Consider the following 72,089-nt stretch of genomic DNA (forward strand, 5'->3'; position numbering starts at 1 on the left):
TTTTCTGTTAGAACTTGATTAAGCCAGTGATGTTTACTTCACAGCACGATAGTGTATTTAAGTATTACTCGAAGTGGGACCGGCTGCGGTGATAGCGATGATGCTTGCGGCGCAACGCGGAATGAAACGACATGCGACGCAGGAGGTCGTACGGTCATCTGTGGAGCGTATGTGACATTGGGTCCAAGTAATTAATAAAAATCCAACCCATGAATAAAAATTAATTAATAATTAATTATGAATGCTATACTTCTATAAATACATTCAGTGTAGCGCTAACGTTCCAAACAAAAAACACTGAGTAAACATACTGAAGGTTTAACTAAATCATGGAATACTGTGCAGCAGCAGGGCGTTTTGACAGGATTTTGTTTGCGACGTCTCAATTATAAACGTTATTTTGTTGTGTTAGTAAGACGGCCATGCTTCCAGACAACACACCGCATGGGCTTCACTAGATACGATGTTCTTAGCGAAGGCGTTGGATACGCATCACACGTTGTACGAAACCTGTGCGTTGCTGCTGCACACGTTACATCGCGCGCCCCTTGTCGGACACAACCAGCGTTCCGTTGCACGCATCAAAGATCACCGGCGTTCTATAATTGGTTTGCAGGAAAGCGAATCCGCTTTATCTGTCACACTTGTTTCTGTGGACACCTGAAGTCCCTCGGAAAGATCAAATATCAAATCGGCTTCAGACATCGAGTTTTTTGCGAGAATACGGATAGTAGTCCTGCAGCACTAAAAACGTGCACCTATCTTTTCTTGTCCTCCTGAAGATGCATCTGCACTCCCACCCTACTGAGGGCTACTACAGCACACTCGCATACTCTTTTTCCTCTTCCGAAGATATATTAAAAGCTTCGATTATCTTTTGTCCATGAGTCTGGATGCTGCCAGTACGGTTGTGTCCGCGCACCTGGCATGAAAAACTTCATACACGGATACTTGCTCCGATACTCTATGCTACCTTTCTGCACCGGGAGCAGTGGGTTGTCAGGTTACCCGGTCATGCTCCCTTAACCGCTCATTAAGGCAACGGCCAATCTGTCTCACGTATCGGTGTGCTTATCTGCGCTAGGAGGTAATCGTTCCTGTCCAGCAGTGCGTTAAGGCCGACTGTTTATTTGTTACAGCGAAGACACCGCGTGATAAGCAGTCATTTATAGACCGCTCGGATTCTCTCTCAAAGATACCAAGCAGATATTTGTCTAAAATATCCGGGATTACAGTGAAGTATCGAAATTATTGAACGATAATAACCTGATAATTTTTGTCCTAAAATCGAAGAAGGATATGTTTTCTTTCAGGCTGATGTACGATTGTCTACGGGCACTAAGTTTCCAAGCCAACACAAAATTTGGAAAAAGAGTAGACTTAGTATCTTGCTCTTGATATGCAGCCCAAGAAATCTTGCGTTTTTTGTTTTTGTTTTTTACAATACTGCGCCGCACCTCAACTCATGATAGGTATTCTAGAAACGCGTCTTGAGACACGGCTTTAAATTTAAAAGGTAGAATGATAAATGCTGAATGTGCATATTATGTGACGCAAGCTTAGATGTGAAATATACTACTCTTTCACTGAAAACATTTCAATGTATAATCTTCGTCGACACATGCATTTATCGCGCTCAAGAAAAACTACAGGCCCTGTTTACTTCACACGATTTATTTGGCAACAGTGTACGCGAGAAAATTAACAAGGACTGCAATGAATCATGCCATAAAGCACTGCGTTCCTGCAATCCTTTTTGATGTGTTCTTGTTCACCAGTATTGTGACTTGAATATTGATCGATGCCTATAAATATGTGAATAAAAAGTAAAATAGTTATTATCGCCAATGTATTGAAAGCATTGTTCATGAAGAGGCCGCACAATTCATTGCTCCTTTATTCAGTTCTGGGAAGAATAGGACTTCTCCATTTAAAAAAAGAAAAAAAAAGTTTGAAAGGTACACTACTGAAATAACACAACCGATGAATTCGTCCGCATTCTTCGATCATGAAGACGTATTTTTGAAGAACCATTTTGGTAAAGCCTTCTTTGCGAAACATGCTACCCAAGGCGCTGCGTAGTTGACGGACAAATATATAATCCGCAATATACGGGTGTCATAGCTCGTAATGGCCAGCATTGCGACGTCGTTTTGGCGTCTCATTGGGCAAATTTTTGAATAGCGATGTCCAGCCTTTCGCTTGCTTTTTTAAGAATTATTCACCACGCCAAGTTCCGAATTGCTCAAAGTATTCTGCTAAAAAGGGCACGGCGCAAAAACAGGACGAGAAGAGGAACGAACACAAGCGCTGATTTTCAAGTGACGTTGTCCTGCTTTTGCGCCGTTCTCCTTTTCAGCATGTTAGACCGACTAGCCCGCCACAACATCTTGGTGAAATTCAAAAGTGGGCAAGTGCAGGTGACAACTGCACGCAAGGAAATGTAGAAGGCAAATGTGGTGAATGGACTAGGCAAGCGCGAGTTGCACCCCGAGCTTGTTCATGATCTTTTATACTGCTTCTGTACCTAGCCGAATATCTTTGATGTAGCAGAAGGCTTCATGATGATACATGTTTCGTCCACATGGCTTGTTTCAAGGTACACTGCGTCAAGACAACTAAACTTTCGGAGAGACACCAGGTGGGTTGGCAACTCGACAGCACCTGGGACTGGTGACAACTGTGCATCGAGTTTTGTACCATTTATTCATGAAATTATTTGCGGAGGATACGCCACTTTCTGCACATCCGGTCTCTAAGGGCAGGTTGACATACACAACTATCTTCCGATCATCGAGCTGATGACTAGGTGTCTCTGCGAATATATATCAAGAGGGTGACATGACGCAATGAAGGTACATAGAAATGTAGTTAGTCTGTTCTGGCCTGGTGGAGTCACTGCCCTCCAGCCAATAAATAAATGCCAGACAAATACTTCCCTTTTTAATTATACTTACAAAGCTATTAAATAGTAATCAATTACCAGTTTATATACCATAACTGTTTCCTTTCTCTCATGTTGCAGCACACTGGAGAGATATTTCAAACAATATCGCTGCCATGACATGCTCATCCACATTTTCAGAAACATTTGTGAATGTTTTGAGTTAACTTAACACTCGATTACAAAGTTTTTGAACACGCCTCGTATCGTACGCCTCAACGGTCTTCAAGGTGATGAATATAACACATTCAGAGGCTATGGAGTTTTATTTACAGCAGTATTCACAGCCACGCATCCTTTCCATGTCGGAGCTTTATATGCACTTCAAAACGAGCAGTAGTTTCCTATCCGGTGGCAGCGCTCACAGCTGTTTACAGGTTTTGCCGCCAAGAGAATTTTTTTTTACTGAATAATTTCTGGAAGTCGAGGTTATTGGACCTCCACGTGCCATACGTGCTGCTGCTTCAACAGCTTTCGGCTCGCTTCTCTAAACCTACTGCGCACTCTTCTTCACTTGTGTGGCCTGCGCACTTCTGTAGCCGCTGGTTTCCCTCGCGTTCTAAGCATCAAGATGAAGTTGTTTTCTTTTGGAATCTTGCTATCTGGACTTCTGGCTGTTGTACATTCAGGTAACGCTTTCTGCGTCTTAAATACTGAATCTTGTGAAATTCCACTGGACTTATCTTACCTAAATACGACAAGGCCGAAGTACTGAAATGTTAAACTACAGCTGAACAAAAACGCTCCACAAGAAAGAGAACATCGACGCGCGGCTATCTTATTCCTTGTGGTGTTCCTTCATTTGGCTTAGTTTCACTTTTGACATGAGCCAACTATAGCTCACGTCCAGATCTTTCTAGGGACTCATCTAGGTGTGCATTTGCTCTTAAACGCATTGTCTTCTTGTAATGTCTACCTTATATAATGTTAGCTATTTACCAAGTGAAAATAATGACTTCCTTGCATCGTACGGTGAAGCATCGAAAATCATCAGGACTGCTCCACTCATATAGTGTGCGAAAACATTCGGTACATATATGAATAAGCAATCATACGTTTAAATCTGTGTCCGAGAAGCCGACGAGTGTAGAATGATGATACACTTAAATTCTGTTCATATGCAATGAAGCACGACTGATGACAAAAATGTAATAATAAACGGCATACAGCAAACATAAATGTCATAGGACACAGTAATGCTCTGTCGCCTCCAAAAAACGTTCTACACGCTGTATCAAACAACAATATTTTTTGCTTCAGATATGTGACTATTTTTCACCAGTTTAAATGTGATAATGGCACCTAATGCGATGCATACTCGCCTAATTGCGACAGTATGTTTTCACCACCTGTCGAGCTACACCCGCTGCAGGGCTCTCGTCTGTGTATGTCCTCCCTACTAACCTTTTTTTCTTGCCTGTAGTGGCCGCCCTATATACTAAGAAATCCTAACTCCCCTGCCGAGCCTAATGTCTGTCGCCTCTTTAAGGGCCGATAAAAAGTTATTTAGTAAAATTGTAAAACACCGATAGTTGTCGAACGATAGTTATCCCATCAATCGTCACCACAGTGCAAAAATTCTAAACCTACCTTTATTAGTACTGAAGATATGGGCTTTCGAAGATGATGTTCCTTCTCTCCCCCTCAACTCAATCTACGTCGGAGTGCAAGAAAAATAGAAGCTAACAAGTCGTGACGGCGCCCCATTACGCGCTCCCACCCGCGTAAACTGGGAGTATGTTGGGAGCGTCCGAAGAACGGGCGCCCAGCAGGCTCATGCAATGTCCCATGGGGTGTTTGTGCGCGCTGTGCTGAGACCAGTCGCTCCAATCGCTCTTGAGCGGTGGCCAAGATTACTTTTTAATTATTTGTGAATTATACGCTCCCCTCAAAGCTTCACTCCATTACTCATAAGGACCACCTCTATGGGTTTCTCGCGTAATAATATTACCGCCAGTAGCATTTCAGGGGCCTTAAAAACGTTTGCACTCTCATGGCATCCTTCCGCGCAGAAATATAAAATAGACTTTATAAGTTACCAGCATGATATGCCGTACCCATTGCCGTTTTTTTTTTTTTTTACTTGAGAGTAGCTGGACCACATTCACTCTTTTTTCGTGGCGACATTTGCTCCCTTTGAATAGACGTTCGTGTCTATTAAGACAACATCAGACAAATCCATGCAACTTACCAGTGTTTGTTTTCAAACTTTTACATGTACAGTGATGTTTGTGCGTCAGCAAGCAACATAATTATAGACCATTCCTTTGACGTTTCCCGCCAGTAGACGAAATATTATCACACCGATACCGTAAAAGATTGCGTGATTACCTTTTGGAATAGATTAGTACTGTAGACTGTTCTCGGGGATATGGACCCAAAATAGTCCTAACCCAAACCCTTTCCCCGCGGTCATCGCTGCAGGGGAAGACACCTGCACGTAATTGTTATTTATTCTTTTTGGCAAAGCTCACAAAAAAATGACAAGGTTCCCTCAAGATTGCCCCCTGAGAAGATAAGCAATAACGCACGTTACAATAGGTTTCACCACACTTTCAAAAAGTAAAACTTTGAAGCTACGCCTCGTAGCATTTTACTGCGGAAGCTCTTCTACTCTACGAGCTGCAACTTGCACTCAAACTGCTAAACCATAATTCGACATTACGAGTTCTTGAATTTGATCTTATTCCTACTCACAGTCCTAAGGAGGGGAGGACGTGGTGAGGCCTAGGGAAAAAAGCTTCCTCCCAGTAAAGTAGGCAAGGTGGAGCCTGGTGAAGAAAATATCAATCTATCAAATAAAATCTTTGTTTTGTGTGAAAGCATGGTCCTTGCCACAGGGAGCCATTGCTGTTCAGTTACCAGGCAAACCTTAAAGAATATTTAATGTCTTTACAGCTGCTAAAATGTTTCTTTAAATCACCCGCGCTCTCTTCAAGTCAGTTTTTAACGTTTGTTTTTTCTAAAATGTCTGCCTTTTTAAGAGATTAGGCTCCAAAAATGCAATTATCTTATACCTTTCTTTGCACTTTTAAGGAAATACTGCTATGTTCGTTTGCGTGGTTTGTAAAAACTGCCTTATGGACTCCCGAAAAATGTTCTCGTTAGTTTTTCGTATAAGGACTGTAATGTGCAGTATGTACCTGCCAGTAGTATGGCCTTACAATTTGCATGCGTGAATAAGCAATGATTATGTATCAACAAAATTAAACATGTTTTCTTCCACAGGAGACCCGGAGTGTCCTCTTTTGAACTGCCTTTCTGGATCGAAGGTGGCTTGTCTGATCACGAAGGAGAGATGCCGTTGTTTTTGCGGTACGTGAAGGAAGCTTACTCAACGCATCCTGAGTCAAACCAGTGCAAGGCTGCAGTAGGCCCTGAAAAGTAGCATCCCATTATCTTGCCGAAATACTTTTTTTTGGAAGGCAAACTGTATGCGCAGTGGATTAGTTCTTTCTGAAGTTAATTTGTTCTGGTGCATGATTTCTTTATTGCTATTAACCGGACCACTTTTAAACAGGCACATAGAAGAAACATATCAAAAATTATTGTTCTGGTTTTTTATTCAAATGTAGTTCTTTTATTGCTGTTTTAGCAGCAGAGGTTTTTCGCTGTAGTAACCATGTTTGATGTCCAAGGTGTGAGTTAATTCCACATCCAGTCCTCACTTCGATGTCGTTTTCGAGATTTTTAACAGGGAAAGAAACCGTTAGCAGCCACATGTCACAAAAAAGTGCCGTTCAGCAGCATCGAGCGTATAAAGGCTCACAGGCTTGAACTGCCGCGGGCATACCTCTGGCACTCTAAGTGCGAAAGCACCAGTAACACAATGGCAGCAAAACTAGTGAGGTGGCATTGGCGTCGATATTTTGAAACCTGGTGTTTGAAACGGAGCCTCTTGAAACCAAAAATCATGAGCTTGCCTCTGGCAGGGGGTTCTTGGTAGATGGCTCTCACAGGCACCTTTAAACCCCTTGTTTGAAACTCCGATTGAAAAATGGCCAGGAGCGTGCTGGTAGATGGCGGGTGACATGACCTGGCACTGATAAATTGGATGTGCAATGACGCACCGACGCTCCTTTCTTTTCCTCATAGCAGTCGCTCGACGCCTGATTGGTCGACAGGTTTTCTGACGTCACGAGGCTACTTGGCATGGTACATTTGGAAGAATCTGCACAATCTGGAACCTTCATTTTATATTGAAGAATCAGATGACAACCGAATACACGGGTTTCTTGTACTTCTTGTTTTAACCACCGCCACCTCAAAAAATCGTCTCCACCCATTGGGGAGCGGAATTATAGTGGCAGCTTACATGACAGCAAGGCAATGACAATTATATGAAACTGTAAATCATCACCCGAAAGAAATGTGTACGACTACGAAACATATCATATTGTAACAGTACGGAAGAAGATGAAGTTTAGAAGACAAGTGAAGGAGAAAGACGTTGAAAAAGGACTCTCGTGCCGGACGGGCTGCCGTTGACCAGCTGAGCTCCCGACCCTATCGTCTTGTTGTTCAGCGCTCCGACGTCTTACCCCCTTCGTAACAAATTGGTGGTCAGGTGCTGGGTACGACTACCCTCAAGACGCATCCTCAATCGCTGGAGCTTCGTCGGAGCCGTCGCCTCGCTGGTCTCCCACCCTTTCCAACAAGAATGCAGCAGACTACCGAGCAGCCCCGAACATCAACACGGGATCCTCTACCCCCTTCTCGCGATGCGCCGCCGACCACCACGAATGCGACGCTACCGTTTCGCGAGCCTCGTTCCTTTGCCGGCCAAGCAGGAGAAGATGTTGATGACTGGCTCACTCATTATGAACGTGTGAGCCGCTATAACCGCTGGGATTCAGTGGCTAAACTAGCCAATGTAGTCTTTTTTTTTGACGCAAACCGCCTTGATGTGGTATGAGAACCACGAGGACTCCCTGACAACTTGGGAAAGTTTTGTCGAAGCTATCAAGGAATGTTTCGGCGACCTAGCTGCAAAGAAGAAACAGGCAGAGCAGACACTTGCTCAGAGGGCCCAGGCAGCCGGCGAAACTTGCACCACCTACATAGAGGCCATACTCAAGTTGTGCAAAACCGTCGACAGCAGGATGACTGAAGATGATAAGGTAGGCCATCTGCTCAAGGGCATTGCGGAAGATGTCTGCCACTTCCTCATTGCCAAGGAAAACTTGAGTTCGGTCTCTGACGTTATCCGGCACTGCCGAACATTCGAGGCCCTAAAGACTCGCCGTATTACACCGAAATTTGGACGGCTTGCAAATGTGACTACAGTGGCTAGCATTGAAGAATCGCCATCTCAAAGCCTCCTGTGCGCGATCCGTGAGATTGTTCGAGATGAGATGTCACGACGTGAGCAGCTTGTCCGGCCAAATGGCTTCGGAGGGGACGTATATGCTCGTCCAACTTATGGGGGTGCGTGCCCGCCGATGTCCACGAATGTCACCGACTTTGTCTGCCGCGAAGACCTATACACTCCGCGATCAAGGCCTGAAGAAAATTTCCAACAATTCTCTTGCCATCAGCGTAGAGATGCTCGCTCTTACTCCAGTCGTACATCGCGCCGACCGCCGGACAACTACATCGTCCCGGAACCACCATCCGGATATTCGTCGCGGCCTACCATGCAGGAACCAGCTGACACGCCACTTTTTAAGCGACCTCTTCCGGTGTGCTACCGGTGTGGGGCCGCGGGTCACATTTCCCGCTACTGCAATCGGCGCACATCGTTCCGGAATCCCCCGACGGCACCGAACCGACGCATGGTCCAGCCCTACATCGACAACTATCGGCCAGAACATCCTTCCCGGAGGGGCCGTTTTCAAAACGAAGGGCACCGCAGCCATTCGCCAGCGTCTGACCGTAGTGTGACACCACCTCCGTCATTTCGTGTGCGCCGCTCCCCGTCTCCACAGCGCCGATCTCCACCACCAACGCAGGAAAACTAGCCAGCGCGGCCAATGGAGGTGAGGTCGCTGGACAATGTGCGCTGCTACCTATTATTCCTCCGTCTGTGTTCATGTTAAAGAACAAGGTCAATGTGATTGTTGATGGTTTGCCAACGATGGCGTTGGTAGACACTGGTGCTACAGTTTCAGTGATGAGTTTAAATTTTAAGAACCTTTTGAAGAACAAAGTTATGTTTGTTTGAGACAAAACTGCAAATTTTTATGGAGTAAGTGGAGAGTTATTGTATCCGGTTGGGGTATGCAGCGTTAAAGTTTCCTTGGGGGGCACGGTATTTCCGGCGGAGTTTGCAGTACTGCCCCGATCTACGCACGACGTAATCTTGGGAATTGACTTCCTGCGTATGTGCGGCGCTACAGTTGACTGTCGAACGGGAGAGCTAAGTGTTAGTGGTTCTCTTCCTCGTGAACTTTTGGAAGAGACATCAAATTATGAAGACGTTTTGTGTGTGTGTGATGAAGTCGTCATACCGCCACATTCAGCAGTGTGTGTCCAGGTGTCCTGCTCCCGTCCTATTAACGACTCTTTTGAGGCTACTGTGGCGCCTCTTAATTTACAGTGCGTAAAGAAAAATGCGTTAGTGCCTCATTGTTTGGTTCGCGTGAAAGAGGGCCGCACCGGACTGTGGACTATAAATTGCTCATCAGAACCAGTTGTTTTTCCAGCGGGTTCCAAACTAGCTTCATGTAGCGCAACTCCCCCGAACTGTGTAGCTGTCGTTACTCCTGCCCTAGACAACCCCGCTACTAACTCACCTGCTGACGAAAAGCTTCTTCCGATGATCAGTGCATCGTTGAACACATCACAACGACAGATATTGAAGAACCTCTTGTCCCAGCACCTATCCGTCTTTGATTTCACGCAGTCCGACGGCTCGCAACGTTTTCCCCTGTCGCGCGCACGCCACAGGATTGACACGGGATCTGCCCATCCGATCCGTCAAAAGCCGTACCGTGTGTCACCATCAGAGCGTAAGATCATCACCGAGCAAGTCCAAGACATGTTGAACAGGGGCGTAATACAGGAATCCTCAAGTCCTTGGGCTGCTCCCGTGATATTGGTGAAGAAAAAAGACGGAACATGGAGGTTCTGCATTGACTATCGTCGCCTCAACTCCATCACTAAAAAGGATGTGTATCCTCTACCACGCATCGACGATGCCATAGATTGCCTTTTTTCCGCGTCTTATTTCTCTTCAGTTGATTTGCGATCGGGTTATTGGCAGATTCCGATGGATCCTACTGACAAGGAAAAAACTGCATTTGTTACCCCGGACGGCCTATTTGAATTTAACGTGATGCCCTTCGGCCTATGTAATGCGCCGGCCACATTTGAAAGATTTATGGACACAATACTTCGTGGCCTCAAGTGGGAAATCTGCATGTACTATTTAGACGATGTTGTTATTTTTGGCCGGACTTTTACTGAACATAACACGCGACTCGCTGTTGTGTTAGATTGCCTACAGAAGGCTGGCCTTGTCCTGAATTCTAAAAAGTGCCGTTTTGGTGAACGTCAAGCGCTGGTACTCGGGCATCTCGTCGACCGCGATGGAGTTCGACCAGATCCACAGAAGACTGCAGCTGTTGCAGCATTCCAACGACCACAGACTCAAAAGGAGCTCCGCAGTTTTCTGGGCCTGTGTTCCTACTTTCGACGATTCATTCCAAAGTTTGCCGACGTCGCCTACCCTCTGACATCCCTTCTACAAAAGGACGACGTCCCTTTCGACTGGACCTCAGATTGCGACGCGTCTTTCCGCCAACTAAAGTTTCTCCTAACGTCACATCCCATACTACGGCACTTCAACCCCTCCGCTCCGACTGAAGTCCACACTGATGCAAGTGGGATTGGTGTTGGCGCTGTGCTTGTGCAACGTTCGACAACAGGCGAGCATGTAATTGCGTATGCAAGCCGTTCCCTCAGCAAACCTGAGCGTAACTACACTGTTACGGAGCAGGAGTGTCTCGCTGTAGTTTTCGCTGTTCAGCGGTTTCGGTGCTACCTATATGGACGCCATTTCACGGTTGTGACGGACCATCATGCCCTGTGTTGGCTTGTCAACCTTCGTGATCCATCTGGTCGTCTGGCACGCTGGGCCCTTCGTCTGCAAGAGTACGACTTCACTGTTTCGTACAAGAGTGGCCGCAAACACGCCGATGCAGACTGTCTTTCACGCCTTCCTCTTCCTACGACCGAATGTGACTCTGGTGATTTCGATCATTACATCGCCTCCGTCGTGCCCGAGTTTCCCGACGCCTCGGCTTTGCGGACTGCGCAAGAGACCGACATAAGCCTCGAGCCCCTGCTTGCGGAGGCGCGGGATTCCACTGCTTCCAGCCCATTTTGTCTCCGTGATGGCCTTTTGTACAAAAAGGCTTACTCAAGCACCGGTACGAATTTTCTGCTTGTGGTTCCCGAGAGCTACCGCTCGTGCATCTTACGCGCCATGCACGACGACCCCACTTCCGGTCACCTGGGCTCTGCAAGAACGCTCCATCGCGCCCGTGACCGGTTTTATTGGCCAAAGATGCGCCAGACGACTGAGCGATATGTGGCGAGCTGCACTGAGTGCCAACGACACAAACGCCCTACGTCCACGCCACAGGGCCTGCTGCATCCTGTGACTCCACCACGTGGTGCATTTGAGAAAATTGGAATCGACCTTATGGGTCCCTTCCCGAAGTCATCCGACGGAAATCGTTGGATCGTGGTTTGTGCCGACTACCTCACCCGCTACTGCGAAACGGCAGCTCTTCCTTCAGCCACCGCTCACCACGTGTCCCTGTTCTTGCTCCGTTCTGTGATCCTCCGCCATGGACCTCCGCGAGTGATCATCAGTGACCGAGGTCGCCAGTTTATGGCAGATGTTGTGGAAGAGCTTCTTCGTTTGTGTGCGTCGCATTTTAGGCATTCCACACCATATCACCCTCAAACCAACGGCTTGACGGAGCGCACAAACCGCACACTCACAAACATGCTATCTATGTACATCGCATCTGACCACAAGAATTGGGATACTATACTGCCATTTATAACGTTTGCATTCAACACCGCAACCCATGAGACTACTGGCTACAGCCCGTTCTTCCTGCTATATGCCCGTCCTCCTCGGTATTGTCTAGATACCATTCTTCCTTACTCCGTCCATGATGAACCGTGCATTGCGGAAACTCTTTGTCGAGCCGAAGAAGCTCGCCGTCTCGCCCGTTTGCGAATTCTCGCTTCTCAAGAGCGTTCAAAAGCTCGGTACGACAGTCGGCATAGCCATGTGTCTTACGCCCCTGGAGATTTAGTGTGGCTTTGGCGACCTCTCCGAAAACGTGGTTTAGCGCAGAAAATGTTGGCGCATTACGCTGGCCCTTACGTTGTGCTTGAACGCGTCAGTGAAGTGAACTACCAAATAGCACGTATGACAGCAAGTGGTCGTCGTTCAGTCAGAACTGAAGTTGCCCATGTCGCCCGGATGAAGCCGTGTCACTCTCGTGGAAACGAATAACTACCTCGCCCGGGGGGCTTCGTCTGCAAAGGGGGAAAATGTAACAGTACGGAAGAAGATGAAGTTTAGAAGACAAGTGAAGGAGAAAGACGTTGAAAAAGGACTCTCGTGCCGGACGGGCTGCCGTTGACCAGCTGAGCTCCCGACCCTATCGTCTTGTTGTTCAGCGCTCCGACGTCTTACCCCCTTCGTAACAATATTATCTAGGGTACCTAAAAGAAAAATTGCCGCGGAACACTAAATGAATCATAATTTGTAATTTTTGTTTGGGTCATGTGGCAAGCTGTAAATGTAATGCTCCCGCGCATATGGTGCCTTAATTTCAACGCTCGCTCGTGGCTTTCTTATTTCAGTAATGGATCAAGACCCCTGTGACTTCCTGGTTCAAAACTATTCGCAGAATTGTACCTCCGGACGAAAGCTCAAGTGTTCCACTGAGTTTTCCACTTGCAAGTGTCGCTGTGGTAAGCACGCCAACATCTATGAAGAACAAAGGGTCACATTTTTTGCATGCTTCAGCGTTAAAAGCTCCAGGACACTACTGAGTACCCGTACATACACTAGTTGTAAAGGCTCTGTAGAAGCCGATACCTTCAAAACATGATGCCTTATCTCTAGTTGGTGGGGAGGGAAAGTGCGCACTACGACGTTGAATGACATCGCGCCTACGGTTGCTATTGGTGCCAGTTTTAAAGTAGATTTTTTTTAGATCCCCGTTGACGTATTTACGCTGTCGTCCTTTTCAAGGGACCTGCTCAGCGGTTCTCTACTTTTTTCCACTAAAATGAGCTCGGCTTCTGCTGTGAGCTTGCACTACCCGACTCAGAAAAAATTGAGCTCTTTTCTTCGACTTTCTGATCGTTTATCTTAAGATTACGTCATTATTACAACTCAATCAACGCACAAAATGATTCCATATGTTTCTCTTGGTGCCAGGGCAATTGGCTACCTTTGCGAGTGTCATAATGAGCGTCTCATTTTCAATACCTCTGTTTGCTAAATGGCGTAAAGAGGACATTTAGTCTCGCACCACTGATGTCATAGATAGCACAAGAGGATTGTCATAAAGCTCCCATTTTCCTTGTTATATCACGTTCTACGTGACACGCTAACACAGGACGTTGGATTTCCACGGTGCTGTGGACGAAGGTAGCTGGCTGTAGGCACTCTCACATATAGGCTGCACGAAACACAAATACCTAGGAAAGTAAAATAATTAACAGGTTATAGTTAATTAACAATAGCAATAAAGTGTCCAACTATAGGACATATTTTATAACCTTTTGTATAGTCATACCCTTTACAGTTATTTCTGAAAAAAAAAACACAACTAAACTTTGAACACGACGCAAACATAGGTCTACGGTTCGGATCCCACAGGACGCATGTGGTTGTATATTCTTCTAAATTGTAATTCTTTCTCTCAATAATTAAATTATTAGTTCACCTTGATCAACAAGAAAAATTAATCCTCTGCACTAGTTATTTCCAGGGACTTCCCCTTTGTATGTATTATTCAACGAGCGCATCATTTTCCCTGCGTTTGTTTGCGTATAGCTACAGCAATTACTATTATCGCTATGGTTGACTAGATGTGTGTGTTACATGAATAAATTTACACTGCTCATGTAAGGTTAGTCTGATCGTTATGCTCACCATCCCCCTCCCATTGGAGTGTATTACTCCTCGCTTACTTTTCTCAGTGTTTATTTAATTGCGACATTCATTTGTTCGCCTTGACGTTCTTTTGCAGGAACATGTGATACTTAAAAATCTCTCGCGTTTATCGCTTTTATTATACACAGTGAATTTGACGCACATTTAACATATTTCGCTACTCCATTCTTTTTCTTTTTCAATTTATTTTACAGGTGGGATATGACGTTGTTGGGGTGGCAAAGCTTCAGCGCTGAATATGCCAAGGACGTCCAGCTGAACCTCGTCGTCCATTTGTTAGAATCGCGAAGAACACCTGCCTTGAAAAAATACTGAATCCTTGGGCAATAAAATTCTGCTATGTTTTGCAGCAGAGATTACTGATGCTTTTCATTATTATAAGTCATGTACTGTATGTTTACCTTTTGTTTTAAATTAGCTGCTAAATCTTTAAATGAACTGCTGTTTTTACTATTTGTGCCTTGAACTTTTCACTACCGGAGATTTCCTACCAATACGGTTTCACGTTACCGACCATCTCAAAGAACCATGCTAAATTTGTTGCAAGGATTTAAGTATTTTTCTTCTGGACATGGTCCAAAAAAAATGGGAAGCATTTCACAATAGCCTCATGAGAAGTGTTTCAATAGAGCATGATATAATTTGTCTAGATGTGGCCCCACATCGCAAACATAAAGCTTTGAAGATAAGCACTTGTAACTTGTTTCTGATTTGATTTTGTAACTTTTGTTTTACATGTTGGATTTGCGGAGTGTATTGCTAGCAATTCATTAGGCAACCGCTTTCAGTCGCTACTGGTGATAGGCTGATTAGCGTTACAGTTGTAGGGAACTTTGAGCTTCACGGTTTCTTTCATACGCTCTGCTATTTTACCTGCTAAGGACTGTAGTATACATTTCTAGACGGGTGTCTTTATGAGTGTCAATACGCGAGGGAAGCTTAGAAGCGTAGAAGTGTAGAAGTAATAATACATTCATTCTTAGAATTCGCCGAGGGGCAGTGAAACCACTGAATGGAAGCCCTTGAAAAAAAAAAAAGCTAACCTCAATTAAATGGTAGCCCATGCTGAGACAACGATATTAACATCGCTGGATGCAGCTTTGGTTGTTGTTGTTTTTTTTTCAGTGGCATATAGCTTTAGACCACTTCACAATTTCAATGGGCGACATCTTCACGCTGCAAGTCTTTGATACTGTGCTTCGGATGCTGTTGTCAATATCGCCTTAAGCTCCTGTGAAAACGTTGAACTAAGGGCTCCAACTTCAAATAAAAGCATAAAGCAGTCGATAAATATTTCGATAAACATGGCAAGACGTGCGAAAACGAAGCAGGTCTGCACAAAGCACGCCTCGATTCCCCTCTCAGCCAGTCACTTCTTCATTGCTTCTACTGGCGGATGTGATGTTAGAGAAACCGTAGAAATTGAACGAATTAAAACTTACCTCATTGTGGCATAATATAGCGAAGCAAAAGTAAACGAAGAAAATCTTAGCTAAACAATCAAAACTTCAACTGCGCATGCACCCTTTTTTTGGCAAGTTTATTTATCCAGTTTATTTGAAGTCCGGAACCCTTATTTGCCTAAGGTTGCAGGTGCACGGCTCTTTAATTGTCCGACCTTTTTTTGCAACTGCGAAGCATTCGCAAACGCTTTGGCTTGACGGCTTTAGATCCTCTCTGTCGTCGCTTCGATAAGCGGTTTCGGAAATTTCAAAGAAAGTAATAATAAATGGTAAATTTCTGGCAAACAAACCAAAGTAGGTTTCGACTGAAGAATAACATCACGGATGCTGCCAATTTCACACGTGGACCCTTTTAGTCTAAACTGGCCAGTGTGATTGACACCCCGCCTCATTGTTTACTGTAATCGTCACAAAGCATCCACCTATCATTTTATTTCAATGAAACACAGGTGCAGAGGCCTCGAGGAATGCAGAGAACGGGGAACGTTTTACGATTTACTAATCTCCTCACTAAAGCTGAGCTTAGTTGATTTAAATGGCACTCGACAACCAACTGCAAATGTTTGAATGAATGAATGTTTGAAAATAAAACCGCGTGGTTTCAATTTCTGCACTTCTTCAATCCGTTTCTCAGTTCTTTTCCCTCCGACGTGATTGAGCACACAAGTTTGTCCCTCCTCTTCGCTTACAATGACCGCCTAGCAACAAAACATTCATGGAAAGCTGTGTCTCCCGTTTCCAAACCCGTGTGTTTTATGTCATAGTAAACCCTCGCCACGTCCGTTCTAAGGTTCGCGTTTCAAGAAAAAAACAATATAAGTCCCGTGCTGCCCTGCCACCGGATACGAACACGTCGAGATATCAGCCGAGAGAAACGCATGCAACTCCAGCTGAAAAAAGCACGCGCGCATACCGTTTTTGCGCTTATCTCATCCGTACAGTAAGAGCTGGCTCGAGTGGCTGTAAAGTGAGGAGCTAGTTTCAGTTGCACTGCGCCTGTGCACTGCCAGCTACCGGTGGCCGCAGCACGCTGAGTCGGCACAGCATTCCCAGCGCCGCGGGAACGACGTATCGCGCTTGAAACGTCAAGGTTGGCAGCAGGAAGATACGACCACAGGTAACGAAATTTTATTTTTCTTGTCGAATGTAAGCAATTCTTCGTCGCAGTTAATGCCTCACTTCACCCGAACAGATTAAACTTGTGAAAATTGCGGACCTAAATGCATTGATATGTGTTTGTGGAAAATATATATATATATTGATACAAACTATAGTCGACGACGAAGCGAAGACAATCAGTGGCTAGTGAGCGTAGACGATGAAGTGGTTGCTGGTTGGCGTAGACGATGAAGTTGGTTGCCTGGAACCGCGTTCAGACCGCTCCTCGGACCGCTCTCGGAATTCGGCAGTCTTCTAGGCTCAGGGCGTTGCCTGGACATTTGGCGCAATACCCGTTACAGTCTGGTGGAGGTGTGGGGTAAGTGTTCGGCTCGCGTAAGCGATGACCCGTTGTGCACCGTCTTGCCACTGAATTAGTACTGCACCAACCCCAACGTTGCTGGCATCAGTGTGGACGTCAGTTGCTGCGTTTTCATCAAAATGGCCTAGTATCGGGAGATTCTGTATTCGGCTGCGAAGCTCAAGGAAAGCGGCCTCTTGTTCACTTCCCCACAGGAACGGCGTGTCATCTCGAGTCAGTGTAGTTAACGGTTCCGCGATGTGCGAAAAGTCTCGTACAAAGCGTCTGTAACAGGAGCACAGACCTAAGAATCGTCGAACAGATTTCTTGTCAGTCGGGCGCGGAAAATCAAAAACGGCAGCTGTCTTTTCAGGGTCCGGGCGAACACCTTTTCCGCTGACCACGTGACCAAGGAAGCGAAGTTCCTCAAAGCGGAAGTGACATTTCTCCAATTTGATTGTCAGGTTGGCGTCTCGGAGAGGTTTTAACACAAGGCGTAACCGTTCTAGGTGTTGGTCGAAGGTGGTCGAAAATATGACGACATCGTCCAGGTAAACCAAACACGACTGCCACTTCAAACCAGACAGAACGGTATCCATCATGCGTTGGAACGTAGCCGGTGCCGAGCATAGGCCGACCGGTAGCACCTTAAACTCATACAAGCCATCGGGTGTTACAAAAGCCGTCTTCTTCCGGTCTCTCTCATCCACCTCTATTTGCCGGTACCCACTTTTTAGGTCTAGCGACGAGAAGTATCGGGCATCTCGCAGTCGATCGAGTGCGTCGTCTACGCGGGGAAGTGGGTAAACGTTCTTTTTAGTGACGAGATTAAGTTTTCTGCAATCGACACAGAACCGCACAGTGTTGTCCTTCTTTCTGACAAAAACAACCGGCGAAGCCCACGGGCTTGTAGTTGGCTGAATGACATCGTCGGCAAGCATTTCGGCGACATGTCTCTGAATTGCTGCTCGTTCCGTTGGAGAAACACGGTATGGGCGTTGGCATACGGGGCGCGTGGTCTCGTCTGTTATTATACGGTGCTTGGCGACCGGAGTTCGGCCCACTTTAGAAGACGCGGCGAAGCAGTCTGCAAAACCTGCCAAGACAGCCGAAAGCAGATCCTTCTGAGCCGGTGATAACTCGGTGTTTATTTAGACAGGTGGCAGAACGTGACGAGGTCCAGTATCGTCTTGAAGGGCTCCTTCCACAGTGCACAAATGTGGACACTCCGCGACGTCTTGGAGGAAGGAGATCACCGTGCCTTTGACGAGGTGCTGAAATTCGTTCAAAAAGTTGGTGAGCAGAACGGTAGTGCAGCCATCCCGTAGGTGGACGAGACCTCGGGCAACAATGAGATCCCTCTCAAGCAGCAGCGGGATATGACCCTTCACCATGCCCTCAAAATCATGAAATAGGTTTCTGCACGCGCATCAGGACACTGCACCGTGACATCATCCTCCACGATACGCAGAGCATGGCTACAGGGATCGCGGCTGTCGAAGCGTGCCACTGCCCGTATATATATAAATGAAGAAATGCTTCAGTATACTTTCTGAACCAGTATGAAGCATTTCTTCACTTAAATATTACTTCTAGCAACCAAGTACTTTAAATTTCGTGTTCTATATATTATACCCTGAAGAAGGATGGTCCACCGTCCGAAACTGTTAGAATAAAATAGATAATCGGGAACGTTGTATGACATCCTGTTTATATATATATATATATATATATATATATATATATATATATATATATATGAAGGCAAGAAGCCAACAGTCGGCGAGGCCAAGGAAAGCGTTGGGGATGGTACTTTATGTCTTTTTTTTAATGTTTACTTGGATAATTACAGAAATTAGTAATGTAATCGGTTTAAGGGAAAGATAATTAAACACGAGGTAGAAGAAAAAACAACATGCCGATGGTGGGAACCGAACCCACGACCTCCGAATATCGCGTCCGGTGCTCTTCCAACTGAGCTACATCGGCCGCTGTCCCCCCTGCTACTTGCTTGAGTATTTATGTTGTCTGTATACGAACCTTGAGAGTGTTCACCAGCGCCACCCTCAGCCATAGCGGCGGACGTGGAACGTCCTTTGTTACCGCCAGAGTCACGTAGAACGTGCTCAAGAGCGAGGGCGAAAGCTGTGCTAGAACCCTCTTACGCTACCTATGGCTTCAAGACTGCCAGAACCGAGATCCCCGTAAGCTACAAGCAGATCAATTAAGGGGAAATGAGGGTGCTCGTTATAATACATGAAGGAAAGAAGCCAATATATATATATATATATATATATATATATATATATATATATATATATATATATATATATATATATATATATATATATATATATATATATATATATATATATATATATATATAAAACGACGACGGGCGAAGATTTTCCCGACGTGAATGAATCTGGGCTGTTTATTAAGCTTACAAAATATTCTTTGAAGGGTTTATCATGTCAGTATGGATTGTAATGCGAAAGAATGGGAAGCTGCAGTTTCAACTCTGCATATTGCGTCATCAGGGACGTTAACCCTGACCTCCGCGATCAGCTTTCCTCTACAGGCAGGCTTGATTGCAGACCTACGCAGACCTAAATGTAAAGAGCGAAAGCAGCTGCCGTGGTGGCTCGGTGGTTAAGACGCTCATCCACTGAACCCCAGAACCCGGTCTCGATGCGACTATTTGAATCCGCTCAGATAGCCTTTAGTTTAGTGCAAAAGCACTACAGGAGGCCTTATTCAGTCACTGGTCAGTAATAGGCTCTATTACTCTCTCTGTTGGCTGGCGAACGTGACCAACATGATGTGTAGACTAGCACATTGGAGCCATTATACCGGACATAGTTTAAATTACCCGCGCGAGGCTATGTGGTTGTGACCCCATGAAACAGCTCAGCCAATTAGTGCGATGGTACAAACAAATAATACCGGTCGGAGAAGCTTCTTGCTTTGTGGAGGTGACCGTTTTTTTTTTTTTTCGCAATGATATATATCAGCCGCCATTTTCTGCGGATATAACGCAACAGATGCGGCAGATGCATTGCATTACGTTGGCATATTCGTGTAATATTCAATTTCAACGAAGACGGCAGGCAGGGCAGATTCCCATTACAACTGATTTTGATCCGCTGCTTAAACCGATGTCTTCGACTTTCTTTGCAGAGATGACTGGAAAGTGTTTCGCCTTTGGGGTTCTGCTCGCCTTAGTGGTGGCTGCAGTGTCAGGTAAGTGTGCGCTGTTTTCTTATTGAAATCATTTCACACCACTAATTTGTAACGACGGTTAAGCTTAAGAACATTTCCTTGCCTCAGCACGGTGTAGCATTAAGTGCTCCATCGGTTAATATCTCGTAGATGTATAAGGGCGGATTTGTGGTGTTGTGTAGCAGCTCGAGAAGAATTACCACTCCCATTGATCGGGTGACGAACAGGACGAAGTAAAACGAAACGCTTAGCTTTGCTGGTGGTTCTCAGACTCCAAGCTAAAGCCTGAATCTCGTGCTTGGACATTATTTGTGGGTCTGTAAGGATCCCTTCATGGCGAAGTGGTGCCACTTAAGCTTAATATCGGCAGGAAGATGTCGTTTTGTCTCTATAGCAGTACGTGTACCGAACTTCATAATATGATCATACTAAATGTTAACTTTGACCATTGCCCGGCACCATGAGCAAACGCCGGCTGGCTAATTGAGGTTGTCTGAAATATATTTAGATAATATTTTAGATATGAAAGTCAGCAAGGCCTAAATAAATACATGATGTCTAAAAAGCGGTTTTGTAGACTTCTGATAAGCACTGCACCTAGCCGAAGTAACTGCTAAAGTTAGAAGCTAAACAAAATGGTGAGTTGGGATTGATTGCAAAAGGAATTACATAAACAATCGAATAGAATGCAGCAAAGAGAAACATTTGGTCAGCGTTTTAAGTTTGGCTGAAATCATCATATGACCACTCAGAAATATTAAAATTGTAGATACGTCGTCTTGGGCTTTCTATTCCTAATGAGCACTAGGTAGATGAGGCGTTTTCTCAGCCAATTTAGATCATATGTGGTCCTAGGTCTGCCATGAAGGGTTTCATGTATGCACTTACGTTCGTTAAGCATTTTGCTTGAATTCCACGTGGCAGTGCAATATGGCTGTGACAATAGTGGCCTGCGGAATGTTTTCGAGTGAGCATTCGCTCTGAAATACAGCTGCAAAACATCTATAAACTCGCACTCAGTCAGCGGACAGCACTGCGCCAATAGTGACCGGCGCAAGTGAAGTTCGTAAACCTAGGTGGTAAGTTTATTTTGTCTTTATGCTTCCAGAGGATCCTGAGTGTCCCCAGCTGAAATGTCAAGGGGGAAACAAAGTTGCATGTTTTATTGGTGAAGAACGTTGTGAGTGCAGATGTGGTAAGTGATGTTGCCTATTTCTGTTCAGATCACACAAACTGGTCGCTTGCTGAAACGGCTGGTGTCGCAGATTATCTTTACTTTTGTGAGCACAAGAGCACAATGGTAATAAAATTTGAACTTCCGCGGCTAATGAAATTTACACAGAAAGTATCTTGCGTTCAATTCGACTCTGAAAATTACTCACTTGAACAACACTTTTTCCCACAGCTGCACAGCTGCTGAGCACGGCTGCTCAGGTCCTCTCACTAGATAAAAAAATCATTATGCTATAGAAAGTGGTCTGTTCTGATACATCGCAGTAATGAGCTGACGTGTATGCCAGTGGCGGAATAAAAAAAATACTCCCACTCCTCCTTTTTCGCAAGGCCGCTCTACGCATTCGCGCCTCTCCCCTGATTGAAAATAAACCACCAAACCCCGCTGCGCATGCGTAGTTCTTGGTCTCCGCGATCGGCGCAGCCATAGCTTATCTCGGAGGACATGTGTAGGTAATAATCGTGACAGGCGTATGCGATAGATGGCGTAGCTGTCAGGAACACACACCGTCATTTCGCTGGCGCCAAACACGTTTTCAACCAGTAGCAGACGAATGTTTAACCACTCCCAGAGGGCGCCACATTTTGTGAAAAAGGCAGATTAACATCGCCAATGACAATCACGACAATGTGACAGCATTATATATTTTAGCCAAGTTAACGCATGCCGATATACTTTGTGAAGTCCACATTAATGGCCCATTATGTTGCTGATTCAAACCTCCCTCCTTCTCAAGCAACCTGTACATGCTTAAGAGGTAGCGCTGCGAAGCCCATTTTTTATTCTGCAAAACAGGCGTTCACTTAATTTTCGCCTCTTACGTGCAAGAGCCTTTGTTCTTTTAGAGTGACATGCGCAAATGAAAGCTGATGGAGGCGACAACTTCCAAAGCACTGCTATCGGCGTTGGATGTTTACCACGTCGGACGCTAGGCAGAAGTGATGCCGAGAAACATGAATTGATGCAAATTTGTTATGAACTCGCTAACCTCTGCAGCCTCTGGGCCGCAGCGAGGCCCCAGTTTCGGCTGTGCTGTACACATTATTGCGCGGTCACTGTGTTCATGCTCCACAGTATTTCCTTTTTTCCATGTCTAGGAAATAATGAAAGAGCAGCAATAGCCAAAATATATTATTCAGCGTCAAGCGAAGCTATGTGTACGTCCTCTCACGATTGCAATTCCTGCTTGTAAACATGAATTAATATTTATTATCTCTCATTTATTGTTTGCCCTTTATATTGTGCGCGATATCACAAAGCGGTAATTGTACACGCTGGGGTACACTCTAAAAGGTTCTCTGTTATGTCGTATAAAACAGAATACGCCAGTTTTCAGCGCGTCCGCAACTCTGTTTATCTGAGTGTGGATCATCAAAAAAACGTCGCCACAAAGTCATCTTTCATTGTTACGGCATTTATCCCTGCCTTTCATGCTAAGTTTTTAGGAAGAGCTATTGTTTTTATCTGCGAAGGACAAGCGGCCAGCATTAATTTTGACCTTCTCCACGGTAAGCAAGAACTATGCGCGCAGCGCAACGTGGTGATATTTGGTTCTGGATTGTTAACAGCCCACATAAGCAGAGTGAAAGACATATTTAATGTATATTTGTCCCGGCCTTGGTAATGGTACTGGCTTCTCTACTGAACATTCGGCCTTCATGAAGCTTGGAATAACTTCATTCCAGAAACATGCGGAATAGCACGGCACTTTTTTACCCTTGTGTAAATCCGCTTTCCTCAGACTTAAAGCGCCCTGGTGGCTCAAAATTTTACCCTTGAGAAAGAGCCATTAAACACCACTTTTGCGAATTCCAGAAAAAGTTTCTCTTTCAACATCAAAAAGAACTGCTTCCAGATTTTTTATGTCTGGAGATAAGTAATGAAGTCTACAAGGGAGTCATAATGTATACATGTGCTCAGCTGAATATAAAGCTTCGAAATGCTTAGATATCACTCATGAAAATCCATTAGGCTCGCTTCTATATTTAATAACGCTAGTCCAGCTTGAAGTAGAACCCGTAGGAAAAAAAGGACTTATTCGTGCTTGTCTACAAAAGAAAGCAACAGCAAAAAAAAATGTTTAACAGGTAGCAATACAGCACTGTCTTTGCCGTTATGTACCCATCCCAAAGCTCTGGTTCACTCGCACAGTAACTTGCCATATTTCAATGTAGGTAAAAAGCAAGTGCCCCCGTGTACGCTTCGATGTCAATGTGCATCAGACAATTCCCGTTAGCCTAAATATTCGGAGCGTTTCACTACAGCGTCCTTTCTAGCCAATGTGCCTCGTCAGGACCTTAACTTCGAATATACATGATTTCTAGCACACATTTTGTTTTAAGGAGTTCAAAGGTAGTGGGAGCCATCAACTGAACGAAATATAGTTTCCTCAGAAAATCAATAGAACCTTGTGTTGGTCGGTCGGTCGGTCGGTCGGTCGGTCGGTCGGTCGGTCGGTCGGTCGGTCGGTTGGTTGGTTGGTTGGTTGGTTGGTTGGTTCATAGGAAGGGAAAGGCGCAGTATCTGTCATACTTGCTCTGTGGACACCTGAACCGCGCCGTAAGAGAAGGGATGAATGTGGGAGTGAAAGTGGATAGAGAGAAAGGGGGGCCGTAGTGGAGGGCTACGGAGTAATTTCGACCACCTGGGGATCTTTAACGTGCGCTGCCATCGCACAGCACACGGACGCCACTTCGTTTCGCCTCCATCGAAACGCAGCCGCCGAGGCCGGGATTCGATCCCGGGAACTCCGGCACAGTATTCGGGCGTCTTACCACTGCACCACTCAGCCACGAGTTCGATAAAACCTTGTGTCAAGTGAATCATAACTAGGCAATAAATTCCGTCTTCTCTGTCTTACGAGAAACTCTTTATGGCGAGTAACAATTCCTCATCTCCTTTATATGCATCGCTCATGTTTGATCCTACGATTACACTACGTAGCTACCTTGGTTCTTTACTGTTTTGTACACACGGCATAACTGTCTGCTGGTTTAATAATCCAGCGTGTGTACGAAAGGGCAAACACAGGCGAGGGAAACAGTTCCAATCGAACGGATGTCAGCTAAAATCACTTATTGCAACATACTAAATAAAATGGCGAGGCAGTGCAACAGTTTCATCCATAATTCCAAATCGAGATGTGGTGAACAACCACAAAATGCAGTTAATTCACGGGCTTCATACAAAGCAGAAAAGTATAATGTAGCAATAAAAATTTGGAACGCGAAATAGATCTTCCTCTTTACCGCTAATGAAACCAGTTTATTGTCGACATTGTTCTTGCTTCCAAACCTCGTCGTGACAGCCACATTCTACAGCACGGGCAATGCCCGGAGAGCAGTTCATTTGAATTAAGTTGAAATTTGTTGTACCAGACTCACGCGCCTTTTTGTCGCCTTACAAACAGTTCGCTACATTTTTAAAGGCTTCTTCGTTTTTCTAATCGAGTGGCAAGTACTGATTAACAGCTATTTACATCTTAAATTTATCTTTTCTGCTTTGCTTTTAATGCAGTTGACGACATTGACCCGTGCGCCTCTCTAATGAGCCGTACGTGTCCCGAGGCTTATACTCTCAGCTGCACGAGTCAAGACATCACTTGCAAGTGTAAATGCGGTAAGTACAAGAAAATTTAGTTACAGGGCCGGGCGAAGGGGAGCCACTATCCTTTTGCATGTCATCAGGCTGTTCCTTTGTCCGAGATGCTTCCATGCATTGGGTAACAGACGTAGAACTGCTGAGTCAGTAAAGAATAGGCCAAACATTTTCTCTTATGCTTGACGTTACTATTCACTGTACTGCTCCCCTTTCCGCACTTGCGCTGTGAAATAGTCCTGGTAATGAAGACGGCAACGATGAATTTACGAAATGAACTAGGTAGAATTCGGGCTGCAGCAGGTATAGTCGGAAGACTGACAGAGTAAGCCAGCTAGCACCAATTGATACAAGACTCTTGCAGGTTTGGTCAGCTCACGTGACCTGATCACTATGATGAAAGCAGCGTAAAAGTAATATCGTGTAATGTTACTTCCGAACTCGAAGTAACAGTGACCATACAGAATCTGAAGTCTTCTTTTGTGTTTCATGTATACTGGCACCGACATTTGCGGAGCTACTGCTCTACTAGCACTACTTCAGGGAATGATTTGTTTGAGAAAGCATCTTTGTGTTTAGGCTTCTATAAAAACGTCCTAAGCATGTTGTCAACAACAGCCGCTTTACTTTTTTTGCTTTATTTTATGTCGCAAAAACACTGAACGTGAAGCAAAGCTCACACAATACCTGCGATTGCCTTTTTTTTTCTTTTCAGTTCTGAAGTAAAGAAGAGCTCCAGGATGATGCCTCATGGGCCTGCAGTTACTCGCTAAAGGTTATTTCACTAAGCCGTCATCTGTGCAGCCGCAACAAGTGATATTTTAAAACTGCCGGCACCTTTTGGAAGACATTGAAGTAACGAGCGCTATCTCATTGGTTTACTAAGAATATATACGAACAAAATAAAATTAGTTGCACAAATGCTGAGTAGGAAGTGAAACGTTTATTTTCCATACGATAAACACACTAACGTGCTGCCTAGCGCAGACATTACGAAACGTGATTGATGTATACTATGCATAGCCGCCGTCTGCCACCGTTGTGGCATTGAAGGGCGCGTAGCTTGTTACTGCTGCAGTCGCCCCCTGACCCGCGACGATTGCCCCGTCAGGCAAGCCCAGCCACGTAACCATTTCTGCGGTTCTTCTTGGTAATGGCCTCCATCTTCATATGGTTTCCGCAGACCGATGGACCACGTAGTCACTCTCATGTTTCCGACTACAGCTTCTCACCACCACCTGCCTAGAGTTCTCCACGCCACTTTTCGTCTCCAAGGCCACATCGGCGGTCTGTATCATCTGTGCCGGAAAACTAGTCAGCGCGGCCGCTGGAGGTGAGGCTGCTGGAGACTAGGCGCTGCTTGTAGAAATTCCTCGATTTGTTATAGCGTTAAAGAACACTGTTTATGTGCTTGTCGATGCTGTGGAGATAGTAGCTTTAGTGGATACGGGGCCATTCATTTCTATTATGTGTTTATCGTTTAAGAAGCGCTTAGGTCGCACATTTATGTTTATATGCATGGGACACGAATGTGAAATTTCATGGTGCGCGTAGTGAGTTGTTGTGCATTTTGGAAATGTGCAGTGCTAGAATCTGTCAGGTATCCGTGTTCACGTTACGGGTGTGACAATATTCTTCAATATGACATTGAAAACATGCAGGAAAGGTGTCGTAAATGGCTGATGGTATTAAACGCTAACAAAACTGCCTCGTTTCGTTCCACAGACGGAACATCTACCCTAGCCAAAATTAACCCCTGAATAGTTCCTGTGCCTCACTCCTAGTAGCGTGAGCAACTTCTTGAAATCTCGAGTACCCTAACTGATCTACTCACATAACGCGGATAATTAACAACTTTAACAAAACACTCCACTAAATTCCTCGTAATACACGCCTAGCTTCATGAAAGGTTCAAATACTAGCGCACAAACAATTAACTCGGCAGAGGTTAGAGTACACATCTGCCACCTGGGACCCCCGCCGAACTGAATCTACCCAACACCCCGGAGCGTGCTTCAAAACCACGTCGTTCGTTTCCTATACTGAAATTACTTGCGGTCATCAGTGTTGCTTCCCTCAACAATAATGCATGCCTACCTAACCTTCAGAAACACCATACGCCGTATAGTTGCACGGCTGTGTCCGTATCGTAAAATGTATCACACTTTATATAATGACTATCCAGTCTAGCCTTCTCGTCTTTCTTCAGCCAGCGCAAGCCGCCACAAGGCTGTTTACACATATCCTGCTTGCCCTGTGACTCATCTTCATAACTTCTTTATCCAAACAGCTCGTGACTGGAACAGTCTCCACACAAGAGGATTGTCTCATACAAGCCTAGACCATTTCAACAAAGACACTGAATCAATGTTCTGTTAACACCAGGTTGTTAGCCAGTCCCTGATGTAAAGCCCACTCCCAGGAACTCTTGAGGTATCTGAATCAATTAAAAAACTAAAGTACACTAAAATATATAAATATGCGTTGAGCATGTCCGAACTGCGTAAATATTTGTGGTCATTGACTAGGTTGATGCGGCTAAACATATTGTATGTGCTCATTTGGGTGTACCACAGGCCGGTTATCTAATGCTACGCTTAGGGTAGGCCTGCTGGCCCTGCATTCTTCACCTCTCCTTTTAATGCGCCCATTTACTGCCATAAACTATGCACCACTGAAAACACTCAATCTTATCCGCATGACATAAAGCTATATGAAAAATGGCACTGGATCGACGCTGAGCAAAACTGAAAATAAATAAAAATATTCGTTCAGCAAAATCCTGTGTCTTTCCAGGTGCTACTGTATCTACTTTCGAATTGGATACATAAGCCATTGATTTCCGATTTATTATGAACAATACTGCCTTTTCAGAACGTGAATTGCACATTTTTTATTCAAAATAAACTGCTCACCACCGAGAACAATGGATATGCGAACAATACAAAGCATATATAGAAGATATATATAAGATATTTATGTATATCTTTTGTTGCTGGCTCAGCCTTCAACCCTTTTGTACACAAGCGGCATCCGGCACTGTTGCCGGAAAATAAAATCAGGAACACCTGCACAACCATGCTGCTATGAACTCGTCTGAGCCAGCTATAAAAGGGTTGGAGGACGAAATTCCAGCTGCTCTCTTCCAGTTGTCATTCATTCCGCACCACCAGAACTTTTCAACCTCTTAACAAGTGCAGGCAAGTGGTTTTTATGTACACCGAGGTTGGCGACTAATGCCCCGTGGATGCTCACTATATTTTATTTCTTCAAGACTTAGCTGAACCTTTTATTGTGCACAATACCGTCACAGCATTTAGTGTGCACAGAAGGATAACTTTAGTGAGCTTCAATGTTTTTTTTTTTTCTGAAGATTCATTACAATTAGAACTGTCCTTACACAAGACGATGTTATTAGTAAGGCAAACAAACATTTTTCTATTCAAGTTAACAATATTTTATTTTGAACTGGAAACTCGTTTCAATAAATCAAATATTAAATTATTTAGGTGATGATAAACAGATTCATTTGATGTTTATAACGAAGTGTGTTGTACTCCTGGCTCTGTAACTCATATACACATATCATTCGTATGCAGTGTCATGAAAGTGAACTACTTTGGCTTTGGATTTTCTATGGTTATACTTCTCATCACCGCAATTTCAAGTAAGTATACCTCCAGTAAAGAAAAGTAATTTTATTGAAGTAAGTTTATTGCGAAAATAAAGCAAACGTTTGCGCCAAGTGAGCTTTCATAGAGTGGCAGATACCCCATAAAACCCCGGCCCTCAGTTACCAGCGGCTGCAGAACAACTGACCACGGCGGCGGTCAGACCCGTGACGCAGCAGGGGGTGCTAAGAATTCGTGGCTCCGCTGGACAGGCCGCCATTGGAAACTGACCCTGGCAACATTTAACGCTAGAACCCTAGCTAGTGAAGCTAGTTTAGCAGTGCTGTTAGAGGAACTAGAGGATATGAAATGGGATATCAAGGGCTTAGTGAGGTTAGCAGGCCGAATGAGGCGTATACTGTATTGAATGATGGGCATGCACTGTGCTATCGAGGTCTACCAGAGAAGCGAGAACTAGGAGCAGGTTTTCTTGTCAAATAAGTACATAGCGGGTAATATAGATGAATTCTATAGTATTAATGAGAGGGTGACAGGCATCGTAATTAGGCTTAATAAGCGATATAAACTGAAGGTTGTACAGGCCTATGCACCTACATGTAGTTATGATGACCAGGCAATTGAAAACTTCTACGAAGATGTAGAATCGGCAATGCGAAAAGTAAAGACGCAGTATACTGTACTAATGGGCGACATCAACGCCAAGGTAGGGAAAAAACAGGCAGGAGACCAGGCAGTATATACGTGACTATGACATTGGTTCTAGGAATAGCAGGGGGGAGTTACTAGCTGAGTTTGCAGAGCGCAATAACTTAAGAATCATGAATACTTTCTTCAGCAAACGGAAGAACCGGAAATGGACATGGAAAAGTCCTAAAGGGGAGACTAAAAATGAAATTGACTTCATAATGTGTCCAACCCCAGCCATTATGCAAGATGTAGAGGTAATCAGAAAAGTGCGATGCAGTGACCACAGGATGGTGAGGTCCCGAATTAGCCTAAATATGAAGAAGGAACGCAACAGATTAGTAAGAAAGAAACCCATCAACGAATTAGCGGTGAGGGGCAGGGCAGAAGAATTCAGGATCTCGCTACAGAATAGATATTCAGCTCTAACCGAGGATGGCGACATTACCCTAGAAGCAATGAACAATAATTTCAGAGATATCATTACTGAGTGTGCGGTAGAAGTAGGCGGTAGGATAGTTAGAGAGGATAGCGGTAAGTTGTCTAAGGAGACGAAAGATTTGATTAAGAAACGCCAGAGTATGAAAGCTTCCAATCGAACAGACCAGATCAAATTGGCCGAGATATCAAAGCTAATCGATAAGCGCAAGGTGGCCGATACAAGGAAGTATAACATGGAGAAAATTGAGCATGCTGTAAAGAACGGGAGAAGCCTGAAAGCGGTAAAGAAGAAATTAGGCATAGGCAAAAACCAGATTTATGCGATAAGGGACAAGGCGGGCAACGTCATCACGAATATGGACAAGACAGTCATAGTAGCCGAGCAGTTCTATACAGATATCTACAGTAGCCAAAGTAGTCAGGACCGTAACGAGATTGGCGGTAGGGAAAAACAGTCAGAGGTTCCACCAGTGACGAATGACGAGGTCAAGTAAGCATTAGAATCTATGAAAAGGGGGAAATCAGCTGGAGAGGCTCAGATAACAACAGATTTGCTGAAGGACGGGGCGGATATCGTGCTAGAAATACTGGCCACCCTGTATATGCACTGTCTTGTGTCATTGACGGTACCGGAACCATGGAAGAATGCAAACATTATCCTCATTCATAAGAAAGGGGACACCAAGGACCTTAAAAATTACAGACCAATCAGCTTACTGTCTGTTACGTTTAAGGTATTTACTAAGGTAATCGCTAATAGAATCAGGACAACCTTAGACTGCAATCAAGCAAAGGATCAAGCAAGTTTTCGGAAACGGTACTCTACTATCAATCATATCCATACCGTCAATCAGGTGATAGAAAAATGCTCAGAATATAACCAGCCCTTATACATAGCATTCATTGATTACGAAAAAGCATTTGTTTCAGTTGAAACCTTGGCGATGATGCAGGCATTGCGAAATCAGGGGGTAGACGAGCCGTACGTGAAAGTGCTGGAACATATATATAGTGGCTGCACAGCAACCATAGTTCTTCAAAAGAAAGTAACAAAATTCCCATAAAGAAAGGTGTTAGGCAAGGAGACACAGTCTCTCCAATACTATTCACAGCTTGCTTGGAGGAAGTATTCAGAGACTTGGAATGGGAGCAATTAGGGATAAGGGTAGATGGAGAATACCTCAGTAGTCTGCGATTTGCTGATAACATTGCCTTGCTAAGCAACTCGGGGGATGAACTGCCAATAACGATTGATGAAAGTAAAAATGTAGGCGTGAAAATCAATATGCAGAAGACTAAGGTAATGTTCAACAGCCTCAGGAAGGAACAGCAGTTTACATTAGGTAGCGAAGTACTGGAAGTAGTAGGCGAATATGTCTACTTAGGACATGTAGTAACCGCAAATCCGGACCATGAAAAGGAAATAACAAGATGAATAAGATTGGGATGGAGCGCCTTTGGCAAGCACTCGCAGATTATGACTAGCAGCTTACCGGTGTCGCTCAAGAGGAAAGTACACCACAGTTGCATCTTACCTGTACTCACCTATGGGGCTGAAACGTGGAGGCTAACCAAGAGAGTTCTACTTAAGTTGAGGACAACCCAGAGGGCTATGGAACGAAAAATGGTAGGGGTAACATTAAGAGATAGCGTGCAGAGTGGGTCAAAGAAATAACTCAAGTTACCGACGTTCTAGTGGAAATTAAGAAGAAATGGGCATGGGCAGGACATGTAGTGCGAAGAGAGGATAACCGATGGTCGCTTAGGGTAACAAATTGGATTCCAATGGAAGGAAAGCGCAGCAGGGGGAGGAAGAAAGTAAGGTGGGTGGATGAGGTTAAGAAGTTCGGAGGGTTCAAGTGGATGCAGCTAGCACAGAACCGGGTAAGTGGAGAAATATGGGAGAGGCCTTCGCCCTGCAGTTGGTATAGTCTGGATGATGATGATGATGATGATGGTGGTGGTGGTGATGCTGATGATGGTGATGATGATGATGGTGGTGGTGGTGGTGGTGGTGGTGGTGGTGGTGGTACAATAATGCTACAGATGCGTAGACCACTCTCTTCTAATTTCCTAGAATATTTTCCTGCAGTAAAAAAAAAAGAGAAAAAGAGTTGCTGAAGTGGAGGGAGACCACGACGCATAGCAGATTTCGCCTCATCGCAGTTTAGTGGTCCTAACTGCCCCTCAGAATCCTTTACCTAAATGAAATGCACAACGGCGCTGATGAAGCTTCATGAAGGCGATGACCTTCAAAACTTGATGAAGACAACAATATTCGCTGCGCAGTGCGAGATTTCAAGGTCGATTGTTCGGAAGCAAGAGTTTCGGAATTTTTGGATTTTTGCAACCAAGATATTTGGAAGACGTTTGGAACCAAGATGGAGATTTGGCATGAGAGAGGTGAAGCTTCCGCTTGAAGCTATTCTAAGTTCATTGCATAAATGCTGACAGTTTTTTAGTGAGAGTCGTTGAATGTTTTGCTCTTTTATGCCGTAATTTCGAATGCCTTAGGTAATTTGTTTTCAGTGACCGGCCTGACTACATGCATGTTAAATCCTTACATGCATGTACTTACACGTACTTACAACGTTAACCTAATTGGCATGCACTCTCTCTGGCACATAATTACTGTTGGAGGAACAGTATTTTGCCAATGTTTTCGGTCATCGGTACTGCAGGCTCCATGGGCTCTTCACGCTTACACATAGGCAGCTGAAATACTATATCTTGAACTTGTTTCGCGCAAGGTCAGAAATGAGATGCATAAATATAACCAAGTGTATCTTATCGCCAGCCAGGCTAATATTTCCTTTCTATATGCTCAGTTGCTCATTCAAGTAGTTTTATTGACATTAGTAATGCTCTGTGCATATGCGTCCAGGTGAAGATGGATAGATGGTAGGACATGAACGTTACACACAACAGAACAGAACTGATTAACTGGAATCTTTAGGCGTATTCTCAGGTATCTGCTACTTGTTGGCCTCGTGCAGCGGTCAATATTGTATTTTATCAGAAATAATGTTAAAGAGTGCTTAGAACAGCACCTGTCAAAAGCTAAGAGTGATTCTCATGACTTCGTAGATAATCCGCTTGGACCTGACAACAGGATGGCGTAACTGAATAATTATATAATTTAAGAAAAATGATTTTATGTAGTATGACATCATTTGTCGAAGACTGAAGCGGTTCAGCACGGATTAACTGGGTTAACTGCACTTCACAAGAATTGGTAAATGCTTGCCTGATGGCCTTTATTTCATGGGCATCTACAGCTTCTATCTAAATTTCTCGACTGAAGCGGCGGCGAGTGAAATGATGGCATGCACAACAGATACAGATAACACACTTGTATCCGGCTCCAGAAAAGTTAATTCAATCATTCTTATTTCCATTTTAGCCGACGCCGACTCCTGTTCATGGAGAGAATGTACCGGTGGGGATAACCCAACTTGCTTGGAAAAAGATGGGCGATGCTATTGCAAGTGTGGTAAGATTTTCTGCTATGAAACATTGTTAACTACGCACACATATGCACGCGAGACATACCCTAGGCAGCTCAGGCTCATGTCTTAATTTCGCTATCAGTGACGTTACCCGTAACTGACGGAAAAATTATTCAGCTGTGTACTATCACAATGAATCTACTGGCCTCCATCCGTTAATGGAGCGCCATTGCTCACAATAAGTAGCAAATTCTTGTTCCGCCTGTTTATTAATTATTTTTTAGTATAAAAGATTCACCATACCGCAACAGAGTAGAAAACCTACTTAATAAGGCATGTGAAGGTAGAGTGCAACAAGTTATAGACGTCTTCTAACTGTACGCGGCACGCCCTCTCCGGCCACAAATTCCTACTGGCCTAAATAATTTCATGTTCATTCAAGAAAGACTGTATAACCCTGAAATCATGTTTTGATTTTTTTTTTAGTTTGCGCCAGAAAATACAACCCAGATATGGCCCTGTAGTTGTGAATTTTTAAGATCGCCCTTTCTGGGCACAGGGATCACTCTTGAAAGTTTCATGGAGATCAAAATTTTATATGTAGCAGTGGTAGTATTCATTGTGCAGAGAAGCACATCCTTCCAGATCCTATAATTTCTAGAATGCCCTTCATGCGATTGCCAACTATTCAACTGAAGTTATTTCTTAGTGATAGCAAAAGTTCCGCAAATCAATGTCGCTGTTATCTTTCAGGAACGCCAACCTTGAGATTACGACATTATGTATGCGTGTCGATGAGGAAGCATTGAAAACTTACCGGCAGCGAAAGACGAGAAAAGCAAGTTACAACGATAGGAGAGACGCAGTCTGCGCGCCCAAACTTTCGCTCGGTTGCTTCTCTCATCTAACAAGGTTTATAACAATGTAGCTCATTTACAAGCGACTGCGTCTAAGCCAACTCCTTTTTCTGGAGTCGTAAAACGTCTTCTGATTACGGTACATTTGACTAACCGAAGCTAAGTCGTGGTTCTATGCATTCCCACTCTAAATTCATTTCTTACAGCTTCATTTGCAGAGTACCACCTGTATCACTATCTTTTCGTGTGTTACTTTCAGCACATCTTTGTAACCATTTGAGGTAATAATTGCAATTTTTATACCTCAGAACTTTTCTTGCTAGCTTAAAAGAAATAGAAAATCGCAAAGGGGCTGCAATACAACAGATAATTTGTTAAAATGATAATAATAATAATTTGACAATAATAAAACGAATGTTGGGTACTGTACCAAAAGAACGACGACAACAATTTTCCCCACTTGGCCTTCAAATTCAAGCCGAAGCGGCTCAATAAAGCTAATATGCGGTTTGTTGAATTTGACTCTGAAACCTATTCAGATATAGTTTCGTAGCCACATATACAGACAAATTTTTCACATAAAAGAAATTAAGGTGCGGTTCAAGATGACAGAATGGCAGTTTGGGTGAGTTGGTTATGCATATTTTTTGTAGAAACCAGCTCAAAGACACAGGACGGAGCAGAAGACACGGGACAGAGCGCCGTGTGTGTCTTTTTCTTCTGCTCCGTCCCGTTTCTTCGCGCTGGTTTATACAAAAAATTGCTTTAATATATGCTTACCATCAAAACCAAACGTTATATTAGATTAACTTGCGAAAAGTGGAAGACAAAAATAAAAAGAAAAAGTATGCTAGAATATTAAATAATCAACTTGGACTTTGTTGTCTGAAAGGAGATTGAAGACGTTTGAAAATTATCACCCGTGTTTGAGTTAAAAAAGCCTAATGACACGGTACAAAATATGCTATTTTCCTAGCGCGTACGGCTAAAGGTTTTGGATTTTTATAATCACAGCTCTAAACGGAGCTAGGGTTACAAGTCTACACTGAAGGTAAGCGAAAAGAAGGCACGTCAAGGAAGCTAAATAAGGATATATCATCCGTATACTTGCGGTTGGGTGCAACGCTCTTAAATGTTCTCTTAAGAACAGCATCAATGCGTTTTTGAAGATACAGTACACAGTTTCCAACTAGCGTTGTATAGTAGCGTACACAGCTGTAGGCGAGCGCGAAGGTTACCGTAGTAGGAGCAAAAAAAGAAGCAAAACATTTCTTATTGAACAAAAGCAGTGAAAAGCTACAACGCTTACCGTAGGCATGGGGGATTTGAGTGCACCAGGCGATATCCTTGTAAAAATAAAGTCCTAGTGATTTCAATGAGTTCGCCTTCACCTTGCATCGCTACACAATCATAGCGCTAAGCTGCGCATCCTATCGCAGAAATTAGATGATCATTGACGCAGTAAATGTATGACCGAAAATAATTTGCCGCTAGTAACGACAGCGCGGATTTTACGAGAAACGTTTGGGAAAACAAAGAGGATCGCGAAATGCTGACAAGAAGCAAAGTACCACTTTTACTCCTTGAGAGTCCACTATAGAGTCCTAGCCTAGCTTGAGCTGTTCTGCCTGGTGATGAACCAACTATCCTGAGAAGTGTGGGCAAGCAAAAGCGATCCACGCCAAATGGCGGAAAGTTGCGTTCAGAGTATACTTGCGAGAGACCGAAACCAACTTTGAAGCAACGTCAACGTTCCCTTCGTGGTAGGTTTTACGGCACTAACGATGCCTGGAGGTACTAATGCTGTACAGCTCACTAGTCTATCAGCTCAAAAGGTGATCGGAAAGCGCCGCTATTGGAAGTGCAACTTTCAAGTGCACAACATGTGGTTCAATATATCGACCAGACAGCGAAGTAGGTGTTCGCTAGACTAATACTTTGCAACTTATACTTTTGCACGGTATCCGCAATGGAAATATAGTAAATAATCTAAAATATCGCGGCCCCATATAACTCACCTCGATTGTGTAGTTTTTCATAGCCCATTATTTGTCCTTCTTTTTTTCAGCTCCTTTAGGACAAAGCTGCGCATCAGTCTGGGCAGAGAAATGCGGGGGCTCTAGCTTTTGGCCCACCGATGCCAACTGTGGCATTGGAAACAGGGAATGCTTCTGCAAATGCTGTGAGTGCTAAATGAGTATCTGCTTACAGCATAGGTTTTAAAACTCAGGCAACGCACACGGAAGCGTTGAATATCTGCCAGAACCAAGCTCTTATCTCTGCGCCACTACGATGTAACTGATATAAACTTACGGATGGAGCTTTAAGCTGCTAAGTGGCTTGGAAACCGAATGTCTTACAGTGAGATTTGATGTCAACCGTTCAATTCCTGCAGCAAGCCTCCCTCCAGATTGACTAGCCGCTATATGCATAGGTTCGTTGTATGACGCTGAACGACGAAAGGAAGAATCACAGGTGTCAAACTAGGGTCGGTAAAGGGCCCACTGTGACAGGTGCATACGCATACAAAGATGACTTGCTGATATCTCCGTCGCGTGCTAACCTGCAAACTTCACCAAGAAACGTGTACTATCTGTAAAGGCATCGTAAGACAACCGTCACATTTTGATACTTTACCCGTCGCGCTGGCTCAGTGGTTAGGACGCTCGCGTAATTTTTGAGCCGGAGGTCTTGAGTAGAACCTGGTCACGGCGATGTTATTTCAATTGAGGGAGACCTTAAAAGGCGTTGGCGTGCAGTTGTATATGAGCCGAAAGTTCAGCAGGCAGTCAAATTATACCATACCTCAGCATTATGACACCTCTTTAAAGCAATAGCTCTACTCAGTTCAAACGTGGAGCGTCAGAAGACTGCGTCCATTTCACCACAAGCTCAGTCTTAATATCGAACCCTCATGTCAAGTCACAGCAACACAAATGTTATATTATGTGGCTTATGCACAGTATAATAGTATAATGCACAGTATAATAGCATCGCACGTGTTACATGATTGGATAGCTTCTGTCGAATAGAACTGAGCTAACTAATTACGCGTCATTATAGCATGCGTACGTAGTTAAGCCAGTTAAGCCATAAAAAAGTATTCATAATATGATATTTCCGATGTGCCATTAACGACCACAATGCAACGGTTGATTTTTGTTGCGCGCAGAGTGGCGAGGAACTGAACAAATTTTGATATCTGCAATTTCGACGTTATCCTCCGACAGGTGAACGACAAAACGTGCAGAATACTTACGTCTAAATATAAGCTCAATTTTCAGGTATGAAAATCCCGCAGGTGTAAAAATGAGGAGGACGTTAAGATTCGGCCTTGAAAGTAGAAGCAATTAATTTCTTCAGTTATTTATCACTCCATGAAGTTTGAATAACGTTTTGTATACAAATTACGTACATTTTATACTGTAACACCAGCACACATCCCCAGAACACATCAGTAAGCCATATGCACGTTTCCTAGGGGCCACTATACCGCTCTCACATGACCACTTAATGGGGCTATAACCCCACTATATTTTACTACTTACTGTTGACGAAAATAAAGTTTATCCTCCTCCTCCTCTAACATTGTCAGTACCAACGACCCTTTGCAGTATATGCGCTGTGTGCCCACCTGTGAAGCAAAGGTATTTCAATTGAACCCCAATGGGCGCAACTGTTATCAACTGAATTATTTTCATTATCTGATCCACTCCTAAGAGGCACCCCCCTCGCTGAATTTGGCATCATTCGATTGGTTTGGTTTGTGGGGTTTAACGTCCCAAAGCGACTCAAGCTATGAGAGACGCCGTAGTGGAGGAGTCCGGAAATTTCGACCACCTGGGGTTCTTTAACGTGCACTGACATCGCACAGCACACGGGCGCCTTGCTTTTCGCCTCCATCGAAAAGCTGCCGCCGAGGCCAGGAGGCATCATTCGAACCCTGCCAAACTGTTAGGTTTATTTTAATATGGCGTGTTTGAACTTCCCGTGCAAGGTCATGCTTGTGTGACGTAATAAAGCTCCCTACCACACAAGATGTTTCCCGAGCTGTCTTCCGCGTCAGCGGTGGCTTTTCGGTGGCGCGATCGGTATATGCTAGCGTTTAAAACCAACATTATATGTACAAAAATGAACCATTCATTGCGCCTATTTTCTATGGGCTAGCATTATAGGTTCATAAATGCGTAAGTGAATGGTACCATAGATATATATTATGCATTCTTGTAGTGTTTACAGTGTGCGTTATTGTTCTTTTACTTATCACATCCCCAGAATGTATCACTCTGTACGCACTTCTTTCAGCCAAATTTACTATGTATCAAAGCAAATTTCGTGTTGTTTTTTTTTTTTTTCAGATTGACCCCGCATTATTATGTCGCTGAACAGTGGCCGATACCTTCACCTTTCAACGTATGTTTTCTGTTAGAGGACATCCTAGACCAAGTGTTTCAGCAGACATGTCGGAATGGGGATAGAGAACGAATAAAACCTATTCACCTGCTGTACTGTGCGTAAGCTATAAAGGCTTTTGGATGCCAAAAAACAAGGTGTAAACTATATTGATCATTATTCATATTTCAATCTTATTCTGAAAACTTTTATTTTAAATAAAGCCGTACGTATATACAGCTCAAGCTGGATATTAGAAAAAACCATAAAAGGACCCTTTCTACAATTAAAAACTTTCGTGGTCAAAACTTTATTCATTTTTACCATATTTGTGCGATGGAAGTTTCTCCTACACCTGAATATGCATGAACAAAGTTTCAGGAGACACATAAGCGGTGTCTTTAAGGCTATGACTCACCAGCTCATACGATACTAGTCTGCAGATCCTATTTCGTGCGCACGCACATTGCTACTACCTTATTCGCTATATCTTAAATTGTGCACCCATTATGCAGTATGTCCGTGGACCTCCACTTTTCGTAAAAGAACGCCCATCAAAGCCGTACGAACATGTCTACGTGCCTAATAGTAGCGTACCTGGCCCAGGATCCCAGGGTCCCAGAGTGTGCGATCTTCATCTCAGAGGAGAAGCCCGAGACCAAAAGGACACAACACGGACCAGAATCTTAACGGCTGGTTGGCAGTGCAGGGGTGGTCCACATGTATTCCTCGCTCAGTTTGATGGGGCATCGTCTCCGCAGAAGATAGTCAACGCAGCACCAAGTCCCGGCATTTAACACGATTAAGGAAATAAGTAGGTTCTGAAACGTCCAGTTTTTGCCCTTTTTGTTTATTATTGTAATTTATTTATTTGTTACATTTGTTTAGACCGCAATTGGTCTTAGATAACAGGGCTAAAAGGAGATACTCTCTCCCTGACGAGGCCCCTGTCACCCATACACAGGTTGGCAACTGCAAATGACATTGAGACCTATTACAAATACACGTTCTAAACTAAATAAGCAGTACTGAAAACATCAACAAAGCAATCAAGCAACATTTAGACATCTTTGCACCTTTGGCATGGAATAAGAAAGTACCCATGGCATGGAATTGGGCAACATGTAAGTTATGATGACTTCTTTAAAACTCCTAGGTGATCTAAATTGCTGCATGTATCTGGGAGGATCGGTGGGTGTTCATAAAATTAGATATTAAGTATATCAGACTTTGGGTACCATAACTAATTCTCCCAGCGGGCGGTTTATAGAAGCTGTGTTTATTATTGTACAGAGTAGTAGACAAGAGCAAGGCGGATGTGCTTAATGGAGCTCGTAGACTTTGATTTCTGATGTGTTTGGCAAGTTTAGGATGGTATAGCTGGTGAACCTTAAGCACCGGTCCTTTTAAACACGGTAGCCGTGTATTCCAGCCTCTCAAGGCTTCTAATGCGTCGAATTTCTTTTGAGCGTAGTATTTTCGGCACATGGATCGGTCGATAGCCCCGCAAAATACCTGCACCACCTCTTTTCTTTGAAACAAGTATGACCCCGTCCACGCTGCCAATCGGAAGGCATTCAATCGTCGATGATTACTGCGGTGAAGATAAATGCGAGTGCAGCTCGCACAGCACCGCCGAAACTTCACCATGCCGGCCCGGATGCCGTCGAATCTCTGCGCTGTGTGCGCACTAGTATACGAGGTATAGTGGTCCAGTGCTGTCCACGTGACCTTCCATACGGTCTCAGGTTTTCCTGTGGGCTGGATGGAAGCCAGCAGGCTCCAACATTTTCGATCTTCTTTATGTCTGTAGGCAGAGGAATGTGATATGTAGAGTGTTAAATGTTGGGACATTTCCCTTACCAGCTGGCCGGTACTTTCATTCCTGATCATCGGGGCGGTGTCTCTTTTATCAAGCGTTGCCGCATGCGACCAAAACCTCCCTGGCACCACTGCTATCTGTGGTTGTGATGGGTTTCATCTGCTCGTGGTCGTACAGGGGCGATCTTGCGGTGCGCAATCTCCCGGAGAACATTATTGGCACTACAGATACACATTTCGTATTCGCTGGCACTCATCAACGGATACGCTATTAAAGCGAAAGCTGCACTAACCTTGGGGCGCCTATTTCACTGAGTGCACAAATGACCTGGAAGAATGCATCTGACGGCGTGACTCGATCGTCGGGCAGGTGCGCCTACCTACATGAATCTCGATGGCTCTCCCCGTGACTGAATCACTCGGCAGGTGTGTCTAACCAAGGCACTCGCCACTGGCCTCGTACAAGCATAGACGCTGCTCGGTGCTCTGAAGAGCTATGGAACAAACGATTGCAGGTACTAGTCGTTGAGATGTGAATCAAAGACGCCAAGCTGAGAAAATGTGCCCCGGAAAAAGCACATGCTAGTGACAGTGAAAGGAACTGTGCGAGAAAAGCAGCAGAAACCGAGGATAGAAGCGAGGCTCGACTTGAGAGGCAGCGGGTAAAATGTGTCGACGACACAGTGAAACGCAACGTTTGATCATCCGGTCGACGTTGCCAACCGTCCAATGAATTTAGCAGTCACCAAAAAGCGTAAACGCGCTAAACAGGAAGCCAAAACCGATGAAGATCGGGAGCTTCGCCTAATTAAATGGCAAGGGAACATTGTAGTTAGCAAGGCATATCTAGCAGGCCTAACCACAGCTAAACTGACACTTAACCAGGCGATCTGCCGGTGTCCACCAGAAACTTGAGTCCGCTTATAAAGTCGGGATTGTACAAGGGGCAACCTTAATTGTCTGGGGAACCAGTCGTCGTCATTAGTGACGATACTAAGCGTGTTTTCCTGCCATCAACAAGGGCATGTGCAACGCTCCGCATCAGCGCCAAAACACCTGTGATGCCAGCAGGGCGACTTCTCGTGACTGTTCTCAGCGCGACGAAAGATGGGATGTGAGAAGAAAGTGGAGCAGCTATTGAGGTTAGGAGTCTGATAACGCCGCTGAGGACTGGCTAGGAGAATACGAACACTTCCTCGCCTGGAGCACCGCAGAACGCCAGCGGAAAGCAGCTGCTGCAGACGCTTACGGTCGAATCGAAAAGTGCGTTCCAAAATAGCTGCTTTCAATCTGTCGTACGGATCCGCTGCTTGGAGACTTGCCAGAATGTCACAGACCTCGAGTGAAACCTCGGAAGGTAGCGAGGCCTGAAGGTGGCCGAATCGACATTCCTGGGAGATAATGTTGGCCAGACGAATATGGGCTTCCGCTTGCAAAATGCCCAGAACGTTCGAAAACGGACGGTTTAGGCGTCAACAAAGGGGGCGTGGAATGGCGCGCGCCAGGGAAACGTCATGGGGCGCAGCGGTGTTGTCTATTGTACTGGTCACCAGAGTGGAATAAGATGCTGCTTCCACAAGAGTCGCTAGCGAAGCTGATTTATTCTAGCAGTTTCGCGTCTGTTCCTCTTCTTCCCAGCGCGTGACACAACATTTTAACATCTAGTGCGCGGCGCTAAACGCGACACCAGAACACCAAAATTTTTGCTTGCATAACCAAGGTCATCTGAGCTAAGCCATAGCCATTTTTTACAGCGTGGCGATGTAGGTAGTTGTCCTGGCGGTGAGCGTAAGCGCCGCTACCACCTCGCCATCCCACCGGACTTGGAGTCGCACTCCTCTGAAAATTCCTCAGCATTTCGTGCTGAAAAAGAAGAAGACGCAGCTTAAAGATTGACACCTCGTTATTATTGACTACAATAGGATCTAGCCTTTGCTAGAGCTCCCTCATAGGTTCTTTCTTTGTGCACTGTGCTAAATGGAAGATGTGAGCGTAATCTTGAGGCTGTTGCAGCCCTTGCTGCATGACGGCCCATCCTAGTCAGCTTGGATTTGGTGCATTCACCGTACTAGGATGTCGGACGTGAGTGTGTAGTCAATGCAATTGCGGCTGCTCCTTGCACACGACGTGAACTCCCTTCACAGTCCAGGAAGAAGTTCAGCACTTCAAGGGATAATGCGATGAGTATTTGCAACAGGAGCTAGGCATTGCAGTCTTGGTGTCCATCTAGTGGCCGAATGTCGCCATTGAATACCCCTATCAGCAAAACTTTGAGCCCGCTCACATGCCCGCCTCGTCGTAATGCATTGCATGACGCTATCGTTGTGGTTATCGCAGCAGGCGAACTAAGACAACACCCAGCGCAAGCGGCACACCCATGCAGTTTCCACTAATCTAGAGATGCTCACTACATGTGCTTGGCAGTTCTTCCAAGAATGCGCCATGTCGTCGCAATGAGCTGATTCTGCCTCCTTTTCCACCACCTGCGCTACGTTTGTGCAAGATCCAATGCCACTGGGGATGTAGCTGCGGTATCTCAAGACCTCGTGGATGCATCCGAGCTAAGCAAATAGTGACAGATCATAAGTGACTAGGATCCTGCACACTTCATCCCTCAAGTTCCGCTTTCTCGCACCGCGCACATATATTTTTTTTTCTTCCACGCACGCTGGTATACTCGCCCAAAACCACGCCCGCGCACATCGCCCGCACTCGCCTGGATTGCGTATGTGCATGGCAAATATGCCTAGGCTTAAATCAAGAAGCGGCGCAGATTGAAGCTTGTAAAGACAATGACGTTAATTGCGCGAGAGTGTGTTGCAAGTTTAAATGAAGCGTGATCGAGTGATGCGAAACTATAGTGCCTCACCCGTTCACGCCTCAGTTGGACGAAGCACTACAATTTCGGGGGGGGGGGGGGGGGGGGGTGAAAGTATAAGTAGTTAACTGCTTTATGTTTTTGGTAACACGAAAGACCCCTTTTTAAGACCTGTGTGTCAGGTTAGGTTTAGCAGAGCGTTGACATATTTAGTTGTAAGTTCTTTGGCTATGCAAGGAAGAATTAGGGAGACGTGTACACGCATGTTATGTCCTGCACGCCCGATTTTCATGCGAATATTTGCCTGCTTCATCGCGTAAGAAACTTTATAAGAACTTCTGCCATGTCTTTCTTTCGATCCCATTATACAGATTGTTGTACTGTGCAAGTCCATAATTCAGTCCTTAAACGCGTGTAAGGTATGGCTCTACCAGCGGTAGCAAGAACTTTCTTTTATAGCGAGAGCTGCATTGGCCACAGTCTCGCCATTTCACCGTGTCGGTCCGTGCCTGTCCCATGAGCCCGCGCCTGTACAAAGATGAAAAAATTAGCTGTAGTTTAGCTTGTGGTTAAACCTGGAGTTACGCGACAGCTACCCGCATGTCTAAGCTTAGGTTCGGCTTTAAAGCAGACATGGCTTTTGCATGATAGTAGTTTACTCTATGGTTTCAGCTTTATCTATGCCACAGGGGGACTTTTGACCACTAAAGTGCGGTGAGGCGAAAGTCTCTAACGCGCGGTGGTCCGAAGCCCTCCACTACTGCACCACTTTCTCTGTTTTCACTCCCACCTTCGCGATGAAGTGGTAGCGTGAGCTACGAACCAACATATAAAACCCCGCTTTAACTGAGATGAACTTGCCTACGTGGCCAAGGGAAAACGTGAATGCAAGCGTTTTGGCAGGCTGATTGTGATATTACCCTCCCATATTAAAGAGAGGCCCGAATTTGCAGCTCCTGCCGAACGTAATGTCAGGAAGCCCTACGTCCAGTTAGTGTTCGGCCATATCAGCTGCCAGCTACCGCCTCCCACGACTAGTTCTTCGCTCTTGAGACAGGCCCGGAAAGACACAGCGAAATGGCGAGACTGTGGCTAATGTAGCTGTCGCTACAAAAGAAGAAGGAGAAAGGGGAAGAAAAACAAGAAGACGAAAAAAGTGAAGAAGAAGACAGATAACTCGGTAGTTGGTAGAGGTGAACGACAACAGCGAATTGCTAGGACAGGAAGTTCGTTCGAACGTTGTGACGGCGGTGTGCCCCGGTGTTCAACGTAGAGACGATGTCATACCAATAGATGCCTTCTACACCAGAATAAGAACGGTCAACGACGAGAGGCAAGGGGTGCTCATACGTGAAGTGATTCCCCTATTGCATAAGTAAGGCTGAAATTATTGAGTAAATTACTGTGTGCAAACGCCGTGTCTTTACTTTCAAGCCAAAGCTAAGCGTAGCCATGCAGATTGCTCTCTTGTAACTCCAGGTTTAACCATAAGTTAAACCACAGCTTTTTTTTTTTTCAAGCTCCACAGCAATGCACTCGAAGTTAACACATATTCAGAAAGGATGGGTTTATTTGAACTGTGGAAGATCACTGCTTCATGTGCCTTGAGCCGAGTACTATCGAAAACGTTTTGTTATATGTTGAGAAGCCTTTTCCCTTTGGGACATTTTACAATGAACGAATAAAAAAGACCTACTCTGCCCATTGAAAATGATGATGGGCTACCGCAGGGCATGACCACAGTACAGCTGGACGTGTGGCACCGCATCGCTCATTGAGGGAATTAATACGAAGGCTGGGCCCGGCACATTGCAGTGCGCTGTCGTTGGTTTGTGTCGATATTACTTTGTTACTCCTAATGTTTGGGTGATATCTCGCGCGAATATGTCCTTTGGAGAGCAAAAAGTTGGGCTAGCTGTGTGAATATGTCAGGTGAAACAGTCTGGGCAAACGTGCCACGGTGTTGGTTGCACTGGCAACTATGCGGACTCGTTGGGTGTTTCTAATACCTCTGTCACACGAGCAGATTTAATGTCATTCGAATCGAATGTCATTCGATGCATCGAATGTCATTCGGTTTCTTTCGGTGCTACACGGTAAAATATAATGTCATTCGCAAATGGTAGCAATTACGATCAGCTACAAAAAATGCTGCACTTAAGGAGCATCAGTGCGCATAAAAGACGTTTGAAATCACTGTGTAACATTTTAAAGCTGATCAAAACATTTCTGTACGATAATTCAAGCGAAAAACATTATTTTTGGCTGTGCTGTAGCACTTTAGCTATAAAAATCCAAGCCAAGTATCGAGTCACCCAGAAATCCGAAATATGTAAACAAACAATATGGCTGAAAACAGCGGAGCGCGGATACACAGTGCGGAGACGCACGGAGACACGTAGAGCATGCAATTGGCGTCCAAACTGTGAGGCGCTCAGTCCAAACTTTAAATAGTTCCGAGATAAACATACGGGGAGATGCGGTTACCAAGGAACACAGAGCCCAAAACGATCGTGAGTCGCTGCCATTACTGGACCCCTGCTGTGACCGAGAGTAATGCCGTTCCGCGAGAGTCTGCAGTGCTAATAATTTTACACCTAAATTAACAGGTTTTAAAACAAAACTTTAGAAATATAATTTTTAAATTTCAATGTGCGCAGAATATGTTGTTGCGTTACTTGTTTCTGCTGCGTATCTGGCGTCAAGAGTACACATTCGGTTCGCGATCGAATGCGAATGAGTTCCCCAATGATGATGAAGAATGTCATTCGAACCTAATGACATTAAATTTTCTCGTGTAGCATGGGAATAATGACATTAGATGCTAATGTCATTCGATACGAATGACATTAAATTTGCTCGTGTGACAGGGGTATAAGACGATTCATATATACGGGTTTCCACGCAAGCATTAGTGATGGGTGACATGGACACTGTTCTTTCAAAGAGAAAGGCACGTATATACGCATATTATCACTGTGTGGTGGCGCAAAGTGCGGCAGTTTTTAAAATCTTGTTGCAGCCCGAAGGTTTGTGCCTTCGGTTTCCCGGTAGTGACGCGTGGAATTCTTGAAGCCGAAACGCACTACTACATTGGCAGTCGTCATTTTATAGGCAAATGGAAATCTGAGGAACCCGACAGCCTAAGTTACAACGCTAGAATATTGCCGCTTGTGTACAAGAAATGGCCGGCACAGAAAAGGAAGAGGCAGCCACCGTCGTTGTTCGAGCCGCGTTACGCTCTTCAGTCATGGGCACGTCTGCTTTCGCCAGCGTTATGGTAGAGGATTTATTTTAGGTCTATCTCTTAACAGAGAGAGAAGATAGAAGACATCAACATTTGTCATTTCTATTACCTTCTTGTCCTGTTTTCTGTCTTCGTTCGTCAACCAAGGTCCACGTGTTGAGAGCTCTGCATGGGCATTTAGAAATTGCTCAACTTTGTGTGTGGCATGCAAGTCTTACTTAACAAAAACGCTCAGCGTAGAGCTCATTTAGTACTACATTGTCACGAACGTTGCTCTCGTCGCCATATTAAATGCGAGCAAGAAACTAGGAATTATAAATAATAGAAACGAGCACAAATTCAGTTTTCTTTTTTATATTGAAGGCATGCAGATTGGAAGGTTAATAGGTACCACACACAATTCTTCTCGAGTAGTGAATAATTCTATGCTGCTTATTTGCGCATTCGTGTTGCACTTGACGCCGGCTTATGTACTTTCTCAGCTGCGAAGATATCCTAGTCCGCCTTATTCCGGTGCCTCTTATTGGCGTTTTAATGGCGCTGGGTACCCTAGTTAGGACGTAGTAAGACCAGGCCGTTTACCCTCGGAGAAATAGTTGATATGAGTAATGGTGTAAGACAGATTTAACGTCGCTCCAACAAGCAGGAGTTTAGTAGTGACACGTTATGTAAAACGAGCCTCTTGCGACGGCCCGAGATTATTAACGCCCAAATAAAAAGCTACCTACATGGGCGTATTCCTTCACATATATAGAAATGTGCCTACCGCTGCCAAGTATCGGCCACGAAAATTTGTGGTACGCTGAGAAGGTAGAACACCTTAGTGAACGAGCCATCAGGGCGAATCCTTTAGCAATATAATGTCCTCGTAACTATTTGGTGGCCTATTTAACAGCACGTCATGCTCTTGTTCTAATTCAACGGTATTCTACTTTTTTTGCAGTATTGTCTAATGCCTTCAAAAGCTCTTGCCAGGTGTCGTCAATAATCACGAACTGACTACGCTGGTGTAACGCCTGAAGGAACAAAAGTAATACATTTCTAGTATGATATCTATCATAGATGTTCGAAAAATGATGTCGCTTAGAGCAGGAAAATTACGACGCTGAACATGCGTGCTATGTGTGCTACGTGCGTGCTCCAGAAGCACAACAGGAGTCGGACACACAAAGGTTGGGTAACCCGGGTCATAGGACAGGTGGGCCGTGATCAGCCACAGCTCCTTGACCACCTGTCCTCCAGCAACGATGCTCCGCCAATCTATCTCCTACGCGTCATTCTGTCTTGCGTGTCACTTCACCGCACGCACCAGATACTTGCATCATCGTCTTACTTCTCTCTCGTGCCAAGAGTTACAGACACGATATGGTGCTAGCTCCTTACAAACACAACCTCGGCGGAAATGCCCCTGAGCTATCAGTCCAAAGAACGCCTGGACCTGCTTCTGCAGAAGCCACGAGAATCGAACGTTCAAGGGCACATGCCAACAAAAATGAAATGGCTCCATGGACAGACCATCCTTTTCTGTAATTTTGGCCTAGGTGAACGTTGGATGAAGGGAACTAGCAACTCAACAGGTCTTGGGAAACAGGATGCTCAAGATCTCCACAGCCAAAGGATCTGTGACCCGACACTGTGATCGGGTTTGTCGTTATAACTGTAGTCCTACTGAGCGAGGAGAGTACATGATAGGAAGCACATGAACCCATCACGCTCAGTGCGTACCCCTGCAATGGAAGCTCAGCATACTACAACACTACAGAGGCTTGCGGAAAGTATATCCGGAGCCGCATAAAAAGATCAGCAACAAGGAGGCCATAGATCTGAGGCGGCTACCGACAAGCACCTTCATTAATTTACACATATTACACATGATGCATCCCACGACATTCAGAGAAGAGTGCCCGTGGTGCGGGAAGACCCCTACCCTGTACCACATAACATGGGAATGCAGCTCACATCAACTACAAAAAATTGAAAGCCCAAATGAAAGACAGTGGGAGGCTTTGCTGGCCAGCTCTGACCCGGAGGCTCAGCTCTACCTGATCACAAGAGCTCGCAAACTGGCAAAAGCCAGTGGTGCCCTGGACTGGGGGCACCAACCGCTCGTCAGCCTCGGTTGAAGAGGCAAAGAAAAAGATCCCCGAGCAGTTAATAAAGTTCACTCACTCACTCTGGACGCCCCACTCACAACCAGCTACCGCTGAACCGACTCAACTTGTGATGTGCACAGCAGTGGTGAGACTTTCAACCAAGTGTGGGGGAGTGTCGGCCGACATAAGAAATGCGTTTGGCCCCTGTGGTGGTTTTCCAGGGGGAAAGAAGCCAACATTAGTGCCATAGCGGCGTAATAAACGTGTTTGTTACTGCTCATATGAGTCATACTGCATGTTTATCACTTATTGGGTGACTCCGGTACACCCCCAGTGGACCACAGATGTAACCCTTTATCGGTAGTTATTGGTCCTTAAATTTGTTAAATGCAATTAGTTGTCATCATTTAGGACAACACGCAACCGACATTACTTAGAAACCACAGGTTATCCTCTCTTCGCACTACATGTCCTGCCTAGGCCCACTTCATTTTTATTTAAACTAGAATGGCAATAGCTTTAGTTATTCCTCTGACCTACTCTGCACGCTTCCCATCTCTTAGAGGTTAGTGTTCCATACATATTACTCAAACGTACCTAGTACAATATTAACGAAATTTCTTTTCTAGTGGAATATGATGGCCTTATTATGATGGGCACCCTTCTGGTGCTTCCCATGGCATCCCAAAACATGTCACACATTCCTTCACTCTCGCCAGAATGTTCAAATCACAGACACCTTTTGGCTGTCTCTCCTTCTGCTGCCTAAATACGGGAGGGGATTCCCATTTCTCCACTTCACTACCTGCCAGCCATGGAAGCTTCCATTACACTGCTGAAACCTGCCATGGCTGATATCATTCTACACAAGCAATGCAAAATCCTAGAACAGGTGCTGAAGAGCTGGGCTCAGCAATGTCCACGTGACTTACGCAGTATTCGCACGGGCGCTGAAATCACCCTTTAAGCTAGTGTGACTGTGCTCCCGCTGCGCCTTCGAGAAGCTGCTGGGTGTTGCAGCTTCCGGTTTTTGGCCACCAGTCGTCACCTTTGGGCAGAGGAAGATCTGAGCCAGCCAGCACAAATGCTTCTAACTCCCAGAGAGGGAAAGAAAACGCACAGCAGGGTCCCTGCAGATAAGTTCTAACCCCCTCCGTTCTTCTGTGTTTGACCCTTCTTCTGCAGGCCCCTTCCTTTTCAAACGAGTGTTTATTTTATTTTCCACACTTTTTTCCCTGAACTTGCTACCTTCATTGTTTCCGACTGGCAAATAAATATTAGCAGATCAGAAACAGCTGTCGTGTAGTTCTGTTCCTGTCTCGCTGCATGCGGCTTGAAACAGTCGATGTCGCTCATGGCGACTCTCCATCATCTGCGTGAATACGAGACTTCGGGAGCAGGGGCAAGTTTGCCCAGCCCGTTACGTCATTCACCTCCTTTCTACATCCATCCTCACCGGAATCCCCCGCGTGAATACTGCTTTAAAGGGGATGCAGGGGCTAAAGGCTCAACATCTGAGCTATTGCACCAGGGATGACTTATCTTTCCCCTATTAAACTACATTCCAAGTTTCATCACCTTACCACAAATAGAAAAAGCGTAGCTGCAACTGCGTTAGTGCGTCATCTTAGCAAAACTATCAGTTCAAAACTAAAGATGCAATTCTAGGTAGTTCATTGTGCAGGATAAGGCCAAATCAGGTTCTTTATGGCAATTTTGAAAAAATCTGAGCACTTTAAATACCAACCTTTTTACTGTTGCCATTATATGACATATTTTACCCTTTCTTAAAGAATAATTAGGGATACAAAAAATACCTTATCTTCTTGCCAACTGTACTCCAGAAACTACCTAGTTTGGAAATAGTGGTGAATACTTATGGTTGTGCTCTTGCAAAAAGTGCAAACTGAGAAAAATTAGTTCAAAAATTTAAGAACATGCCATTCAGATTTAGCCCCGCCGCGGTGGAGCAGGGGTTAAGATGCCCGACTACTGTGCTGCAGTACCCAGGTTCACACCCGACCACTGGCAGCTGCGTTTCGATGGAGGCGAAACGAAGAGGCATCAGTGGGCTGTACACTGTCAGTTCAAGTTAAAAATCCCCAGGTGATCCAAATTATTCCGTAGCCCTCTGCTATGGCTCCTCTTTTCCCACTTTCACTCCCACCTTCCTCCCTCCCCTTACAGCATGGTTCAGTTGTCCACAGAAATAAGTGCGACAGATACTGCGCAGTTGCCTACTTGTGAACTAGTTATTATTCAAATTTATGGCCTAAATTGATAAATCAAAGTGGTATGGTGCATATGCTCAGTCGTCCCTTTCAACAATACACTGCTGTGTGGCAACCGCTTCGAGCTGTTACCAGCTTTCAGCTTTACAGCTGTCTAGCGCCCTTGTCTATGGTCATGAAATCTTTCCTTGGTTGCTTGCTGCACGACTTCATTTAGGCTTCATATTCTATCTCCAGCTTATCGAGCACTTTGGTTAGCCATTCTCCCAGTGGTGCAAAAACAGTGTTAGAAGGTTACGGGCTTCGTTTTAGTCAATCCAAGCTTCTACTTCAGTTTGGCAGCCAATCTGCTGTTGCCACGGCCCATAATTTGCCTATACTTTTCTTTTTAGCTGTCTACTTTACTCTCGACATCCGGTTCCTTTTGGCTAGAGGGTACAAAAAGCAAGCATTTCATACCTGCCAATCTGCTGAGGTCAAAAATCAGATCTTTATTTGTGCTGAAGGGGGGGGGGTCCAATGAGTGCTAATCGAAACACAAGCAGCAACAGCATGCATGAAAGGTGAGTCCTAGAGATGCCTGCACGCTGCTGCCGAGTTAACTCGCTATGCCTCCGCAAGCCGGTTGACAAAAACTGGTCGGCAAGGTGCCACCGCCTTTTTAATGCAGCCTTTATTGGTTCATACTGTCGGCGTTCATTCGGCCACACTATAGCTGTCAATCAAATGACATCCTGATGAGATCAGAAAGATAAAAATCCTGTCTCCACCGGAAATCGAACCTACAACTAACCCGGTCTGGTACTAGCTGCATCCACTTGGCCCTTGCGAGCTTCTCAATCTCACTGCCCACCTAACCTTCCGCCACCCCCTGCTAGGCTTTCCATCCCTTGGAATCCAGTTTCTTACCCTAAGCGACCATCAGTTATCCTCTCTTCGCACTATACACATCTTGCCCATGCCCATTTTTTCTTGATTTCTACTAGAATGTCAGTGACGAGTTATTTCTCTGACCCACTCTGCACATTTCCTGTCTCTTAATGTTACCCCTACCATATTTCTTTCCATAGCCCTATGCATTGTCCTCAACTTAAGTAAAACCCTCTTAGTCAGCTTCCATGTTTATGCCCCATAGGTAAGTACAGGTAACATGAAACTGTTGTATAGTTTCCTCTTGAGTGATACCAGTAAGCTGCTAGTCATAATCTGCGAGTGCTTGCTAAATGTGCTCCATTCGAATCTCATGACGCAGACAGAGACAGCTATCTACCCATCCAAGCCTGGGTTTGTCGCCTAACTGAAGAGATCTGAGAATCCCAGTGAGGCCCACTATTGCGATACTGATGCAGGGAACCCCCAAATACTGTAAGTCTTCGGAGTCCCACCTGATACTGGAAAAAAATATTAGGTTTTGTACCCCAGTGACCTAACCAGAACACCTTCGACTTATCGAGGTTTAGATGCCCCCGAACTATCACAAAAACACTCAGGTGCAGAATCTCGATCACACTTTTATTATCAGAACAGAGAAGGGCAATGTCATCAGCATAAGCCAAAATCTTAATTTCACACTGCGATAGTGAGAAGCCATGAACTGCTTTGTTCTTGATGATACTACAACATAGGGGCTCAAGATACAATGCAAATAACAAAGGTGATAGCAGACAGCCCTGTCAAACATAATTTGAGCGGAATAGGTTTGCTAAAAATTTAACCAGTCTTGTAGCGGCCGCTTTATAACATAGTTCAATGCCTTTAAGCAAGACGTCACCAATGTTTGCACAGCAAACAAAAAATCATGGCACACCTTATAAAAAGCTTTTGCCACATAAATCTGATTTTAGGGCCACTTGACTGACCTCATCACAGAAGATGCGATATGCATATTATTTTGGATACTACGGCCTTTGATCCCACACACTTGGTGTAGCCCAAATCTAATGCCACCAGCTGTAGATGAGAACCTTCACAAATGTCTTATAATCCACGTTGCATAAGGATATCGGACGATACCCTTCAACAGTTTCCAACCGACATGCGCCCGTGGTTTTCGGAATTAGTATGGTGTGACCAGTACAGGACGATTTTCATACGGCAAAGCCTATGTCATAGGCTTGCACTGAAAACTTCCAATAAGGCAGATTCTAAGGTAGGCATAAACGTTTTATAGAACTCAGGAGACTTCTGGCCCTGTAGTGAACGAATGGCCGACTTGACCTCATCTAAAATAATAGACCCCTCAGTGGTTGCCCGCTGCTCATCTTCAAGACAAGGCAAATCATTTAGCTGACTGAAGTCAGACCCACTGATTATGCTACCAATAAAGAGCCCCGCATAATAGTTAAAGGCACCAATAACTGGCATATCAATGTACGCATCACTTCCACGAATTTCTAAAACCTCCTTGGAAAGAGCAGCTTGCCTTTCCTCATTAAAACTGAGACGAGATGACTGTTCAACGAACCTCCGTGTTCGTGACATAATCAAGGCACCCTATTTTTCTGCAATAAACTTGTTGCGATCAAGATACGACCTCGAAGAAACTCTTTCTAACTGATACAGTCACACGTGAAATGCACATCATAATTCTCCTTGTCTACCATGAGAAAGATAGCTAAAATTAATAAATAAATCCTGTCTCCACCGGGATCGAGCCTTCATTCCTTGGATCCCCAGTCGAGCACTTAAACTGCGCCACACCCGGAATCATGAAACACACATAATTCTCCTTGTCCACTGTGAGGATGATAGTAGCGATGACAATTGTGCTGCAATTAGTGATAACAACTATGCAGACATTAGCAATGATAATGATGGTGCACTTAGTTGATAATGATAATGAGGGCAAACATGATGCAACAGCAATGCTTAGGCTTTTGCATTTCTGCAGTGTACTTTTCACAGTGCTCTCAGAAATTTTTGCCGTTTTCTCTCGGCATAATAGGCATGCAGTTTTAGTATAATGTGAAACCATTATTAGCCTCTTTACGCGCAATTGCCTGAGTTGATTGTTGGTCATAATGCTTTGGAAAGATGAGCTATCACTCTATCGATGGGCATAGCACAGCTCGGTAACTTGAGACATGCAACCGAGTGCAATACAGGAGTATCAGATGGTGTGACAATTGGGCAAACCCACAGAAATAACCATTTACCGCCAACTGCACTGAGAGGCCACTCTTTAGTCAAGGTCAGACTACGCCAGCGAAGCTTCTACATCTACTGCAACAGCGTACCACTGCCAGCCAACGCCAATTTTGCCACCTAGAAGGATTGATTGACCATCGCACTGCCACTAGTCCAAACAGATTTGGTCTTCCTACGTAGGCAGAGACCACTTATCAGACGATTTAAGGAAATGATTGGAAAACTGGAAGATTCAGTCAAAAATCATGTCTTCCGGGCAAATCAGAAAGGTTGGCAGATACATTTCACATTCAGTTTCTTGCCCGCTATGCAGCTGCGTCTTGACATAGCATTCATAAGCACTTTCAGCGCTCAGAGCACTCTACCTCGCAAAAAAATGTTTTACAGTGCAGATGACAACCAAACTTGGTGAGAAGTTTTTTTAATACATGGACAACCCCAAAATAAAATAAATTTGAAGACATACTTTTTTTATAAAACCAGTGATTTTAACCCCGCAGCTTCCCTTAAGTGTTCAGATAAATGTCTACATCCCAACTTTGTTCTCTTCACTCAAAGAAAATAACATATTATATCTTCGTAAGCGCTCTGAACAGAACAGTTGCTTGTAACCTAGCATTATCTGATGTTGACCAACTGCTCGAGGAATCACACTTCCACAGTATGACATTTTCCTCAGAAGAGAAACCAAATGAAGCCCAAAGGATTATTCAAATTGCTTCGCATGAAGCTCATTATTTATAAACATGATAATTAAAGAGCATGCAATCACAGCACAAGTGGATAAAATACTTTATCTATTTTGCGATTTATGAGACGCAAGGACACAAATCGTAGCACAAGGAGGTATATGTGACAGTCCTTTAACTCACACAAAATATTCCCATATAGCATCTGGGTCATTTGAAGCATCTCTAGCAGCAAGAAATATTGAAAACCTAATGGCAATGTTCAAAATAATGCCACAAACAACAAACATATGTGGGCATGACTGAAAACAGAGAATATTCACTTGAAGACTGGTCATACCAAATGTTTTGCTATAGTTGTACAAATTCAAAGGTACTGAGCATCTCGTGTCAATTGATATAGCAGGGAAAGGACTAACACTTTCACTGCCATGCCCGAAATAACTTGAGCTGCCACGTATGCACACCTCTTGACAATCCTTAGTATACTCATTTTAGCTTTTTAATACCCCAGTCACATGGCACTTCTCCAAGGTCTTTCTGCAAAGGAGCTTTATTGCTCTTCTGCAAAGGAGCTTTATTGCTCTAAAGGGGCGAAACCAAAAAGGAGCCGCGGTGCAGCTATACGGCAAGCGCAAAGGAGATACGATGACGATGATGATGATTGATGGATGGAAACGGGGTGGTGGCAGTAGCTATCATGCTCATTTTTCTCCATATATCTTAATTATCGATTTAGAATGGTTAACTAAACCATCATTCTATTTATTAAATTTTTGTTCCTACATTACTAACATTATGTCACTTCTCTGCTTTTAAGCCACCAATCTTCCAGTCGTTTTTTGCTAGTTCCCACCGCCGGTTTATTCACCCGGCCACTGGTATCTCTAAACCCCAGAGCTTCAGGAACCACACAAACCCCATTAGCTCATCTGTCAGCCGGCAAAATCCCTTCAAATATATAACAGTTGAACTAAAGCGTAGCAATATGAAATAAATAGTACATTAGCTAGCAAATACTGCCCAACGAAAAGTGAGCCCACAACAAAAAGGGCAATGAAGTAAAAACACTGCATAAGGAGGAAAGCAAAGCATGTGTATGTCGATGCAGCTCCTGAAAACGATTGAAATGCTATATACTTGCGTAAACATTTTTGTCTTCTGAGCTCGCTCGCTGGCGCTCATGTTTGGGCTGCTCCTTTACGCAGCTTAAAGGCCGCTGACGACCGCCTTTCCTGCCACGGACCTTTTCCGCAAAGGTCTCGAGACTGCCGTGTAGCAGCACGTCAACCGCCTTAGAGCAAAAAACCTTAATTCCAAAGGCCTTACAGGTGCCCATGTGAAAGGGGTATAACTCACTCCCTGCAACTCCAAAAGCACGTGGTGCCATGTATGGAGAGGTCACAAAGGTTGATAGAACTTGTAGGGCAGGTCATCCTTATAATAACGATTTATGAATGGATGAAGTAAATTTTAAGCAACAGATGAAGTGCAAGTATCTCCATCTGTGCCTTCAACTACTGCGAAGCAGAACCATCTGCTGCATCTGTTCTAACACACTGAGCATCAACCATAGCTGCGAAGGATATCTGTGTGTCCTAGCTGCCAGCTGGCGCTGTGTGGTGCCTTGTTTTGATGAATATCAGAATAAGAAAGTTTTCTAAGCACCTCAATATCCTGATCAGCAGATAATTATTTTGTTAATTAGTTATTGTCAATACCTTCGTATTGAGCACGACATTTCAATAAAATAATCCTGAATGTTTCCTGTACAGCTATGAAGCGCCTTATTAGCATAAAATTTACACAAATTTAGCAGCAAAGGAAACCTGAAAAGGAGTGTGCAGCAGTGTGAAAAAAACCCAGTGGTGAAAGGGTTGAAAAAATAATCTGATAATATGTGAGTCAGATATGTTCAATATTGACATATTGATACAATTTATTGTTTTACTAGCTCGCGATACAAAACAATAAAAACAAGCAGAAAGCAATACAAAAACAAAGCATTCTTTTCTATTTTTAAGGGGGATGCGGGGCTAAAGGGTCAACTTTTGAACTGTTACACTAATTTAAATAATAAAATTCTATGGGATGGCTTATCTTCCTCTTATTACAAAATATTCTAAGTTGCATCACCGTAGCACAAATAGCAAAAAAGTTGCAGGTGTCATGAGTAATTAGTGTGTCAGCTAAAGAAATTTATTACTTCAAGACTAATGAAGACGTACTACCCGCTCATACTTGGATAACTTCTGGGTAGTTCATTGTCCAGGATAAGGCCAATCACAGGTTCTCTATGAAATTTTTGTCAAAATCTGAGTACTCCAAACTTTTTTTTTTCTGTTCTCATTATATGTCACATATTTGATGCTTTGTTATCTTAGAGAATATTTAGGAATCTAAAAAGTAGCTTATTTTGTTGAGCACAAAATTTTAGTCTAGAAACCATTTTAAAAACAGCCTTTTGCAAAGAGCAGGGAAATGGTAGTTTTCCTAACGGTTGTGCTTATGCAAAAATACAAACTCAGAAAAATGAGTTCAAAGATTTCAGGACGTGCTATTCAAATTTATGGCCTAAATTATAAATAACAATGCCCTGGTGCATACTTTGGGCCATTCTTTCCAACATGACATTGCTCAGTGGCAATTCTTTCGAGTTGCCTCTCTTTATTTCAGCTTCAGAGCTGTTTACCGTCCTAGTATTCATTCGTGAAATGCTTTCCTTGGTTGCTTGCACTTTGCTTAGCCAAGCTCACAGTGGTACGAAAAGAGCGTCCGAAGGTTACATGCTATGTTTCAGTCAATCCAAGCTTCTATTTCAGTTTACCAGCCAATCTGCTGTTTCCATGGCCCAAACTTCGCCTTTCGTTGTTTTTCTTTTTGCTGCTGTACTCTCAACACCAGGTCTTTTTTGGCTAGAGAGCGCAAAAAACAAGCAAATTAACAAGCACTCCAGGTTGTTTCTTGCCCGCTATGTCGCTGCGTCTCGAAATCAGCCTTCATACACGGCTTTAAAAGGTGAGTGCACCCCACCTCGCAAAAGAATTTTGATTTTTCTACTGGGCAGATGACAACCAAACTGTGACAAGTTTTTTAATACATGCAAAATTCTAAATGTCAAGAATTTTAAAGCACATTTAGCTGATGCAAAATGTGATTTTAGCACCGCATCCCCCTTAAAAGGCAAGCAGGCAAGGTTTACACTGCGCTGCCTAAAATAAAAGAATTGCATCATATTAGCTAGATAGGAATAAGTAGCTCCCATTCAGAGTTGACCAACACAGAGAGAAAAAAAAAAACTCTGTTCACATCACCTAAACCATAGAAAAAAACCTACTCATGGCAAATGGAATGCAAAAATTTTTTTTTAAGGTTAACTTTAGAAAGACTTATAATGTAGATGTCATAACCACCTCTTGCACATCAGAAAAAAGGGCTAAGAAACAGTGCAGCAAAAGGAATTTGTTTGTAAAGACCAGGACATAACATCAAACAAGTACTTATGTTTGTGGCCATTGTATTTTGCGTGCACCACTATTCATGGGCTGAAAACTAATGGGGTTAAACATAGCACCTAAAGACATCTCACATATGCTTTACAAATGAGACAAGCATGAGATATTGCAAAAGCGCGGTCCTTTTCAAAGTAACCTTCAGGAGCTATTTAAAAAAACAAAACTTTGAACGATAAAAGAATGTTAAACTGAGATCCATGCAATGTGGAATATCTGCCAAATACTAAAGTAGCTGATATGCTGCAGTGCCACGACATCTAGGAAAGTAGTCTAATTTATAGAGCACTGCTAATAACTGCGAATAAAGTAGACAGGTCTAATAAGCAATGAGACTAGTTTAGAAACTTGCATATTACCGTCTGAAAATTTTAAAACAATAACGAGGTTTGGCGTAACTTTTATGGTGTCCACTTGGAAAGACTCTTTTTTTAAGTGATGAATGGTATAACGAAATGAGAAGAGAACACAGCTGATATTAAACTAGCATGTCCAGGAGCGAAAAACTTGTCCATATCACTAAAAAGCTCAAACAAAACAACAAGGACGAAAACCAATCCAGAGTAACATTAGTGCCTTCTTCCAGTTTTAACTTGATGAATACCCCTTTTTAGTGATGAGTACAAACTTATCCAACTTGACATGCCAGTAGAATAAGGACCTGTAAATATTATGAACTTTGATTTTAAAGGCAGTTGTGCAGTTCATAAAGTGGATGCATGCTATTACATGTGCTAACTACATAACATTCAAATAGTATATTTAATGCTTTTTGATATCAATAGACAGACGGAGAGAAGACTGCAGCAGTCAGAAATTAGTGATTATAAGATGGTAGTTAGCGCTCAAAATATGAACATTGGTTAAAAGAAGTCTTCAGCAGATTTAGGCAACATTTCTCCAAACTGTTGCGCAACCTGCACACTTGCCAAAATGCTGCCTTAAGATGCCAAGAGTTCATGAAGCAGCTGGTGATATATGCTGAAATTTCTGTTCGTGGCAGTTTAGCTGTTTCCTGGTTGCAAATGTCGCAGAGCAAAAATTACATGCAAATGGTTTTGCTTGCTTGTGGCTTCGCATATGATTATTCAGGTGCGAACTGTCCACAAAGCCCAATGGACAAAGGTTGCACCTGTAGGGCCTCTCACCAGTGTGAATGCGAAGGTGCACTTTTAATTTACTGCCTGTAATAAACTTCTTGCCACAATGTGTGCACTCAAAAGGCTTCTCGCCTGTGTGGATGCGAAGGTGCACTGCTAAGTTGCTATATAAAGTAAACTTCTTGCCACAATGTGTGCACTCGTAAGGCTTTTCGCCTGTGTGGATACGAAGGTGCTCGGCTAAGTTACTCCTATGAGAAAACTTCTTGTTGCAGTGGGAGCACTGGTATGGCTTCTCGCCTGTGTGTGTCCGAAGGTGCTCTGCTAAGTTACTCCTATGAGTAAACTTGTTGCTGCAGTGGGAGCACTCGTACGGTCTCTCGCCTGTGTGAGTCCGAAGGTGACATTTCAGACTCTCCTTCCTTGTAAAGACCATGCTGCACTGGCTGCACCGAAAATTGCACTTTCCGTAGTGTGTCACCTGGTGTTGCTTGAAGGTGGCGTGGAAGTTTGTGGCATACCCGCACTCAGGGCACAAGTACCGCCTTTTTCCTCTGACTGGTTTCTCTTGAGAAAGTGAGCTGCCCAGGCTCTCATTTTTTGGAGAACCTGCACAACCGGAGAGAGCATAGGTTAACAAAACTATGACAATTTACAGCTAGGCTATCTCACAGGAAGGGTTAATGAATGGCGAAGATATTCTCAAGTGCGGTTTCTTATTGGCATATATGGTCCAAAATTCAGAAAAACAAAATTAGAGTCTTGAGTCATAAAGTAACGGCTATTCCGACTTAGAGCCAACAAGCATTCTAAAACTCATGACTTAAAAACAAAGAACCAGTAGGAGAAAAAAAACTAGAATTGACATAACTGAGGAAAGTCAATTCAAAAACACTACATAACTGCACTGCAGTTTGAAAACAAAACTGCGTAACAGTAAATTCCTTCAATCACAACCTATAATTCATAAAACTATAATACCCATGTAACACACTAATGTGCATTACATTAACAGGTGAAATAGCCCCTTGGTGTCCAGGAACCGATCTACATCCTATAGACCTGACTGAGTTTCAGCATGGCAAGAGTTGTGATGTTGATGCAATTTCACTCAATTAACACCAGTCGCAACTTTAGAAAGGTAAAACATAGCTCATAACCAGGGGCCATTAATTCATTCTTCCTGGCAATTCAACCAAGGTAAGCAAGCCTGAAACGCACAATAAAACAAAAGCGCACCGGCACACCTAAGAGGAAGTGAGAAGCATGTGAAGGAGGTACAAATGCCATTGAGGGTAGATGCTGATCCCATGTTCAACAAATCTTGCTTTCAACTCCTTAATTTCTGCATGTGCACAAATGCAAAATCCACCAACTATGAGCAGACACAAGGGCCATTTTTTCAACATACACACCAGCTACACCATTGCAGAAAATCTCCTATACCTCCAATGGTTTTTAGATACACTAGTGTAGCTGGTGTAGGGTAAATAAATGGCCCCAGATTTTGAGCTGAGTACTCAGCACAAGGAAAAGCAGGCATGGCTTTCAAAACAGGCCTGCGTAATCATCCTGTAGTGATTTGTCAGCACCATCAAATTACAACCGCACGTGAGACCATAAATATATATTTATTGCAAGACAGCTTGATCTAATTCATGATGCTATCATTATACTGCTTTTCAAGTACACTATATGCAGAAGGCTATTAGTACTACACATTCTGTACTCCTGATATGTTTGGACTGCACTATGCAGCTGATCAATAAATCGCATAATGCAATGCAGCAGTCATTAAGAAATCGGGATGCGTTTGGACTGTACACAGCTGATCAATAAATCTTATTTAGGAATACCACAGTCATATAGAAAGCAGATATATTAGCCATAACTGCAAGAATGGTGTACAGTTAAATTAGCTGTGGGCCCAAGACAAACAGATGTTATATGGAAACTTCAGCACAAGACAGCCAAGCATCATGCCCCATCATTGATTTCTTTAGATGTATAAAACATCCATTTGTATTCTGTATGACACCCCCCTTTTTGGTAGGCTTGAATACTAAGTAGACCTAGATGTTTCTCTGAACAGCAGCTCATCTTCCGAGAACTTCTCAGCCACCAACTGCTGTGAGCACGACTTTCATATATCACAGATGATGTGGGAAGCAGGCCACCTAAAAGGATGAAATATACACAGAAAGCACAGCCTTGATATTGGAGGAAATGAGCCCCCAGATTATTCATTAAAATAATTCTCAATGCCGAGTGCCCAAATACAACTTATCACTTATATGAAAACGTCATTGCACAGCCTTTCCCCTTATCGCACATCCAACCACAGTAGCGACAACATATTGAGGTACTGACCCCAAAAATGTAGTGCCAGAATGTCCTAAAATATTGATAGCATTCAATGGCAGGAAAGTATTTACAGCTGGAAAGGTTACATGGAAATATGCAAGATATAGATAAATATGTGCAAAAGCCTGTTCATGCATATCGTAAAATGCAAAGAAATACAGACACAAAAATGTTGACACAGTGTGTGAATATATGCAATGCACGTGGAAGGCGATGCGGAGAAACTCTTCAATTACTTGCACTTCAGTTGTGAGGGAAGGTGAGCAGTAACGCCTCCTTAAAAAGAAAATGTGGGAAGGCGACACTGAACCTGAAAATAAACAAAAAAAAAAGTATACGTAATCATTCACTGGTTTATTCACTCAATATTACTTATTTATACAATACTGCAGGCCTCGTTGCGGCCCAGGCAGGAGGGGCATACAAAGTACTGAGTAATTACATTAGCAGACATAAGAAAAAAAAGGACCAAATTAATAGCGTACACAATTCCAATCCAGCCTACCAGCTACGAGAACAAAATGGATAAAAAGAACACTCACTCTTGTCACAAAACAATTCACAAAACAAAAAGCGAAGAATAAATGTACAAATGAACCATCAGTACAGTTTAAGCAATGAGAAGGAATATAGCAAAATCAATTTGAGTAATTACTATTACAGACCAACACCGATCTGTGACGTAAACATGATGCGGTGGCGCTGCTGTCTCTAGGGTGGGTCAACTGGGGATAAAAAGGCTTACAGCCATAGGAACAGACGGAACCATGATTTCAAACCAGGTTTCTGATTTTTCAGCGCACCTATGATGTCATTCGATGCATATTAACTATGCATGTCGCAGAACATATTTTGAAACTGTGAACCTAATTACAGAGGCGAATATTTTTAAAGCCCCATGAAATGTAGAGGGGTACAAAACTGGAGCACAGCCCATAAAAGCACATGCAAGTAAGAAACTTACGAAATAATTTTCTGTTGTCATATAGTACCAATAAACACGACAGATGTTTGAAAGTTAGCCAATGTCTTGAAGAAAAAAGTGCAACAAGATGTACCGTCACATTGATGCCGATCAATCTTTAAGGTGCCACGATAAATGTGCATTGTAAAGACCAACATTTCCCTGAAAACTACCTATCTGCTGGGTGCTTCTCGCAATCATGACAACTTCTCTTGCTGTCTGACATACGCCTCGCGGCCTACATTGCCTCTTAGATAGTGCCGCTGCAATAATAGAAAGATTTAAGCTGAAGGCAGTGCTAACACAGCATGATAAAAGAACCACGCAAAGCAACAGATGAGCAAAATGCCCCGTATACTCTCACAAATCGCGTTCGCGGATGCCGGCATCATCCGCACTCGATTAGACCTTCGTCTGTGCTACTGTCTGTTACAGCTTGCCGTTCTCTTTCATTCCCTCATTATGAAATCTGGAAGTACTTCTTGCAGAGAGTCTAACAAACCTGTTTTCAAAATCCCCGACTTTGCCAGGTTTTCCCTGATTATCTGTTCAAATTCCCTGACAAGTGAAGAGGCTCAAAAATTTCGCTGCTGATAATAATGAGCATAGATGAATAATTCGCAACGAAAAGCTATTTATCCCCTTCGGGCGCAGTGTCCCTGTATGGGGACACAAACTTTGTGCGGCCTGCTGTGTAATAAGGCTTTGAATGTTTCAAAACACGCGCCCTAAGCCGCTTTATTGGAAAACTGGAACAATCTTATGCGATGTAAAAGAAACCCGGGCTTACAAGCATGGTAAAAATGAACACGGCTACATCCTACGGAGCTAAATTTAATGCCTCTTGTTTTTGTCATTTTTTACTGTTAAGAATCTGTGCTGACCAAAATATTAGCATTTATTATGGGAGGAAGGACCCATAACTGAAATAATGGCTACCATCCTTGTTACGAGCATATTCAGCCTTGCATGCATTTCCGAATGGTTTGGTTTGGTTTGGTTTGTAGGGTTTAACGTCCCAAAGCAGCTGAGGCTATGAGAGACGCCGTAGTAGAGGACTCCGGAAATTTCGACCACCTGGGGTTCTTTAACGTGCACTGACATCGCACAGCACAGCCTCCATCGAAAAGCTGCCACCGAGACCGGGATTCGATCCCGCGTCCTTGGGAACAGTAGTCGAGCGCCGTAACCACTGTGCCACCCCGGCGGGGTGCATTTCCGAATGTTAGCGTTTCTATTCGGGCACAGGGCGCCCCAAAGCCACCTCTACCGGCACACTCCTTTTCTGAGTGTTCGACGTCACTTCCTTACTTTGTGCACCCTGCTGTGCAAAAAAAGACAATAAAAGCACCCTTTTGGGCATTTCATGTTATTGCCCCCTTAGGTCAAGAAATCAAGAACCAGAAAGTGGCTGGTGAGGATAATTTCTCACTTTCATCCTTTTACACTGTGCCACAAGAGTACCTGTGAGACAAAATTACTGCCAAAAGTGCCACATCTTTTTTTGCATGCCTGCTTAGAGTAACTGCTTTTACCTTTTCCACAATAAGTATACACTGAAGTGATTGATTTAATTAAGAAATTAAGCAATAATCCATTAATCACCTTTTCGTGCCCAAAATCTTGCTAAGGACACTATCGCACTTTGTGTTAGTAGCATGCATTAGTTTTTCTGTATTGAGGTGCCCTGTTCCTGAATGGGGACCCCAATGCAAAAGACAATAAAAAAAAAGCTTTTCTTTCAATTCCTTATATTATAATAGTATATAATATATGATATATTATAACATATATAGTACTCGGCTTCTGACAGCAGCAGTGAAAAGCAGCAAAACCTATGCGCAGCCCGCCTACGCGAGTGCGCATGCCAAGCACAGCCACAGTCCACACGGAGTAGCAGGAGGATGAGGATCTGGCACTGTGTGCCTGCCATCTGTTCCATCGACAAAAATGAACTGCATTAACATCTCATAAAAGTCCAAATATCATAAGGATATCTGAAAGAATCACTTTACAGGTGAAAGTCCCAACTTCAAAACTAAAATCATAAAATCCAAAGCATCCATCCGATGTCTGCAATATATTGATAAATATGGCATTTATGTACATAACTGCGCACCACGAACAGTAATTGCAACTGATCATTTTAAGAAAGCCTATCCACATTGTTGGCAGCAATGCCTCAGTACAGAATGTTTTCTTCCTTCAGATTACAATATCACAGTACATACAACTCTTAATGGTAATTTATTGCTATACTCTAATGCAGTGCATACAAAACAAAACCACAGAAGCAAGACAGTGCAAGCACTGCACTGTCTTTCTTTCGTGTTTTTGTTTTGCGTACACTGCATTAGAGTACAGCAATGAACTAACTAGACAACTAGCCTGAATTTCTACCCTCTATCAGTCCGATCGGTAGTTTGTGCAAAAACGCAGTGTAGAAAATGAGACTCATAAGTTACAAGGTGACCAAAATGAACTGACCACCTCTCTGAACTCTAAATTAGCAGTCTTTTCTATTTTAGCATACGTGGCCGCTTTTGTAGCAACCGTATGCGGCTGCAAGCTGGAAAAACTAGAAGACACAGTTAGAATGTCTTCAATAGAGTAATGATTACACTGTACATACACTGTGAATACAAAGTATGGTAACACAAAATTATACAAGACAATGAGCACCAAAAAAGAGACTAGTAAATAACACACTGCCAAAAGTAGAAAGCTTGCTTAAGTTGAGACTAATGCCTTTCAATGCATGAACTGCTGATTAATCCCCTGGAAGAGAGTCAATTTGCAGCGAGCATGCTCTTACTTGAAGGTTATATTGCTCGCATTTGTGCTGGCTGCTGCACTAAGCTAGGATCAAAGACAACTCACCTCTGAATGAAAAAATTTCTGCTAAGAAAGTGGGGTTACTTACCAAGCTGACAAGCCACAAACAGATTATAGTAATAAAGGTACAGTTGGAATTGTAACTGGTAAAAAGCCTAGGGACATTTTGAGTCACTGCATGACTTTTGTTTGGAAAAAAAAAGTACGAACACCAGTACATATCAAGCACTGTCTATAACACCACAAAAGTGAGGAAGGCTGGATTGCCCTATGAATGGCAGATCTGTGGGGTAGGATGAAAGCGCTCCTAGGCATAACTGGTAAGAAAACTGAAAATGTTAAACCCCGGTAATGAGCATTTTAACTATAGGCACTCATGATGATTTTAATACAATGCAGCAATAAAATGCCAACGGAAAAACTAAATATGTTTTATGCTGTAATAAAATTTGCATAATTGGGTCTGTAAATTGATCTTCCTCAGCCCTCTTCTTTCAACAGCCTAAAAATAAAAAAATTTAGAGAAAATTTTGTACTTACTGTCCCCTAAGAACAAATATTTCCTACAACAGCTACAGCTACAACTAGAGCTATGAAAAAAGCAAAATGAGTCAAAATGAACCTCAGTGGTAAAAACCTTTTTGTTTTGCACAGCTAGCCCATGACGGGATGCAGTGATCACTGCAGTCGTTTATTTTGCCTCTACCATCTATGTACTCTCGAGACAATGATGCAGCCTGAACACTTTTACACCTATCGACACATAAGGTGGTTTGGCAGTTCACTGCAGAAAGTTATGATGACATGTGAGGAGGCGCAAGTGATTCAATAGATAATGAACATTTCAAAATAGTGATGTTTGCACTATAGCAACGTCCGATGGCTGAAACCGACAGACAGCACAAAAAACATGCAAACTGGTAAGATCAGGTAGTAGTGAGCATATGACACGTGCGATTGCGGACGAATGTCAACCCAGCTCCCTCCGCTGTTCTCATAAGAAGCGCAATATTTCGCGCATGTTCGCAAAAGAGATTCTGCTGCACCTGTGCACAAAAAGAATCTGATTTATCTGGCTAGGGCACCTAAGCTGTTGCAATTGTTCAAAATGATTTGTTCACTTTTTTCTCGGGAATAATGCTTCAAACTGAACTCGAGTGGCAGTTATCATTTTGTAAATAGTCTTAACTGCGATAAAGATGAGCTATGATAAGGAAGTAATCACTCAGGTGAGCTCTGTTACAGCTAACCGTTTTTACAGCCTTCAGAGTTGACCTCAGCACTGGTGCTTGGCCAGACAAGTGCATAACAGAGCGCTCCTTTTGTCACTTGATGACAGGCGTTCTACCATCCACTGCAGTCCACCTGCAATGAGGATAGCCTTTCTCTGTCAGTGCACAACACAGCCGTAAACACACAAGGACAAAACAAGCACTTTCCGACAGTTAACTTCTCCAAAATCATGTACGAAGCAAGTTCAATTCACATGATCGTGATGACGGCTGACTCCTTTTTAACAGGTCGCCTCTGCCTCATGGCGCGACAAAGCCATGGCAAAAAAAAAAAAAATGGCCTTAAACAAAAGCACCAAAAAAAAATTGTCTCCTCACTGCACACAGTTCAATGCAACCACTTCAGTCATTTTGGTATGCTCACTGATCCCAGGCCCTCCATGACGCGGTCTGCCCGAATGTTCCCTCGACGTACCACCCCATTTTACCACCAGTATTCCAGGCGTCGCTACATGTACTCCACCACAGCCACTCCGTCTTGCAGAAACCCGGGAGTATAGGGAATTTTAGAATTGAGGGACCCTGTCAGTAACGGGTATAGAGTAATCGCGGCTTGCAAGTACACATGCTAAGAGTCATAACCCCTCCCCACGCCCCTCCTGTATTCATCGAAGAATTCCGCACGTGCGCATTGTCGCCCCACAATTACAATATTCTCCTAACCAGTAGGGTCCCGCTATTCTAAATCATTCCAATATTTTTGCAGGTGCTGGGTGCACAATCAGATGACACATGGGTGACGTAACCTATACACGGCGTACACGTATCTTGTGGAGTTCATTTTTTTTCTCGAGAAAGGTGCGCTCCTTAATCAAAAAGCGCGTTGCATGGGAATGTGCTGACGCAACTGCATGAATTGTCACTTGACAACCATATCTGTGGAGTACTTAGAAGCACTCCAGTGACTTTAGGCGTGTGTAACATGGCTTTTCTCATATTTCAGGCTGTTTGTGTCGCCTGATAGTAATGCTGCACTGCTCTGGTTAAAGCCAGGAAATTTGGATTCTCTATGTTTGCAATCTTTTGCTTTCATTCTCTTTCTTCCTGTGGTTTGGTGAGTTGGCTGGCGTTCGAAGCGAAGCAGGGTCTCGGAGTCCTGAGTCTGCTTCTTCGCAGCACATTGCAGAGAATGTGAGTTTGCTTTCCGCATTGTAATAAAAACATGCAAAAATACTGACCATATGTGGCGCTGGAAATATACTGAGTACCTGCACGAGTTGTTCGCACACGCACACACGTTCACAGACATGCAGTCTTGTAACGATGGAAAAGAAATAACTGTGAAGTGAAGACTAAGAGCCCCTTCTAAAGATGCTTCAGCGATGACATTTGGAATTAAGCTGTGAAATTATACAAGATGTCGCTCAGCTTATGGACAAACAATCTTTCGTCACTATAGTTATTTCACATAAGAGGCGTAACTTAAGGTGTAAAACAAGCCAACTGAGCCCAGTGCGCACACACAGAAGCAAGTCATTTAGAGCTCTTTCCACAGCCACTCAGGCTAAAGCAGCACAGACCTCATTGCTAAGAGAAAAAAAAAAAAGAACAGGAAGCAAGCATGCATATTACTCAGTGTTTTGCCGAGGGCAGCTCCGGGCTGTCACTGATTGGAAACCGCGCTGTCTACGTTGGCCAGCCTGCCCACTGCTCCTTTCATTCTTTTCATACTACTAGGGGGGAAAAAAGAAAAAAGTGAGCACACTGCAATGTGCTTTGTTTGCAGGACGGCTAGATGCTCTCCCTCCCCCAGCTCAAAGCTGTCGCTCATTTGAGTGCACTCCTTTAATCTTTCCCGCACATTGAGACATCTTGCAGCAACCCTCTCACTACTTCCAGTACAATAAAAAAAAAAAAAATTCAAAGTGGCAACACACGCAGGAATGACGTAGACCCGATGTCACTTTGTATCGTCTGAATGCGTGCACAGGACCTGCAAAAATATCCTCCACCGAAACCCAGGGCAGCTGGGAAAGCTGATGCCTAGAAGATGGGAGTCATTCAGGGGCACTGCAGGACCACGTGACCAATCGTCTCCTCCCCCACTCCACAGATGTCGCAAGTTGTGCCCAAACAGGATGCAAGTTTTGCGTGCCATGTGCACTTGTGAAGTTGTCCGCAGCAGGCCTCCGCTAGCAGGCCACTCCCATATGAAATGTCAAAGCAGTACTCACGGCCGACTGCTGTCTTCGCCGCTCAGTCAGAGCTGAAGTGAGTTTCAACGCAACACCATTCATCCACCCCTATGTCTCCGGCTTCTGCACCTAATCTTGATTTGAAAACGCACTTGCATGTGTTCCTTCACAAACATTGCGTTGCTGGGCTCCGCACCTGCTGATGCCATACAGCAGGGTGACACCATGAAACGGCTGTGTATGTTCGCAGTCCGTTGGGTCCATCACGTCGAGATGCCCACGCATAAGATAGTATTTACTGAAGCAGATCCCTGATGCAAGGCTACACAGTTGTTCATTACACAATAGTGGTGAGTGTGTGTTTCGGCCACGACACCACAGATGCCAATCGATCGGCAGAGAAAGAGACATGTTACCTTTACACAGTCTTCTCAGCAAAAAAGGCGCCTCCATGAGGCTAGAAATATAAAATACTCTGAAGAAACCAAGCCTTTTTATTTCTTTTTTGCAAGAACGAGACTTGGACAGAGTTTTCACACGAGTCACTTTACCTTTACGTTTACTGCTCCTATTTAAATTGTTCTGCTTGAACAACAGTGTGACCTGGCTCATTCTGAACTGAAAGAAGTCAGCTATCGGCGAAGCCGAGGAATTAAAATATTTTGTTATTTTTGTTGTCAACATAAATTAGTACTGTAATTATGGGTGATTATTATTACCCATTCTATGGGTACTGTTACAGTACTAATCATGTCAATAACAGCAAGTTAAAAAAATCCCTTATGCTTTCCTTGGCCTTGCTGACTGTTGCCGTCTTTCAGTTGTGGATTTTTAACAAGCTGTTTAATTTTACCTACATTTGTCCACTTATTGCTCCATTCTGAGCAAAAAAATGCAAATCATTTCGTCAAGAAAGAACTGCGCTTCATTTTTTTTTTTCTTCGTCAGATACATCAGAGGTATTCTTAATCTTCACATAATATCTATCAACATGCAGCAATAGTGGCAAACTGGCGACCAAGATGATGTCCTTGTCTCACATTGATCCTCTTCAGCAACGATGGCATTCTCACAACTTCGCTGTGTCGACACAAGTTTGCAGGTCCTTGGTCTTGTTTTCACATCAACAGAGATGAGTACTCCACCCTGCATGGAATAATGGCGATTGCCCTTCAGTACCTTTCACTTCCACTCTAGCCAAGCCTTCCCAAAGGCATCATGCGTCTTCTGAACAACCTCAAGCAAACAACAGTGCAGTGCACACAGTCTTTTTTTTACAAGATAGCACAGTGTCAACCTTGACATTGAACTGCACATAAGCTCAAGGCACTGAGTGTCAGCAAACGATATCTTTATTTTTTTGCTAACCACAAAATGAATATTTCTGTAACTGAATACTTGTTTGTGACATATCAGTGTATGTAACATATATACTATAAGTTTTTATTCTCCTGTTTTCTGTCAGAATAAATTTAACACTTTTATGAATGCTTATACCAGTCTCAAATGTTGGCAACCAATCATTTTCTTTCTTCATAAGAGGTATATATTTTCTTTGTGCTTTGGTAAGATATTGCTATTAGCTATAATATAATGTGCAGCAATATAGAGAAGTATCTGAATTAATGGATGAAGAATATTTTTACTAACACCACCTATAAATTGCCAGTTTTGTCATGGTAGGGAAAGAATTCACGGATCAGCATGACAAACATTATTGTGCATATATGTTAATTACAACTGAGAAGCTGTTTATAATCTGATCTTTGTTATGCCTTGTCCATAATTTAAAATGATGGACCATGCCACGTTACACCGCTCCGTATCATCATCAAAACCCTTAGCGTGAGTTGATGAGGAACACAAAGAGTGACCTGCCTTTGTTGGCGTATTACTTGTGCACCTTCTGCAACATTGCATGCTAAGCGTGACGGAGAGCGTAGGATTGTAACTAGAAATATTCGATGCACACAAATCAGAAAACATTTGCTATGATTTCAGCAACAGCTTTCGCAAGCAAGTTACTCAACATGCTAGCCTCCATGATGGGATATAGTCTTCAGCTTTTTACCTAGACCCTTGGCCAAAGGCCACAGTTCCAAACCATTCTGATTAATTCATACAATATGCTTCATATAGTTTGTGCCAAACTTCAAGAATGACAAAACGCTCTGTGAAGGCTTTGGCAGTTATCTTCTCCAGGTAAGAAGTGATTAGCTAATGAACAGCTAAACTGGATTCTTCTTATCCCAAACGTTAGGACAGAACTGCAAACTTATATGTTGTAGAATTAGGTGACAAATGCCCAAGCTAAAAGTAGTCGCCACGATTTTAAAAAATGTATCATGCAATTGTGCACTCTAGAACTGCTATACCCAATCCAGCATTGCTACACCTAGTATCATGGAACTAAAGAAATATGCATGCACTGCTATGGCACTCGGCAGGACAGCAAAGCTGCCACAGCCATTTGAACACAGCAGAAAAAATCAAAGGGGGGCTTAGTTATGTTCTTTCAGTTTGTATGCAGGGAAAAAAAAAAAGATTTTGCACAGACACAGCTTTCAAATTAAATGAATTGCACATACAGGTCTTACTAATGCTCTGATAGCAATGTGCTGGTGTAATGATCTTTAAGAGGGCTGCAAATGAACATAAGTCATATTCATGAAACAGTAACAATTGCCTGCAATTTAGCAAAAAGGTGAAACAAACAGGTTTCAGCACCTTGTTTCGTTTAAGTGAGGATCCTCTGTCAAAGCAGTAAAAATGGTAATGTTTACAAAGTATGCAAGTGATTATGTTTCGGATATGGGCACCGTGCAGGAGTAGCTCGAACCGCGATGCGAGTGCCCCTCGCGGCGGGAAGGAGATTTTTGTAGTGGCCGGTGCGCCCGGCCGCGCAGCGGAGACACGGCGGATCTGCTGTGCGTGGGGTCACATCTGCCATTTGTGCTTTCTATTCAAGACATTCTATGGTCACAAATGAATTGCCAAGCTGCAGTGGCTGGGTTGCACACATTTTCACTGGCCTGATAAAATATTTTTCACGTCCCCAAATAAGCTTTACGAAGTGAAGCAACACTAAGTTTGCATCGCTGCCATCCGAGCAGTGAGCTGGAAATCATTCTCAAATTGCCATGTCCATATTTTTCGCAACATGTTTTTCCCAAAAGAGGACACACTACCATCACCTGCTTTAGCAGTCTTTCTCAACACGTCAAAAAAAAAAAAAGAATGTGGGCAGCTCATAGGCATCGATCTGCACTATCTGCATGGTGCCTACCGGCATTCCTTTCGTACACACGCTAT

General features: G+C 43.8%; 2 protein-coding genes and 2 long non-coding RNA genes across 5 annotated transcripts in view; 3 read left to right on the forward strand and 1 right to left on the reverse strand.

Moving 5' to 3' along the window:
• The first annotated feature begins 6,169 nt into the window (after window positions 1–6,169).
• LOC146176649 (uncharacterized) lies at window positions 6,170–14,421 on the forward strand. The gene is made up of 3 exons (XR_014701193.1): window positions 6,170–6,259; window positions 12,776–12,886; window positions 14,294–14,421. It is a non-coding gene; the product is annotated as an uncharacterized LOC146176649 (long non-coding RNA).
• Window positions 14,422–16,452: 2,031 nt separating this feature from the next.
• On the forward strand, window positions 16,453–26,001 carry LOC146176650 (uncharacterized). Its single transcript, XM_084582902.1, has 5 exons — window positions 16,453–16,679; window positions 20,202–20,264; window positions 21,352–21,438; window positions 24,994–25,095; window positions 25,790–26,001. The coding sequence occupies exons 2-5, from the start codon at window positions 20,204–20,206 to the stop codon at window positions 25,798–25,800; spliced, it is 261 nt and encodes an 86-aa protein (XP_084439028.1). The 5' UTR covers window positions 16,453–16,679; window positions 20,202–20,203; the 3' UTR covers window positions 25,801–26,001.
• Window positions 26,002–26,137: 136 nt separating this feature from the next.
• Window positions 26,138–38,635, forward strand: LOC146176651 (uncharacterized). Its single transcript, XM_084582901.1, has 5 exons — window positions 26,138–26,407; window positions 28,674–28,741; window positions 33,235–33,324; window positions 36,206–36,319; window positions 38,496–38,635. The coding sequence occupies exons 1-5, from the start codon at window positions 26,262–26,264 to the stop codon at window positions 38,498–38,500; spliced, it is 423 nt and encodes a 140-aa protein (XP_084439027.1). The 5' UTR covers window positions 26,138–26,261; the 3' UTR covers window positions 38,501–38,635.
• A 20,983-nt stretch (window positions 38,636–59,618) lies between these two features.
• LOC146176652 (uncharacterized) overlaps window positions 59,619–72,089 on the reverse strand; it is a 15,149-nt gene continuing 2,678 nt past the window's right edge. Inside the window, exons 2-4 of one of the 2 annotated variants that reach the window (XR_014701542.1) lie at window positions 68,817–69,923; window positions 61,788–61,861; window positions 59,619–59,796 (exon numbers count right to left, since the gene is read on the reverse strand). This is a non-coding gene — a long non-coding RNA (uncharacterized LOC146176652). Of the gene's footprint in view, window positions 59,797–61,787; window positions 69,924–72,089 lie in introns of both variants that reach the window. The other variant, XR_014701541.1, reaches the window with a different exon arrangement.

This window comes from Amblyomma maculatum, chromosome 10, assembly GCF_055883805.1.
Source record: "Amblyomma maculatum isolate TAMU_Amacu chromosome 10, ASM5588380v1, whole genome shotgun sequence".
Taxonomy (NCBI): domain Eukaryota; kingdom Metazoa; phylum Arthropoda; class Arachnida; order Ixodida; family Ixodidae; genus Amblyomma; species Amblyomma maculatum.

Coding starts and splice junctions, on each gene's coding strand:
- LOC146176650 (XM_084582902.1), top strand. CDS start 20,204: ATGACTGGAAAGTGTTTCGCCTTTGGGGTTCTGCTCGCCTTAGTGGTG. Junction 20,265..21,351: donor AGTGGTGGCTGCAGTGTCAG/GTAAGTGTGCGC, acceptor TTATGCTTCCAG/AGGATCCTGAGTGTCCCCAG. Junction 21,439..24,993: donor ACGTTGTGAGTGCAGATGTG/GTAAGTGATGTT, acceptor CTTTTAATGCAG/TTGACGACATTGACCCGTGC.
- LOC146176651 (XM_084582901.1), top strand. CDS start 26,262: ATGGACCACGTAGTCACTCTCATGTTTCCGACTACAGCTTCTCACCAC. Junction 26,408..28,673: donor AGTCAGCGCGGCCGCTGGAG/GTGAGGCTGCTG, acceptor ATTCGTATGCAG/TGTCATGAAAGTGAACTACT. Junction 28,742..33,234: donor TCTCATCACCGCAATTTCAA/GTAAGTATACCT, acceptor TTTCCATTTTAG/CCGACGCCGACTCCTGTTCA.